This window comes from Morus notabilis, unplaced genomic scaffold (assembly GCF_000414095.1).
Source record: "Morus notabilis unplaced genomic scaffold, ASM41409v2 Scaffold1315, whole genome shotgun sequence".
NCBI classification, from domain to species: Eukaryota; Viridiplantae; Streptophyta; class Magnoliopsida; order Rosales; family Moraceae; genus Morus; species Morus notabilis.
The window spans coordinates 414,582-470,117 of NW_010361046.1; the positions used below are offsets into that span (position 1 = coordinate 414,582).

The 55,536-nt window shown below is 32.8% G+C and overlaps 7 protein-coding genes across 10 annotated transcripts in view; 3 read left to right on the top strand and 4 right to left on the bottom strand.

The window, feature by feature from the left end:
• Positions 1-2,733: 2,733 nt before the first annotated feature.
• On the bottom strand, positions 2,734-7,127 carry LOC21400966. The gene is made up of 7 exons (XM_010098229.2): positions 6,843-7,127; positions 6,054-6,479; positions 5,911-5,963; positions 5,340-5,377; positions 4,893-5,211; positions 4,350-4,666; positions 2,734-3,549 (listed from the first exon to the last, which is right to left on the bottom strand). The coding sequence occupies exons 1-7, from the start codon at positions 6,853-6,855 to the stop codon at positions 2,943-2,945; spliced, it is 1,773 nt and encodes a 590-aa protein (XP_010096531.2). The 5' UTR covers positions 6,856-7,127; the 3' UTR covers positions 2,734-2,942.
• Positions 7,128-11,975: 4,848 nt separating this feature from the next.
• On the top strand, positions 11,976-13,233 carry LOC21400968 (RING-H2 finger protein ATL3). The gene has a single exon (XM_010098231.2). The coding sequence runs from the start codon at positions 12,227-12,229 to the stop codon at positions 13,124-13,126; it is 900 nt and encodes a 299-aa protein (XP_010096533.1). The 5' UTR covers positions 11,976-12,226; the 3' UTR covers positions 13,127-13,233.
• Positions 13,234-15,250: 2,017 nt separating this feature from the next.
• On the bottom strand, positions 15,251-16,625 carry LOC21400969. Its single transcript, XM_010098232.2, has 3 exons — positions 16,443-16,625; positions 15,777-15,984; positions 15,251-15,688 (listed from the first exon to the last, which is right to left on the bottom strand). Exons 2-3 carry the CDS (start codon positions 15,861-15,863, stop codon positions 15,251-15,253), a joined length of 525 nt encoding a protein of 174 aa, XP_010096534.1. The 5' UTR covers positions 15,864-15,984; positions 16,443-16,625.
• Positions 16,626-17,350: 725 nt separating this feature from the next.
• On the bottom strand, positions 17,351-21,721 carry LOC21400970 (ubiquitin-conjugating enzyme E2 34). 2 transcript variants are annotated; one of them, XM_010098233.2, is made up of 10 exons: positions 21,468-21,721; positions 20,718-20,777; positions 20,313-20,367; positions 19,273-19,311; positions 19,056-19,119; positions 18,859-18,920; positions 18,732-18,771; positions 18,582-18,609; positions 18,403-18,494; positions 17,351-18,061 (listed from the first exon to the last, which is right to left on the bottom strand). In XM_010098233.2, the coding sequence occupies exons 2-10, from the start codon at positions 20,772-20,774 to the stop codon at positions 17,788-17,790; spliced, it is 711 nt and encodes a 236-aa protein (XP_010096535.1). In that variant the 5' UTR covers positions 20,775-20,777; positions 21,468-21,721; the 3' UTR covers positions 17,351-17,787. The 2 variants fall into 2 exon arrangements, with proteins under 2 accessions (XP_010096535.1, XP_024021475.1); XM_024165707.1 differs by having other exon boundaries at positions 20,718-20,856.
• Positions 21,722-24,279: 2,558 nt separating this feature from the next.
• On the bottom strand, positions 24,280-29,487 carry LOC21400971 (pumilio homolog 23). 3 transcript variants are annotated; one of them, XM_024165708.1, is made up of 11 exons: positions 29,409-29,487; positions 28,793-28,995; positions 28,295-28,658; positions 27,790-28,092; positions 27,380-27,547; positions 26,662-26,805; positions 26,380-26,499; positions 25,936-26,121; positions 25,610-25,758; positions 25,336-25,518; positions 24,280-25,106 (listed from the first exon to the last, which is right to left on the bottom strand). In XM_024165708.1, the coding sequence occupies exons 2-11, from the start codon at positions 28,954-28,956 to the stop codon at positions 24,707-24,709; spliced, it is 2,181 nt and encodes a 726-aa protein (XP_024021476.1). In that variant the 5' UTR covers positions 28,957-28,995; positions 29,409-29,487; the 3' UTR covers positions 24,280-24,706. The 3 variants fall into 3 exon arrangements, with proteins under 3 accessions (XP_024021476.1, XP_024021478.1, XP_024021477.1); XM_024165710.1 differs by having other exon boundaries at positions 28,793-28,987; positions 29,409-29,485; XM_024165709.1 differs by lacking the exon at positions 29,409-29,487 and adding an exon at positions 29,116-29,176.
• A 13,257-nt stretch (positions 29,488-42,744) lies between these two features.
• Positions 42,745-48,943, top strand: LOC21400972 (pectinesterase). Its single transcript, XM_010098235.2, has 2 exons — positions 42,745-43,876; positions 48,063-48,943. Exons 1-2 carry the CDS (start codon positions 42,808-42,810, stop codon positions 48,752-48,754), a joined length of 1,761 nt encoding a protein of 586 aa, XP_010096537.2. The 5' UTR covers positions 42,745-42,807; the 3' UTR covers positions 48,755-48,943.
• Positions 48,944-54,729: 5,786 nt separating this feature from the next.
• The window catches only part of LOC112091615 (pectinesterase 3), a 10,325-nt gene continuing 9,518 nt past the window's right edge, over positions 54,730-55,536 (top strand). Inside the window, exon 1 of the mRNA XM_024165695.1 lies at positions 54,730-55,468. Coding sequence (XP_024021463.1) covers positions 54,730-55,468 — 739 coding nt within the window. The remainder of the gene's footprint in view (positions 55,469-55,536) is intronic.

The following is a 55,536-nucleotide window of genomic DNA, read 5'->3' on the forward strand; positions in this document are numbered from 1 at the left end:
TTTCAGTTCTAGGTTTCTACAGTAAAAAGCTCTCAAAAAATGTCACATCTAACTTTTTCTGCTACAGTGAAAAGCTCTCAGAAAATATCACATCTCAGCTCGAATTGAAAACTCGAATCTGCGAAGTGAACGAGGCCTTGGACTAGTGGTAAGGCGCGCAATGGATTTTTTTTTTTTGTGGGTTTCTACAATTGAATCTGTTGTTGTATTGGATTCTATTGTCAATTGATAACAAATTCTCTTTGATATTACAAAAAAATGAACATTATTGATACAATTCTTCGCCATAGAAACTCTCGTCAAAAGCTAATCTCGCTTTCTAAGACCATTCCAATATAAATATTAACGTCAATTATATATTTAATATTAAAATGTGTGATATAAATTATTTTAATACCCCGTTTACTTCACCGATTTGAGTTTAGAATTCGAGTTTTGCTACAGTAAAAAGCTCTCAGAAATAGTCACATCTAACTTTTTTGCTACAATAAAAAGTTCTCACATAAAATCACATCTCAACTCGAATTAAAAACTCGAATCAGCGAACTAAACGGGCCCAAAATGTTAATACTAATTGTATATTTACTGTCAAAAAATATTATATAATATGTTATTTCCATTTTTACTCCAATACATAATACTATTTAAAATGCTAAGTCTATGTTTGTTTCATTAGTTTAGTTCAGTTTAACTTAGTTTGAACGGTTGGCACACTTTGAAATAGTATTTGGTAAGCATGCAGTTTGAATTATATTTCCTGTTTAAATTGAGTTGAACAGTTCAATTAGAGCTTAGCTCCCCCCTCAAGTTCAAGTCCGTTCAAACAATTTTTAAATAGTAAAAATGTGCTCACTCTCTCTACTTTTCACACCTACCAAATCCAAATTCGAATTTTATTCCATGCTCAAATTAAACTTTAACTACACATCTAAACATCAATTCAAACTACAATTTAAACTACACAGTTTAAAATTTTCTGTTCAAATCAACAAAATTCAAACTAGCGAACCAACGGCTAAATCTATTTTTTCTCATAATTATTAAGCTTTGAAAGCTGTAAAAGTAAACTTTTATGTTTAAAATAATTAAAAAATGTAAAAGTTGCAATGATTACATGAAAAGTAAACATTTTAACCAATATCAATCAAATGCTAAATTCCCTATAGTGAAAAATTTGTCACAACGTATAGCACATGAGAAATTTAACACAATAAATAGCATTGCATTAGAAAGTATTTTTTGCACTCAAATGCTAAATTTACAATTGCCATATCAATTATAGCATTGCCTTAGAGATGTTCTTATTTTCTTTTTTATTTCAATGCATAGTACTATTTAAAATGCTAAATATATTTTTTTCATAATTATTGAGTTTTGAAAGTTATAAAAGTAAAATTTTATGTTTAAAATAATTAAAAAATATAAAAATTACAATGATTACATGAAAAAATAAACATTTCAACTAATAGTAACCAAATATCAAATTTTTCATTTGTTATACTTAGTGAGAAATTTATCACAAAATATAACATAAGAGAAATTTGATACAATAAATGACATTATATGAGAGTATTTGTTACACTAAAATATTAAATTTATAATTAACATATTAATTATAACATTGCATTAGCACAAAAAAATTTCAAACTAAATAACTAATGGACCCGAGTGACAAGTGGACATGACACATGTCTTGAACACACGTGTCGAACGATCATGACATGCAGTGATGTTTCAGCAATATTGCTCATTGATGGCCTTTGCTATATATATATATATAATATATATATATATATATATATTGGTTTGCTCTAGAAGGGAATGGATAAACGTAGAAAATAGAGGTGTTGGGAATTTGAAAATGCAAGGGAAAATAGGGATTTGTGTATATATTGGTTTGCTCTAGAAGGGAGGGAATGGATAAACGAAGAGAATAGAGAGAATAGAGGTACTGCTGGAATTTGAAAAATGCAAGGAAGAAGAATAGTGGTATGGTGGTGGTGGAGAGGTGTATTCTCAGGCACACCAAGCGGTGGTAGTGCCTCTTGGAATAAGCATCAGCAACTGCGTCTCATGGTCACTACTAAAGCCTCTAACCGTGCCGCCGTTCACGGTACTAGGTTGCCTATCCCCGACCAAGTTAACGTATGTCAGTTTTCCACCTTAACTTCTCCGATATATATATATATATATATGTATGTATATATATGTGTGTGTGTGTGTGTGTGTGTTTTGATTTCATTACCGATCCCCTTCCTACTGGTTTTCTTCTTTCTGATTACTAGATGCTTATAGTAAAAGTGACCCCGTCTGTTTGTTTTTTTTTTCAGAAGGAAGAAGTGGAGGAGGAGATCAGCAAAGCGAAGGAAGAAAAGGAGAGAGGTGGAGAAGATTGTGGATTCCGAAATCAAGAAACCCGATAAACCTTACTCTCCTGTTGAGTGAAATATAAAGAAGATCAACGTTGTATCAAGCTTTATTTTAGATTATTATTCTACTCCTGCTTGGCCCTGGTTTTAATCTTATTTAAGTCGGTTAAACCTCTTTTCTAACATTCTCATGCTTCACAATCTAACATTCCCATGCACAAAAAGAGGATGTCAAACATACTACAAGCCCATCTGCAAGTTGTAATTGGAATTAAGAAGAGGAAATAATAAAAGCTATAAGAACTCTAATTCTGATGCTAATACAAGATATATATATATATATATATATATATAAATTATAGTCATACAAAACAAATTTTAAGCTCTATGTAACAGACTGACAACCGCAGTAGCCAACCTCGTACAATAAAGCAAGGCAGCAGCGCCCTTAGATACTACTAGGAAGAATATTCAGATGTGGTCAAGACATGTATAGTAATTTCAAAAGGTTGAAATGAAAATCTGCATTGGCAAAAGTCAATGGTATTTCCTTGGAAGTTGGAACTAGTGACACTAAGCTGCCCCTTCTGCCACTTCAACGAGCCTCCCACGAACCCACTTTTTAGTAACTGTTACCACTTCAGCAGGCGTTTGTTGGTCATTGGAAATTTCAGCTCTGGCTCCATTCAGGTGAGGCATCTCTTGTTGTTCACTTTCTTTGTTTGGCCCCAATTGGCCATTCTCATTTCTTGGATCGGATTGCTTCATTAGAGTCTCATAACTAAACGACGATAAACCATAGTTACTTGTGCTCGTTGAGAGGAGTCCCTCCTCACCATTCAATATATCTTGCAAGTTTACCTTGCCAAAATGGGAGTCCTCTTCTCTACTTAATGCTAAGATTCGGGTTCCGTTTACTTTCGATGGTTTTGCTTCGGCTGGAACTTCGCCTATGGCGACAATATGCTTCTCAACGTGGCCACCCAGTTCATCTGGTACGGCTGAAGGGTCTTCACCATTTCCTTGAGAAGTGATCTGTTCTGCTTCTATAGACTCGATTGATTGAACTGCTTCAGCTATAAGCTTCCTAGTTTCCATGAGAGAAGCTCGAGCAATAGGGCTCTTCGTTGCTGCAGCCTCAAGGGCCTTGGCTGCCTTTTCAGCTTCAGCAATCAATAATCTGAAGAATGCAACAGAATAGACTCACATTATAGAAAGTTCAAATTAACATATGAAGCAAATGCTCGATTTGGGCAGGATAATGGGTTACTTTTCTCGAAGAACTCAGAGTTGCATCAAAGTTGCTGCAGATTGCGTGTAGTATTTTAACAAGACTTTGAATCGGATTGTGTGCAGATTTTGTGGAGATTTTATTGTCATTATTATCCGGTTTTTGGCGGCTTGTGCAGATAAGAGATAAAGTTCAAATTGTATTAATTAAAAGTTCAAATTGTATTAAGCCAAAAATGGTGGAGTGCGTACTGTGCAAAGGTGGAGTTCAAAGTTTAAATTACGGGAGTTATTATCCATGTGGAACTTTATCTACAAGCTTATCTTATATATATACACACTTGGGTTATCAACGTTAATGTAGAAGTGTGCACAAAGAAAATAAATGCTTGAGCATAGTGTGGATAGCATGAGCTGTCAAAGGAATTGGTTTGAAATTCAAATGTGGTGATCAAGCTATTGGTTTGAAGTTAAGTCGGAATTGATAGAGTTGCTGCACAATCCGAATTTTGTTTGAAAAACAATTTTCTTGAAGATTTGAAAAGGCCAATCCGTGAAAGCAGCGAGATAAAACAAGGAGATAATTGTTGGAGACAATTTGAATTTAAATGGGATTATGATAAGGAGGAGATTTAAATTTGGGATAAGAGTTGCAACGTGAAGATATTATGGAGCTTATTTAGGAGAGAGAATCATGGAGATAAAAAGAGATTCCATCAAAGAGAACAAGTGCATTCCATATGAACTTACCTAGCTCGTTCAATAGCTTCAATCTTCTTGGTTTCTGCAGCGGCTCTCTGTGCTCTGATGTTTTTTATCATCTCCAGCTTAGAACTCACTAAAGGATCTTTGTACAACAGTGCCTTGCGTCTCCCCACCTTTGGTCGGGGTGTTTGGATCTTCATCTCACTCTTGGAAGACTTGTTTGCATCATTCAAATCTTTCTTCGCAGGGCTTCTTGTCGGCGACTGTGAACTGTCACTTGGCTTCCTCCTTGGCTTTCTTTCTGTTCCTGGTTCTATACCATGATATCTGGCCAATGCAGAAACAACCCTTTCACGGTAGCCCTGATTAACAAATGGAAAGGCAATTTGGAGCAAAATTGTTAGCAATCAGTATGAATTAGTAATTACAATAGACACTCAGTTCGGATTAGTCAGCACTATAAGCCACAGTTCACCAATCGCATTCCTGGCCGTCCGCAGAGAAACTAGGGGTAAGAAAGAGGTCCAAGTCACATTTAAGTCAAGTAAAGAAGGATGAAAACTAGAGACTGCTTCTCAAAACACTTACAAAATCAGCCCATTTTCGAGAGATTGCTTCTGAAATTTTCCTCTTCTGCTCGGCGGACTTGGGTGCTCTCTTGCTTCCTTTTGGCCTAGGCATTGATTTTCTTTTCTCAACACTCTCCAACCAGGCCTCCTTAAGCTGTTCATTTAAGACCTCATAGGAATTCCATTGCAGCTTGTCTTCACCATCAAAGCCTCGCCTAGAAGCTTCTGCAATTAAGTTCTGCCACTCGAAGTAGCAAGTTTCCTGCAAAAGTAGCTTCTTGCGTCGCCTTTGCCACCCCATTCGGACTCCAGCCCCAATTTTCTTCCTCGTCGCCAAGCTGTATGATTAACAGAACAGGAGAAAAAAGATCTTGTAATGGTTTGTTTGGAATTGTTAAAGACGCTATTTCAAGCCAATTCAAGACTTGAAAGCTAACACTAATAATTGGAATGGTACAAAACTTACGTCTGAGCATGTCCAAGGTTAACCAACTTCATTTTGACCTGTAGAGGCAAATTTTATAAGTAAAATTAGCAATAATTGAGCCTGTGCACATAATAACATGAAGAACAAATTTTGAGAGGGCAACTTAAGAGAGGTGCCTTATTATAGTGTATGAAACCCGCGATTAGACGAAGAAGAAAGAAAGGTTTTCCTCAGGCACAGACTAGAACGTTACAACTTAGAGCTGTGCCGCGCTGTTAGAATTAAGTTTAGAATTCAGAGATGTGCCTTATTGCACAAAATAAGTGACAAGCCAAAAAGTAAGGAGGACTTCCCTTGGACGCCCAACTGGCATACCAAAGCTCTTCATTTACAGTTGTAGTGAAAATGTGTAGTTTCAAGTAAGACGCAAAACTGAACATCATATAGACAAACCACCGTGATCTTGGATTCTTGGGTAGTTGATCAAAAAATATCTCTATCTCTTAAGTCATCAGACACGTCCCATTCCAATTAATTTAATTTGTTTAGAATAGGAACACATTAAGAACATGCAACTAGAACATGTAAAGTTTATCTTACATGACATCACCTTAGGATCCTGCATTGCAAGCCTTGTATTTTCTCTTATCCGCCGAAGGGTTTCTGCAAATCATTCAAAAATTGTTGCCAATATTTTAGATTATAGAACTAGATTTGACTAAAACAAAACCGAATTTCAATGACCTCACTCACCAGGAGTGTGCTTCTTTCCTTTATTCCATGGCGTGTTCCCTTTATTTGCTTTAGAAATTCTCATCCGTCTCAACCTCTCTTTATCATCTAAATTGTCGAAACCTTCACTCGAAGTCGGAGTCTGAACTGTGGGAGGCCTGTTATCCATACCCAGCTGAGACTTGTTGGGACCCGAGTGCTTATCACCATTATTCACCAAACGCTTGGGTTCAAGTGTAGCAACTGCCTTAATCAGGAGTCCACCACTAGGCATCTCATGGCGTCCCAAGTTAAAGTTCGAGTTTTTAGTTATGCCAAAGAACTTCCAAGCAGATGATAATCTCTTCTCATTTCCAGAAATGAATGGTTTTGATGATATTATTGAAACTTTGTGAGCCCCAAATATACCCAAATGGTTTCCCAAGGCAGGCTGTGTAGCCGCAAACTCTGACAACAAAATTCATTAAACACAGCAAAATAAAAATTGGGAATTTCCAATTACAAACAAATCGAATACACTTATTTCCAGTTCCCAAAAACTCCTAGCAAGTTTCATGATTTCCTTAACAATGAAGCAATTGATGGACTAAAATCCTAAAATTAAGCTGAGTAATTGGCTGATTTGGAAAAGCAAAACCACGACTTCCCATAGTAATAGTAAGCTCAATAAATCAAACTGTGGTACTATATTTACAAAAAAAACAAAAGAAAAAACACACACTCACACACAGCGGAATCAGAATACCAGATTACAATCTGCAAATTAAGAAAACGAGAAAGCTTTTAACAGTAAAGAAAAGAAGAGCATACCGAGTAAATGCATGGGCGCACATTCATCGAAATCCAAACTCAGCAACGGCTTAGCAATGGAGAAGAAGACACGGAGAAGCCGTAACGAAGTCGGTTTAGCATTTCCCGAAACGGAGAAAACTACAAGTGACGAAGCTTTGTTATATGGTTATGGACATGGCAGGAGAGCTTCAAGCTTGGGCTTAAGGATAGAGAGGATTTCTGGAGAAGAAGCGAAAGGAAGGAAGAAGGAAGAGACGCCGCAACTGTGAGAGCCACACACCAGTGAGCAGTCTCTCGCGCACGAATTTTTCTCAAATTTTGTCTGATGACAGTTGCAGAGGCTTGGATAAGTATCCACTATTTCCTACGTGAAAAATCTACATTGGGCCCAACTCAAAAATATCTGGAAAAGAGCCCAGAAAGTAGTATTTGGTGGGCTGGGAGTTTGTGGCCCATGAATTTGTTAGTGCCACTGTGCCAGTTGATGCTTGGCCGCAAGGTAGTACGTCTATTTCATTGCTCATCAACGAGTTAAGCAGAAACATTTTGACCCATATATATATATATATGAGCCCAGAAAGTAGTATTTGGTGGGCTGGGAGTTTGTGGCCCATGAATTTGTTAGTGCCACTGTGCCAGTTGATGCTTGGCCGCAAGGTAGTACGTCTATTTCATTGCTCATCAACGAGTTAAGCAGAAACATTTTGACCCATATATATATATATAAATAATGTAGCACAATCTGATTGATTAGACACCATTCTAAACACTGAAATTAGACGTGTAATTTGAATACATATCTATGTATTGGTACAGAGACTAAAAAAAATGGTCTACTCGTGTCCTTAAAATCAAGAACCTGAACCCTTCGCTATCAATATGATTACTTATTCTGAGAAACGACCGATAGCTACTCTTGGAGTCATTATTGATTGAAAAAAGAACAGTATAAGATCATATAGATTCCAAGTATACTAATTGTCATTGCACATCGCCAAAGTATTTTCCTTCACACTTCGAGCAAACCCCAGTAAAAACAAAAAAAAAATGCAAATATTACACAATTATCACTGTGGATAATATTAAGGTGGGATAGCAAATCAAAAATCACAACAAGTGGACCCTAATCAATCAAATACAAAAGCCTTCCGGCACGGGGGCTCCTTGATTAATGTTTTGTGTGGGAGAATTTGTGATTGTTTTGCGAGTGAGTTCCATAATATATTAGCAACTTCAGCGGCAGACAAAAGCCATCGATTTGCCACTGATTCCTTTGCCTTTGAACCGTATGGAATGCGCATCAATGGTCATGATGGGCATCAAAAATCATTCCAAGTTCATCATTTTGTCCACGCTGTTATTATTGACCTTGGCGCTCCTTCCTTGTGTAAATTCCATAAAATCAAAGCCCAAATTGAGGTAAATGAGTGTACCATATCGACTAGGCTGCCACTATGGTTATATTTAATATATACAAATGATTTGATATATACATATATATATATATATATAGATAAATGAGGTATATTAATGTTTGGACTCTCTTACGGTTAGTTTACTAATCCATCCCAAAAACTTAAGCTGTTAGGAGGTAGGCTAATAATAATTTTTATACTTTAATACTCCCCCTCACGTGTGGGCTGGACAATAAGTAATCGTATGGGTAAATTAATTAAAAAACCCAACACGTGAATATTTAAGCTCGAGATATATTAAATACCCAATACATGATGATAATTTAAATGAGGATAAAGAGTGTAATTATGAGAGTTTGAACTCAAGACCTCCCACCCTAATACTGTGTTAGTTTACCAATTCATCCCAAAAAATTAAGCTGTTAGAATGTGGACCAATAATAATTTTTATACGATAACACTCACTTTCTTAAAGAAAGAAGCCGGTTTCAAAATTTAAATGTGGATCAAGGGCAGTTCTAGAATAGAAACAAAAAATATGGAACAAAAAGTTCAACAAAGGATGGAAATGGAGTCAGAAATAATTAAGACTCTAAAATCAAAAGTAGGTGGTCATTAGGTGTTAGCTCCATTGAGATTTGAGTTTAAAAAATGAGTATTTAGCATAACCCCCACATGATAATGTTGGGCCTGCCTTCCCCTGGCCCCACTAGTGGTGCCTTTTGTTTAGATATTTAATTATGTTTAAATTAAATTAATCACCCCATGTCCTTTAACCTTTGCTGAAGTGCTATAAATTTCTATTAACCTCAACGTTCCCCTGCTATTTAACTTGTAATTTTTGTGATGTAGGAAGGTTTTGGTTGTGTATTTTTCTCCAAATGGTGGAATTTGTTGTGTAGAGGAATTCTATGACTATACAGTCGTTTTGGTAGTTAAGTCCACACTAGAAAGCCCCCAACTTCACGACAATAATCACAAATATTGCGTATTGACCAATTTTACTGCCAAAATGGTGGAATTTCAGGAGTTAGAAGTGATGAACGAGGAAAATTAGTGTTACTCATTTTGTTACTTTTTATATTTATTATTTGATATTTAGACTTTATTATTTTATTTTCTATCTAAATAATATTATATTATATTAGTGGACGTTTGGTTCACAAATTATGAATCATTCTCGGTTTACGTGTGTTTTTTGTGAGAGAAAATACTGTAATGGATTACGAATAATAATTCGAATAATGACACAAATCCCCATATTAAACACCCAATAAGAAAATAATAAAAAGAGTAACGCTAATATTTCTCCTCATAAATTTGTCTAGAAGCACAATTTAAAGCTTGTTAAATATGTGCCACTACTTGATTATGAATTATTTTTCGGTTTACGTGTATTTTTTGTGAGAAAAAATACTGTAGTAAATTACGAATCATAATTCGCATAATGACACAAATCCTCATATTAAACACCCAATAAGGAAATAATAAAGAGAGTAACGCTAATATTTCTCCTCATGAATTTGTCTAGAAGCACAATTTAAAGCTTGTTAAATATGTGCCACTACTTTTTACCACCCACCCAACTCCATTTTGTGGCAGCATTCCAAAGAGGATTCACAGAAACATCGTTTATATTGCAAGTCCAAACTCCATTGCCTTGCATAATTAGATAGACCGGTCTTGTAATTTGGTCATTCTTTCATTTATTCTTTCACATTTTGATTCTTTGAACGTGTTATATGCCTCAAATTGACTAGCAAAATTTTGAATGCTTCAGTGCCCTTAGAAAAGTCGTAGACCTCGTTTTAATGTCGTCGTTAGTTTGGTTAGCCATCTCTCTCATACAGTAAAACTGAAATCCTCTTCAACCTTTTCTGGGTTTTGTCGTTGGTGTGAACTCATTTTCTTCTGCTTCACTAGTTCGTCGAAACGACGGGTGGAGCTAAATCCTGACATTTTTTTGGTTTCCTTTTACTTGATCTTTATTGGATGATCGGTTTGAATTTTGAAACTACATTTGAATAAGTTAATGGATTAAAGAGTAACGGGGGATTCCTAATGGCTTGGTTGGTTCTCTTTACTTTGTTTACTTTGTTCAATCCTTCTCCCATGGCTTCAGTTAATTTTTTTTATTGCAGTTTGTGTTTTTACCGTGTTTTATGGATTTTATTTCATTAATTTGAGTTTTATTGTTATATTTAACTTTTTCTCCCACGGTAAAAAATTCTCATATAAAATTATTTCTCAATTTAAATTAAAAATTTAAATCCGTAAACTTAACGAGACTTAAATTTGTAGAGAATGAAAAATATAATGGCAATACTTGTAAATAAAAGCAAAAAAATGGTATCGCTTAACACTCTGGGTGCGTTTGGAACTCGTTCTTAAATGATTTATTTTTTGTATGAAAATAGAAATGAAAACGCTTTCAATCTCAGATAAAAATTATTTTTAAAAATACATTTGGTAATTTTATCAAGAGATTATTTTCAGTATAAAAAAATTCATTAAATCCATTAATGTCTATAACCTAAAAAATAAAAAATAAAAAACGACTCATTTTACACTAAATTAAAAAATTATTTTCATTTATATTTTTTTATTTTTAATTGTGTCAAACATCATTTCTCTTCTATTTTTATTTTTATCAAAAAAACCTAAAAAGTAAAAATAAAAACAACTTCAAACGCATCCTTTGTTTCATCACTGCTTGTCATTAAAGAATTTTCAACGTGTCAATTGTTTAGAGCAGCGTCTGATTAAGAGTATGTAGAACCGGCGGAATTTAGCACTGCTCTCAATACAATTTTACCTGCAGTTCAGATGTGAAATTGGGTTTTTTTTTTTTTTTTTTTTTTTTTTTTTTTGTATGTCAACTAAGAAATTGGATGATACGGAGTTGCGAAAAGAACCGTAATAGTAAGAAATTATTAAAGACAAAGACTTGTTTTGTCAACATTCTTCCTCAAACTGGTCAATGATTATCTCTTTTGACTACTCGATGAACCATATTGAAGAAGAAAACAATAGAGAAGAAGCATTGAACATCCATAATCTTTTGGCTAATGCAACTATCAAGTCGTTGTACAATTGTATATGATACGGTAAGTTACTGATTGATTTAAGTGTGTTAACTAATGCATAATACAAATTAACAGTAAACTAACTAAACTAATGCCATAGCAGGCGTCAAAAGAGAAGAAAATTGAAGGGGAGGAAGAATTGAGAAAGCGACTTTTGGAGGCAAAGTCTTCTTCAAATGTCATTTTTGGACCCCAAAAAAAAGTTTTTTTTTCTCTCTCCTCCCCAAGAAAGTCAAGTCTTTGAATACTAGTGGGAGGTATCTATATGACTATTATATTATATTTATTAAGAAAAATACTGACGTAATTATTATTTTTTATATTTATTTTTTAACATTTAAACTCTATGACATATTAGATGAGAAAAAGATACAGAGAAATTAAAAGATCGTTTATTTTATCGATTTAAATTTTAATACATTAAAATTTTTTTAAAAATAATCACATTTAATTTTTTTATTATAATAAAAAATTCTTACATAAGATTATATCTTAACTCAAATTAAAAATTTAAATTAATGAATTAAACTAGTCCTAATATTTCTCGATCCAATATCTATTTCTGTCGTCTGCTTCTTCCATACTTTCTTCGAAACACCCCCGTTACGTCTTCTGCTTCGCCTTCCCATCCATTTCAAATTTGGACTGCAACTTCCTTTCGACCACCATTCCAAGAACAAGTCCAACTTTCTCTCTTTCTCATTTTTCAACCAAAAAACGAAAATCAACTCCTCTTCTTCGTTTTCTTTATATTTAAACCCATCTTACACACTCTTCTACTTGGGGGGAAAAAAAAAAAAAAAAAAGCTTTGAACAAAGCCATAAACAAGCTCAGAATTTTCAAACTAGACTAGGGTTTTGAAGATCAAATCTTTATAGAAACGAGTTTCAATCAGCGACAATGGGAGAACCAACTCGGTTTGATCGATCATTGGACGATTCCAAGGCCGTGGAGCTAACGGGGAGAATAATGGTGGTGGCGATCATAGTCTTTTTCGTGGTCGTGGTGTTCGTAATCTTTCTCCACTTATACGCCAAGTGGTTCTGGTGGAGGATCGAGGAGGACGCGGCGGAGTCCGGCCAGCAGCAATCCCGCCGGCGACGGCGCCGTTTCGTCTTTGCTCCCGGTCAGGACCCTACCGTCCCTGCTCTTCGGAGAGGCCTCGAGCCTTCCGTTCTCCGATCACTTCCGGTGCTGGTTTACCGCGCGGAGGACTTCAAAGAAGGCCTTGAATGCGCGGTTTGTCTCTCTGAGCTCGTCAATGGCGAAAAGGCCAGGCTTTTGCCGAAATGCAACCACGGATTCCACGTCGATTGCATCGACATGTGGTTCCAGTCGCACGCGACTTGTCCGCTCTGTAGAAACTCGGTATCTCCCGTGAGTTCGTCGGATTCCACTGGCTCGGAGAATGTTCCGGAAGAGAATTTGAGCTCCGATTATACGTCGGGGGTTCCGAATTTCCCTACAAATGTTTTGTTTTGGGGAGACGAGACTCAGGTTAGCTCCGGCAATGCTTGTTTGGAAGAAGGTCCGTCTTTTCAATCTCAACCCTCGGCTGTTGTTCCTTCCTCTTCGTCGTCCTCTTCATCTACGACTAGGATTGTTGGTGCGTTGGTGATCGATATACCGAACGAGAACCCGGCGGCGGCGTCTTCACTATCTCCTTCCGGCGACGAATTGAAGTCGCCGGTAACGACGAGGTTGAGGTCGCTGAAGAGGCTTTTGAGCAGGGAAAGAAAAGTGAGTCCTTGTAGTCCTAGTTCTGGAGATATTGAGCAACCAATCAGAGGACCGAGCTAAGAAAATGTTTTATGAGAAAATTGGATGTTTGGATTTAGTTTTACTCCAGTCTCCAGCCATGTTTGTACACATTTCACATTTGGTATTGGAGCTTTGAAGAAGAAAATCTGAGGAAAAGGGAAAGGTTTTGGTAATGAGAAAAACTACTGCTTGAGAGGGTCTGATATTGATTTATTACTTGATTCTATCATCCCAGAGAATTACTTTTGGAGATGCACAAAACAACGTTGTACATTCTTTCGTTGTTTTTGCTCAGTGTCTGTTTTTGTTTTTGCTCTGCATCAGCATTCTATACAAAAGAGATGTTTGTATACTTGTTCTTAGAAACAGATTGCATAACCATTGTTTGAAATGAATGTATATTGTAAAAAAAAAAAAAAAAAAATTTATCTGCACAAAACAACATTGTACATTCTTTCGTTGTTTTTGCTCAGTGTCTGTTTTTGTTTTTGCTCTGCAACAGCATTCTATGCAAAAGAGATGTTTGTATACTTGTTCTTAGAAACAGATTGCATAACCATTGTTTGAAATGAATGTATATTGTAAAAAAAAAAAAAAAAAAAGTTTATCATTTTTAGATTTGATTCTTATGAGCTTAATTGGTTACACAAAAGAACAAAAATCTCCCATTGTTCATAAATGCAGACAGTTTATTTAAGAAAATAATTATTTGATCATTTTTTGAACTCATATTACTGCTCAAAAGCTAATAACACGAACAGGCAAGCACCAGTATTCTTCCAATGGCAATATCCCCTCGGTTGTGGGAAAAAGATTCCATGGTGTCTTCTGACTTTAAGAAACGCCCTTTTTGTTTTTGAGGAGTTATTTAGGCCATGTTCATTTCGCTGATTCGAGTTTAGAATTCGAGTTTTGCTACAGTAAAAAGCTCTCACAAACAATCACATCTAACTTTTTATAACATGAACAGGCAAGCACCAGCATTCTTCCAATGGCAATATCCCCTCGGTTGTGGGAAAAAGATTCCATGGTGTCTTCTGAAAACGCCCTTTTTGTTTTTGAGGAGTTATTTAGACAGGTTCATCAATATAAAAGATGTAACGTGTACGTGATATTTTCTGACGTACAAAAAAGGAAAGAAAAAAATAATAAATAATAAATAAAAAAAGAGTTTACTCCGATATCTCTCTTGCTCTCTTTCAAAGGGGAGACTGGTCAGCAGTTTTGGACACACATCACACCTACTCCCCATTTGGGCATTAAAGTTGTAATTTCTCCTAAAAATACATGCGAATTGATTTTAAAATAATTTTATTTTTAATAAAAAGTAAAAATAAAATTATTTTAAAAATTATTTTGAGATTAATTTTAAAATTATGTTCGATTAATTTTTTAAGAAATTATTTTGAGTATAATAAAAAAATAAAATCACATTTATTAATTAATATATTATAATATTATTGATAAGTATTAAAAAAATAAAAACAAAAAAATAAAAATAATTTCTAATTGTTTTTTAATTTTTTCATAAGAATTATTTTCATTATTTTTATTTTTATTTTTAAAATATTTACTAAACAAACGTCGTTTTATTTTCATTTTAAAAACGGTAACATTTCACAAGCCTGCTATTTCAGAGGCTTTTTGAGACTTCATAACAGCAAAAGGGCATTCCCCCCCCCCCTCAGTAAAGTGAAAAAGGAAAAGGAGACACAGCATATCGTGTTTGCTAAGGTTGTTGATTAAAGTCGGACTCACATCATGTGAGTAGAAACATCAAACACAAAGGTGAACTCACTATTTCAAAGAGCCGGTAGTGAGATGACAATGACATCCTGCTGCACAGGGCTTAATTTCTTGGGTTAGAATTGAGCTTCTTCAATGATTTATCTCTGTTTATCCAGTTCCCATATCCCAAAGAGGACTAAAAACAAATTATCAGAAATTATATCAGTAGAGATGAGAAAACTGAGATCATCAAAGCATGTTTTCTGCCAATTTCAATCTAAAAACCGTGTCAAATACGAACAAAGAACATAAGAACACATTTTATTTTCACCATCCTAAATTTGCTACTATTCCATGACGTGAACTCTCCTTGAGAAACAAAGTAAATCCAAAACTCAATACCTTATCTCAACTACTTTTTCTAATGGTGGTGTACTAAGTTACTAGGTAAACAGGTCCATAAGTCCGAGCACCACCAAAACGAGGAGTATTAAGTTTGTCAAGACACATATAAGGTATCTCAGAATCAGCTTTCCTCGCGGGGCTGAAAAGGCTGCTGAGAGGTCCAGATGTCAGACGCCGAGGCCTGCCATCTGTATCCTTGCCACTGCTATGATAAACTGGACCAGATGCAAAACCTCGTTTTGTAATTGAAACGTGAGAAAAGTTGGCCTCTTGTTCCATGTGATGCTTGCTCTTTTTCTCACCTTTCCACAATGGCAAAAGGAAAACTTTCCACGGTTTCCACGCTTTCTTCTTCTTGTTCTTTGTTTCCTCTTGGTGCGGTTTTATCTTTCCATCTTCTTCTGATTCGGCTGATGAGATGATCCCAAAATCTGTTTTTCTCTCATCGCGCTTTGCTTCCTCCAAGAACTGAACAAGATAACATGAGAAAATGAAATGAGAATGAAGAGAAATGAAATGAAAAAGGAGCAAAAATCAAACAATTAGACATCATTACCTGAGAAAAGTCAGCACGAGGATCATAATCTTCATCGCCATTGTAATGGTTTGTCTCATGGTTTGGGTACAGACGAGATTTCTTCATTGTTGCCTCAGGAAAGGAGGAGAATAGATGAAGGGAAATCTTCTTCTTCGAGTTGTAAGAAGAAATAGCTAGACGGATGGTGGAATAGGAAGAGATTTTGTGGCAATATTAAGGATTCTTCCTGGCATTAAGGATTGGATTCATGAATTTAGATTTAAAAAGCAGAAATGGAAAGACCAACTATCACAATGGCATTGCACCAATAAAGTATCAATTTAGAGTGACCATTTTGGGCAGTAAAGTTGGCAGTGTTAAGCTTTCCCCATATAATGAAATCAAATCTCCCCTTTATCTTCAGAAAAAAAAAGTTCAAATCTATGTTTTAATGTTTGTTGTTCTAAATGCTGTATTATAAAATGCCATTTAATGAAATAGGATGCAAAAGACATGTAAAAATTAGTTAAAAGCACTATAAAATTTTTAAATCACGATGTGGTTGGTTAAACACTATTGAGACACCAAAATTAATCTAAATCCCCATATAATGCTCTAAAAAAAAGTGAAAGGTAGATACCAACCCATTTATCACATCTACATATACCAAAAGGGACGCACGAATTAGGGGGGAAAGATACTTACACGGCCAAGTGCTAAACCCAACTTCAACGTTAAGAAGACAGATTCATCAGAATCTTGATCACTAATGAGAAGGCTAAGCACTTACCAGACCAAAAGAAAGATTTAAGGCTAGTTAATAAATGATTTAATTGGATTAGTACTGATTTGACCTTGCTGTGCACCAAACCCACATGATCATTAATAAACCGCATAAAACAAGGGAACCCCACAATTTGCTTTGAACTTTTGGTATCAACTTCATAAAACCCCGGTACAGTTGCTGACCACAAGTTTTCTTTTTGTTTTCCCCAAATTGTCTCAAAATATATGATTTTCTTTCGGTGGAGAAATAAATCATTAACTACGAAATAAACCTTCAATAAGAGATAGGAAGGGGAAAAAACTAAAAAGTATATATCTAGACTATCCTATATATAATTCAGTTGAGAAAATCTTCAAAGATAAATTATAAAAAATAATAATAATAAAAAAAACCTAGCATGGTAACTTTTTGGCAGTGGAGGTGCATATTATGATATTGATGTGCATGCGACCGGTGATTGCGGCGCATTTTACGGGTTCCCTAGGTTTTTTATTTATTTCTTTTTATTTAGAGCTTGTGTTTGATGAGTTTAACGACAATTACATGAATGCAACAATAGTCAACAATTATTTCTAGTTTGAGTGATCCGAAAATCAATCTCATGGATTCTCTCCTCCTTTTTCCTTCTCTCCCTCTCTAATGAGAACAATTCCATCACTGGATTCAAGGAGTCCATAAAAAAACAAACTTATCTCTGCGTGACGACGAAATAAAGAGCATGTAAAAGTATTTTAACTTTATGTCCTGTTTGATTGGAGGATTCGTCCTCTGATTCGAATCATAGTTCATGATTCGCTACAATATTTTCTCTCATAAAAAACATACGTAAATCGAAAATAGTTCTAATCCATGAACCAAAAGGGCTCTTAATTTTACATGCATGGTTTGATTACAAAACAAATAGGTAGAGTAAGAAGAAGCATAAAAAAAAAAAAAAAAAAAAAAAAAAAAAAAAAAAAAAAAAAATTTAGTGTGCTCGTGTAGTGTTATAATACCAGCAAAGAGTCCCAAACAGAAACTCCCACTAATACTATAACAAGATATCATAGGCATGTCATGTTGAAACATTGACTAGAGAAACTACCAAACATTGACATAGAAGATGAAACATCAGTCAAGTGACTCAACTGAGTCTCCTTGGTAGTCCTCTATACAAAATCATGTTAGATACAGCACAAAACTAAGGAGCATTTTGATTTAGTCTCTTAACTTGCATAAGCTTATCTCGACTGACCACGGTATATTTTCCACTTATCATTGATACTAAAGTTGTATAAGCGGAAGTGCCATCACAAGGCCAAAGATAGAAACCAGCAACAACAACATCCAAGTTGGTATTGACTGTTTTCTGTCTTTCCTCCCGTCCTTCCAATCATCTACTCTTTTCACATCTCCCGCTGAATCATTAACCTTTTCTAACAAGGGCTTGGACTTGTCTATCTCCGATGTATCCGCGGGCACCTGCTCTGGAATAAGTTGCTGCTGCTGCTGGTTATACTTATCCACATACTCGGGAAACATTTTCCGAAATGTAGCGCTGTTACATGAGGAAAACTTTCAGGCATAAATATACGCTGTGTCCAACCTCACAACTTAAGTAAAGAAAATAAGCAACCCAGTCATGAGTCCCCAATTGCCAACTGTCAACAAACAGTTATAAAAAGGGGATTCACACTAGAATGCGACCTGACTAGACTAAGAAATGCAAGAAAATAAGGACATTGCAGTTTTACAAATATGAAGGTGCCCAATAACATCCGATTCTCTTTTATTGCAGGGAAGAACACCATATTCATGATTTCATGTGTCTACGTCCCTCAAATGCAAAGGCTAGACACATGTGTAACATATAAGTTTTTGTCTATCCAGCAGACTTACTTCTTACAATTGAAAGCAAGAGAAGCCTTTGCCAAACGTTGCTTCTCCCCAACAGTACTGTTCACGCTGCCGGTTGTAGGGCTGTTGTCCATCTGCATTTTAGTATAATCGTCAGATGAACATATCCTTTTGAAAAGATTTAAATGTAGACTAGAATAACGGATTCAAAGTGGACTAACCATGAATGAAAGAAGCCCTTGAAGTATGCTGCATTATTCAAGGAGCACAAATGTTAGTGGACAGTGGTATCAGATTACTGAAGTCATTTCCTTGCAGCTTGTTGATACTTCAAGAAAACAAATCAACACAAAACATAGACCTCGACTTACCTCGATACAGACCACATAGGATTCCAAGTTTCCGGATGAACTTCAAAAGACAAAGTCAAGAATTACAAATCATCCGTCAAAAGATAATCTAAGAAATAATCTCTGCATACTACTGCATAAAACTTACAATCACTCATAGATAAGCATAATTTCCGCTGCGTCATGAAGCGTCCACTGGGAGTAACCATGCTGCAGAATTCACAAACATTAGCAAAATATCAGAAGCCACCAACGGAGTATTTAAAGAAAATACGCTAGCTTTGGAAGGACATATAAATTAACAGCAGCACATATATCACAAAAAAGTTGGGAAAAGCACATTACGTAATTCCTGGAGGCTTGTATGGATACTCTGGAGGAAATTTGATCTTCCCATAGTAATATCCACCTTATGAGGATAAGCACAACGAACAAATGATGACAAAAATGCACAAGGTCAATAAAGCAAACAATCATAAGAAAAATACAACATAATAATGAATCTTGTTAGTACAAAATACCACACTGGAAAAAAAAAAGTTCCCCCTTGGATGGGACCAACCTGCAAAAGGTGTTCCTTCACTTCCCTCCAACACATAATCTGTGACATAAAAGGGAAAAAGAAATGGATAAAGTGCTACTGAATCACGGAAATAATCTCACTTAGAACACAAGAGATAAACAAGCAAACACATATCATATATAACTGTTCTTAACCTACAAAAGTACGAAGGAATTATATATGAAACCTAAATGTCCCAATACAAAATTCATAATTTAAAAATATCAAGAAACGACATATCTGCTAAGCGGCAAAATCAGTAATTAATTTTAGGGGGAACCAGCTTTTTGCTTATACAAAAATTGTCTATACAATTACTACAACTGAAAGTTCAAGTATGACAAAACTGTTTATAACTTCATTGAAGTCCAGTTACAAGAACTCTTGCCAATAATAATAATCATTTGTTCGGCTCTTATATAGTCAATAACTAATTGATAATGGAAGAGAATCACAAATCACAACATTAAAGAGGTATAATACAATTCTTTGAGCTCAACTTCGTTAACTATATGAAGAATTAAGCAACTGAAGAATTAAGCAACATTAAAGCAGTTTCCCAGAGTAACAACTAACAAAAAAATCAATTAAAGATACAGTCCTTTAGCCAAAGAAATAAAGCAAAGATGCAGTCACCTAGAAAACAAACAAATCAGACACTATTTCCAGCTTGATTTAGGGATACCTCAAAAGTGTTCTCAAATCTGCAAGCTCCAATTTTTGCTACTCACTACTCAGCTTGCATTATCTTTTAATTATCGACAATCTGTGCCGTCCCATTTAATGATTTCAGCAATTCCTTAAATCACCTTGCAATTGCAATTTTCTTACAACACATTTTGACCAATGTTTAATTACGGGCAATATAAAAATAACCTCACAATTGACTTCTTTTCCCACTAAATATTAGATTAAAGCAGGAATGTGTCTTCTAAGATGATACAGAAACAGGAATAGAGGAGAAAGTTGTTCAACCAATAATCATGCATCCAAGAAAGTTTCACAGAAGTTCCACATGTATCAGATTAGTATAAACTTACGCCATTCGAGAATATCATTTGGGGAAGGATGAGCCACAACATGGGAAACTGGTTCCTGTAAGTTTCCAAGTAACGCAATAAGTATCAAGGAAATTCCAGCGTAGAGGGGGGAAAGTCCGCTTGACACTTGACCAAACAAACATTGTTGGCACCAAGACTTGGACAAGCCAAAACCCCAAAGTTACAGGATAAGTAGTAAAGTATGTTTTTTTCATCTTGCAATAAAAATCGATAATCATGAATTCATAAAACAAGAGGTTCAGACTTTTCTCATTTGAATAGAACTATGGGTGATTCAAATGACGACAGTATTACATACTGGCGATATACATAAAGCTACGGAAAAGAAAAAGAAAAAAAAAAAAAAAAACGAATATTTAAGCAAATGCAATTCAATATTCATACTTTGCAGAGCGCTCTATACTCTTTCTGAAGGCGTTTGACGCATGATTTCTCAGCCATATCCTGAATTTTACAATTGTAAAAGGATATCAAATAAACTGCTAATCGCTCCTGTATTCTCTAGAGCAAAAAATACAATGACCTGTTTTCCAGATAGACATTAAGAAAGAAAAATGTGAGAGTATATACAATAAACATGATCAACCAAGGAATTAAAAATTAACCAGAAATTGAGCTCCATTCTCGACTATTTTCCAGAAAGAGAGAGATTTTGTTCATCCGTTCCAGAAACTTACCACTTACAAGCACTCTGATCTTTCAAATCACATAAAATATTTACGGTTTACGGGTTTTCGGCAGAAAATCGAATCGAAAAGAAAAGGAAAAAAAAAAAAAAACTTTCAAATTAAAACATCTACTTTTCCCAATTTTTGTTCTTCCTGCCAAAACAATAATCGAAGTTCGCTCGCAAAAGTGCGTATTCGCATACGGATCATGAAATTAACTCAAAAAACAAAATCAATTATCTCAATCCCAAATTCAAAAGCCAATAAAAGAAAATTCCAGATACCAAAATATCGACATATACACACGTATATACATCTAGGAATCAGAAATGACAATCGAATCGAAAAAAAACCAAATCAAGTAACCGGAAAAACTCATACTCGCGGTGATCAAACAAATCGAAATCCGAGAAACAAAAAAGCATAACCAAAGAGGAAAAAGAAGAAAGGAAAATTTGAAACAAACCTGATGAGATCGGGTTCTGGAGTCAGTGATAATGAATTAGAAATCAATTGGCTTTGTTCGTGCGCACAAAAAGCTAAAAGGAGTGTTTTTTAGATGCGTTAAGCTGACAAACATCTCCAATTATTTTTTTATTTTTAAATAAATTGCAATAAATTGACCAGGGTAAAGGGTACGGCTTGGTGTTGTTTCCGTTAGATCAATCTTGAAACGTAAATCGTTGTTGTGAGTTTGAGATTGTGGATTCTGATTCTCACTAATTTCCAAACTTTTTTTTTTTTTTTATTGAAAACATCACTAATTTCCAAGCTTTAGCTAAAGCCTCATTCGCCAACTGGTCCACGTAGGTTAAACTTGGACCCAGTCCCGTTTTACTTTTGCTTCTAGAAGGTCCCGTCCAATTAGGTAAATAGGCTTTGTTTTTTTTTTTCCCTGAAATCTTACTGTTCGCGCTTCATTTTTATTCCTTACTCTTAATTATTTTTTTTATTAAATAAATATATTAATAAAAATGTATTAATTAAAAATAAGAGTTAAAAATTTAGACTCATATTCTTTTAAGAATAAAATCAATAATTTTTTCTTTTTTAAAATAAAAAAAAGAACTTAAGGCTTTGATTTAATGTCGTTTTCAATTGGATGTGCTATGTAACATATTTTAAAATTTAAAGAGTTGTCACAATTTTTAATTTAAAGATCAATCCGTCAAACACGTAAAATTCAGGAGGTCCGATGCAAAAATGTGCTTTTTTTAAGAAGAGAGGAATACTACTTTTAGAAAATTAACATTTTTTCTTTGCTAAAAAGAGAAATGGTATTCCTTTCAAAAAAAAAAAAAAGACAGAGAGAGAGAGAATTGGTATTTGGATATATCATTTTTGTGAAAGTTTTAAATCTAATTTACACATAATAATAGTAATACTGGTAAATAAATAGACTCAAAATTTTGAGACGGCCTTTATTTTAACTAATAATGTTGAAAGAAGGTACGGGGTAATGTAAAGAAGAACACATAGGAGCGATAGTCTCAAATGTGGTATCCATGCCAAATATCTTCTTACTATTACCCCTCTATCATATACCATTTATTAAGTAGAATTTGTTATAGATTAAGAGAAAAAATATATATATCTTATTCATATTCTGATACGACCCTCGGAATATCATTTCAGAATATATCTTATTGATATTCACTATTTGTAATAACGAAATCATTTCAGAATCATATTAGCTGAAAAAGCAGAAATTTTCAACAAGTTTGATAAAAATTTAATAGTCGAGAAATGCAACAAATATTAGTATTGCGAATTAAAAGTTAAAAACATAAATAAAGTACGGCCGACTAGCCGACAAGATCAAAAGAAGTCCTAAAAATGAGTTTGAAACTGGAACGTTTTGCTACGCTTTTTCTCTTTTTACTTTGCTTTTGTAGTGTAAATCTAATGTCCCGTTTATTTTATCGTAACTCTTAAAAATAATTATATTTAATTTTTTTTTTTTACAAAAATAATAAAAAATAGGTCAATAAAAAAAATTTAAGAAAGTATATAGACTAATTTTTAATTATAAAAATTAATAGGCCATAACTTATCAAGTTATGGTTTATAACCATATAAGTTATGAATAAACTTGTCAAGTAATGGTTCATAACCAGATAAGTTATGGACAAAAATCGTAAATTATAGACAATAACTTGTCAAGTTATGGTTCATAACCAGACAAGTTATGGACAAAAACAGTAATTTAACCTATTTATTAACTTATGTAAACTATTTGCCTATTAATTTTAGTTCATCTCAAATCTTAACCTATTTTTCTCTTTCTCCCCAAAACAAATTCAATTGACCAGAGAGAGACCAATCGTTCAAACTTTGAAGCTTCATCTCTCTTACCAAACCCCACCAATTCAGTTAACTCCCAAAATAGCTGTAACCCCACCACGTTTCTGTGGATCCAACACTTGGATAAACAAACAACACAGATAATCACAAATATAATATCAACCCTCTTTTAGCTTTCCAAGAAAAAAGGGTCAATACCAATAGCAACCATCACGTGCCTGATCACATGATCTCCCTCTGTAATATGTATTACTATTTGCACCCCCCCAAATCTGAAGGTCAGAGTTGCAACATGTAACAGTAAAAAATCCAGCACATGATCCCACTGTTATCAGATCCCCATTTTGAGTTCTACTATCGTTTTAAAGCAGAAAAGTAGGTATAAAACAACCACTAAACTCACTATTATTATACCATATGGCTTGACTATAAGCTTGGAGCTACAACCATCTTCAATGTTCACCATTCACTGAGAAAAGTAAGTACCAAGTCAGAGGATAATGAAAGCCTGGTCTAGAGTTTTGGCTGCTCTCGCACTTTCAATTTCTCTCATTCTATCGTCCTTGCCTTGTGGATCAAGAGCGGCGGCACGTCCGATAGCGAAAGCGCATTCTTCTTCAGCATCAAAGCCTATTTCATCCTCCCGAGCTAACAGAGATTTGCAGGCCAACAAGAAGACTCCTTTCAAGCAGCTCGGCTCGAGTTCCCGAAGGATACCGCCGAGCACTTCGAATCCTACGCAGAACAAGTAATCATTCCTACTTTACCAACAGTTTCAACCTTCTTCACCTAGTTGGAAGATTTCATGTAGCTTATCTATAATACCTTCTTGCTCTGCCAGGTCCAACCCTCCCTAGCATGGCTGAAGTTAGAGGTAGTTAAGTACACAAGTAAAGATACTGAGATCTCCACAATATCTAGATTTCTTTTTCATTCATTTCTAGTTCCTACAATTTTTTTTTTTTTTTTCCTTCTTGTATACAGCAGTTTTCAAACAATGCAGATGGTTCATGTAATGCAAGTATTGTAAGATTGCAATTTTGGGGTAATTGAATAGAAGCCTTTTCTTTTCTTTCTTTCTTTTTTTTTCTTTTTTTTTTTTTTCCTTGAGTATAGAGTTACAACATTGAAAAACTTTGTAAAATCATCTTAAAGAACGGAAAGAACCAACAAATACTGAAATGAGTAACACTAGTAACTTCTCCAATTCAGTTGTATACTTATCTGCTTTTGTCAAAAATTACTAACACGGAATAGTTGTTTATCCAAACCATTATCTTTCTTCTGCCACTCCAAGACTTCTGTAGTCCTCTTCCCCAGTAGTAGTAGAATTTGCAGCTACGAAAAGAAATTTTACAAAATTGGATTGTAAAACCGATGATCCACATTAGGAGCATAAGACTAGATATCCCCTTTCTGGCGTTTCCTCTCCAATCTGTCTGCAGATTTGTCTGACCCACCTTGATTCTCTCTCTTCTTTGACCAATTATTTTTCCCTTTCGAGCCATCACCATCTACTGCAGTTCTTGCATCGTTTTTCCAGTGCTTTCCGGACTTGTGGGACCTGCCTTTAAAGCCCGAATTGCTCAAAAATGGCACCGGAGAAGCTAGGCTATCGTTGATTTCTTTCCTCATTTTCTTTATCCCTTCTGGCCGTGGTTTCTCCTTGGAAGTATGAGCAAGAAAGTTGCCGTGTTTTGATGACTTGATTTCACCAGAGCCAAATGTGGCATGAAATTCTTTATATGCTGACTGTTTTGATTCTTGTTTTGACCTCCACTGATCAGGTCGAGCAGCAAATCTGTAATTAACAGGTAAAGGTTAAGGGGGGAAAAATGCCAAGATTCAACCTATAATAAGCTACAATGAGCAGAAACAGATAATGAAAGATGCATTCTATTTGTATTCATCTGTGTGGACTGGATAGCCTAATATAATAAATGTATAGACCATTGACCAGAGACACAAAGCAATGATATATTAGCATAAGAATCCAACTATTTTCAAACAGAATATAACCAACCGCTTACCCATCAACGTCTAGTTTCCTTATGAGATGAGGACCTTGCTTTGTCTTCGAAAGCTCGCTTCGCACAGCTGACAACTCGGATACTATGGCCTCTTGCAGTGAGATATTGCTGGTTGCAAAACATTTATCAACAGTAAATGAACCAGGCAAGTGCATTGAAAGCTCTCCAAAATGTCCGCGGAGCCTGCAAAGCAACAAAAATTGTAATTTTAAAAGTGAAAGTAGAAGCAGATTCTCGGAGATATACATGTTACCAATAAAAATGTTTAACATACTTTGCTATTAAACGACGTTTCAGTTTTGCAGAAACACTCGAACTTAGAAAAGCTTCAATGACACGAGCACCTCCTGTATTTTTTGCTAGGTCTAGGACATTGTCATCTTCCATCGATAAGATACTTGTAACAAAAGGTTGTATAAACTCCTGAACAGTATAAATGCATGATATGGCATGTTAAATTAACAGATATGACACCAAGGAAGGAATCAGATTACTCAAGTGAAAAGCAAAGTGCCAGAATTTCAATTTTGTCCTGTATGCAAACTGCTTCCTGACAACCAGCAGAAGGGGAAATAACAGAATGAAAGGTAAATTGCTTACGCCTGGATATCGGAAAACTTCCTGCAAAATCAGAGAACCAACGACATGGATTTTAGCGCTTCCCTGCCATGTCCAGTTAGCCTTGTCTTCACAGCAGAAGTAGTTATCAAGGAAAAGAATTCGAGGAACGATCCATCTTGGTGATTCATTCGCTGAACATACTGCAGCAGCAAGGGCCTGACAACACTGCCAAAGTCATGGAAACATAACTAAAATTAGTATCAGAAGAAACCAATTTTATTTTATTTTTTTTAAAATTTTTTTGACTGGTAAACTACAATAAATAGCTTCGGGTAAATTTAATTATCAGTAAGCTATGTCACAATAGCTTGTAAAAGAAATTTTCATAACTTTGTTGATAGCAAGTTCCTAAATTAGTTGAACATAATAGTCTTGAGTTTAGAAGCCTTTTATAACTGAAAGAAGGCCAGTCCAATTACAAACCTTTTGTTCATGAGTATGAAACCTTTGACTTGCAGCGATGACTGAAGCAATCACTCCTGGCCTTCCCATCTCAATAATACCCTTAAAATTTGGACCAAGTTCCTCCCAGATTAACTCCATCTAGTGGACAAAAGGAGGTAAGTTTCTAAGAACAATAGAACACTACTACAAAGGAGCCGATAAATATTGTGATAACCATCTATAATAGTGCAATCTTAACCACTAGAGAAGTTAAGAAGTGTATTAAAGCATACTGAAGCAAATCAACACCCAAATACATACTTGTTCTCGATGCCTTGCGTGAGATATTAGTGCTTGAACAACAAAGTTTCCACAATGATGAGATGAAAGCTCAAATAATGAATTCCTGAATACTTTCAAAAAAATTTCATTGTACAAGACTTCAGGAGCCACTTCCAAAATTACCTAAAAATTTGCAAGAAAAAAATAATACATTAAAGTTTAGCATGATGCTGCCACATGAAAACACAAAAAAAGTTCGTCCTAGAAAACCCAAGGTAATTGCTACAGAAAAATAATACATTAAAGTTTAGCATGATGCTGCCACATGAAAACACAAAAAAAGTTCGTCCTAGAAAACCCATGATAATTGCTGTGGCTAAGTAAACAGTTTGTCCTAGAAAACCCATGATAATTGCTGCCGCTAAGTAAACAGATTACTGATTTTCAAGGGCCAGTGACTCAGAGAAGGTGGAACTCATTTTCAAGGCCTACAAAAGTTATTAATTTCATGAGACAATCAATTTCATAGACTTGAATTGGACCACAGTGATATATCGAGATAGAATTAGCTTCCACTTATGAGAAGCTAGTTATCAGATGGTTTTCCTTTACAGCTGAACTCAAACTAAAAACTCATACAGACATGCAAACATGTTAAACTGACAACTTATATAGAAGGGAAAAAATAACTTTCGTAAGGTGATATATACTTTGGCACAAGATATTTTTAACGCAACATAATTTATAGGCTGCTCACCTCCATTTGATGGCTAAAAGCAGTTTCTTTCATCAAATCTACAATGTTCCGCACTTCATTTGCTTCTATAATGTTGCCATCTTTGATATTCTCCTTTTTGCACCCAAGAAGTATGGGAATTATTCTCAACAGTTCTTCGTCATCTCCAGCTAACAACTTCAAAGCAGTCTGCGAAGGGGAAAAAATTCCAACACGTTTAGTGCAACCTTCGAAACCATAAAAAGAAAAGTACAACAACAAAACCAAACTTAACAATAACATAGAGACAACACTTACCATAAAAAAAAATTAAAAAAAAATGAGGATATGGAAAGAAATTTCATTAAACAACAAGCAGATTCATGAACTATCATAGAACATAAAAAATTCAATCAACGAGAAATTTACAAGGATGGTATAGTGGAACATGCCTGCAAAACCAAACTGCTATACTGGTCAAATTGCAAAGTCTTTATGTCTTCCTGGGTACAATTCATTATCCCCGAGACAAGAAGCTTAAATAAATCTGGGAATCCCTGATGAGCATGCAATGAAGCATTTTCATCTGATCTAGATGCTTTAAAATTCAATCGCTCTGCAAGAACTACAGATGACTTCTTGTCATGAGACTTTGAAGAATCCAATGGTACTCCTTTACAGAGAGAAAGAAGGCTTCGAAGAACATGAGATCCATAGCAGTTACACATCACATCAACAGAATTTTCTACAACAACCTACAAAAAGAAAAAAAAAAAAAGGAAAAAAATGATGTATTAAATTAAAAAATCATAGGTTAAGCCGTGTCCATAAGTCGCACATTTCGCTTTCTGACTTGGGATGCTGGACAGAGCAATCACTATCGAGATGAACATTACATTTACAGTCTAGCCTAACAGCAAACCAATCTTCTTAGCTGAAATACAGAATTCCTAATACCTTGCATATCATGGTTAAAGTATCCTCAACAACAGAGTAGACATCACTGTCTTGAAGATGCATAGCTAAAGACCTAATAGCAGTCTCAGCTACATGAGAACCCGATTGATCCGTCGCGATAAATGGAAAGTCCTTTGCACAACTTCGAAGGAAATCACAAAGGTGGTCAATATCACATCCCTCGAGAAGCATCTGCAAAGTGTGGCTTATGATATAATCAGTCGCAAGTTGAAATTCATTCCCTCTGGTTTCTTCAAGAGCATTACCACATATAACCGCCCGCTCCTCCAAATCAACCCCATTACTCTCGAAAAGATTGGCAATCTCAGAAAAGTATTTCGTGGTTTCCGGGTCAACCTGCTTCCTAAAAAGATTTATTCAAACTCATAAATACATGTGCAAACTGTTCATAACTCCAGATACTAACACAGTCAGCGCACATTACATTGATGAGACGTTTAATTGATCATAAGAAGAACCAGACCAATGTCTTAATACCTGACAACGGATTGATGAGGCGCGTAATTCATCCGATGCTTCGCAAAATTCTCGGTTTTAAAAGAGCCATCAGCTGCCTTTCCAGACACCTTTTTCTTAGAAGTGTCATCAAAATTACCTTTCTTTCTCTTGTCCCTTTTATGAGATTTATCCTTCCCTCCCATTAAACCTGTCCCGGACTTAATCACAAAACTCCTGCAATGCTTTTGAACCAACACAAAACCAATAAGCAAACCCAATGACCGACCCACAAACAAAAATACACACACAATTATCAGCAGCTTCTTACTATATACAATTTGAAATACATATCAATAACCCACCAACAATATCTAAGCATCTGCAGCTTTTCGTAGAAAATTTCAATCGCACAATCGGTTAAAGAGCTTAAAAGCAACTATAGTATTTTGTAACTTCGAAACACCAAAAACAATTAGCAACTCTTGTTCTTTTTCATTCCTTCTACAAATATTTCGTAACCATTAAATTGAAGAGTACTTGTTCTGTTATCATCAGAAAGAACTGGAAATGTGAAACTCAAGCGGTATTATATATCTATAATATATCTATATAGATATATATATATATGCATATAATAACAAAAAAGTGGACTTACCTTGTTGTAGCTGCTTCTATGCTTACTGTGGTTAAGTTCAGAAACCTAACTCCAAACCTTCTTCTGATGAGTTATGAAAAGAAAGCTGCGAACCAAATGGCGCCGCTCACCAAAAGAGGGTTTACTGCCGTTTTCTGCTGTCGTCCAGCGAGAGAAAAGAGAACGGCCCAGGCCCAATGACTATATTTAAGAGTTTGCAGGCTCAACTTATTGGGCTTATTTTGTGAGCCCAGGCTTAACTAATTGGGTTCTAATTGGGTTTGGTCAGCTGAAGCCCAATGACATTTGGGTGATTTACTCATATAGCAAAATTTTAATATCAAAGTTTAAATTTAGTAAAAATGTTAAAATATTAGAAGAACAGTAAAATTTTATATCATTTTTATATCATTAAAATAATGATTATATCATTATATAGTATAAAATAAGATATTATTATGATAATTATTATGTTATTTTTACTATATTTATAATATTCGCTAAATTTCAACTCAAAGTATGAAATTTTGCGAGGTAACTACCAAAGGAAAAAGTGCAAACCTACCCTTTTATAAGGGATGAGGAGACAAATATTTTTTAAAGTATAAAAACTAAAATTTTTATCTCTTATTTTTTATAAATATTATTTTTAGTCAAATAATTATATTAGTCAAAAGAGTATTAAGTAAAAGTAAAAGTTAAAAATTTAGACACATACATTCTAAAAATAAGTTCAATAATTCTCTTTTTTGTGTGTAAGAGTCAAATTTCTATTATTAACCTCCTTTTATCCTAAAGACTCCTTTATTAGAATATATCAATTTAAACAAGTTAAAGAAAAGGGACAATACTGAATAAAGGGAATATTGATTTCACTTGAATTTTAACCGTCAATTTTAGAAGAATTTCACTAATTATCCGCTATCCATATACCACCTACCTTACTTTAAATGGTACAATTTAGAGGGGAAATCAATTATTCATTTTGTGTATTATGAATAAACAGAAAAAAGAAAACAAGGCGTTAGATTTGTTTTTAGGAACAAAAAAAAATAGGCATTATCTTAAGAATAAAAAATAAGTACTAAATTATTCGAATTTATAGGCGCATTTTATATTTCATGATTGGGATCAATTATCCATTTGAATGGCTAATTAACGGAGGAACAAAATGTCAAGTCCTATATTCTGTTCAAATTATTCCGATATTGAAAAATACAAATGTTCACGAAAATAATAATCTAAGGCCACGTTCATTTTACCGATTTGAGTTTAGAATTTAAATTTTACTACAGTAAAAAGCTCTACGAAATAGTCACATCTAACTTTTTTACTACAATAAAAAAACTCTCACATAAAATTACATATCAACTGGAATCAGCAAATTAAATAGATCCTAAGAGTATTCACCTAATATGTTTTCGAACTTCACTTATCATAAGCATGTGGTTCACATGCAAAGGCCGTAATGATAATGAACTTCTCGTTGTGTATTTGGGTCAAATGTAACGTTGTATCCCATTGGCCCCATCCCATTATATAGAAATAGATGGTTACTTTTTTAGACTACAAATTTAATGCGCAATTCATGGTAGACGTGTTCAAATTTCAAGGAACAACCAATAATTAATTAACTTTTGAGAAGAATAGTCCAACAGACAGAAAAACAAATAATTTGCTGAAATTGGTGGAATACTGGAATGCCCACAAAATGTTATTATATAGCTGCGACTAAATGTCTTCTTAGTAAGATGTTCTTGTTAATGTTTTCTTTTTTTTTTCCTCTGAAAAATGGATTTCATTTACTAAGATCATAAAACAATATTTTTTTTTGAAAGTTAAAGCCAAGCCTGAGGAGTTCCTTTTTTTTTTTTTTTTTTCCTAGAAGGCCCTGTTCATTCCGCTGCTTCGAGTTTAGAATTCGAATTTTTTTACAGTAAAAAGCTCTCACAAACAATCACATCTAACTTTTTTGCTACAGTAAAAAGTTCTCACATAAAATCACATCTCAACTCGAATCAACGAAGGGAACGGAATCATGCTTTCTGGATGGTTAGTCAAATTATTGTAAAAAAAACACAGCTTTCAATGAAACACATTACCAATTCAAACGATGGTTACACATATTTTTTATTTTTTTTTATTTTTTTTTAAAGGAAATAACGTCTCATACACACTTTTGAGTGTATTAACTCTTTTAACAATGTTCTTTACAAAAAAAAATAATAATAATAAATAATAAATGGTACCACTTATTATATGGTGAGAAATGAGACTGTAATAACTCTCACCGGTTGTACCTTTTTTAAAAGTTGTACATGCATGATAAGATTAAGCTTACATCTATCATCAATATTATTATAAAAAAATAAAAAAATAAAAAAAAACATATTTCTTAGGGGCCCTTATATCAACGATAACTTTTAACAGATCATAAGATGTCTTATTAAAACAAAATAAAGGTGTTGCTACAATAAAAAAAAAAAAATCTATTAATAATGCATCATGTCCGTGTCCATATATATCGCTACACGGCAATTGTATATATCACATAGATTGCTGATAATTCATTACCTCCATTTTGTTATATATAATGGTTTTTGAAAATTATATTAAATTCTGGAATCTGGTTTATTTAAGTTCTGTAGTAAACCGTTCTAAAAGTAATGAATACATACTAATAAACAATTTTAATTAATGAAATATTCTGATCAAGATCGCATCCTGACCATATAACTATATTTTTTCCCCTTTAAAAGCGATTTTGTAGAATTTTTAACATAAAAAAGATAAGTAATATGATTGTGTGTACTTGAACCAATATATGAATATTGTAAAATTGAAATGTTTCTTTTTTTTCGAACAATATTCGCATATAATACATAAAAGATAAAAGATAGATAATATGATTGTGTGTACTTGAACCAATATATGAATATTGTAAGATTGAAATGTTTCTTTTTTTTCGAACAATATTCGCATATAATACATAAAAATAATTTTATTGATGTGGTTTCGTGCTTTCCTCGTGCAAGCGACCAGCAATAGCAAATTAGCAATCAGTTTCTACCTAGCTGGATCACAATATTTTTATTGATTTAATTAGTATTGAGTTCCAAACAGGAAGCTGCCGACACTTGACTCTTATATTATACTGTATTGTTTACTTATGTATAAAAATGCTAATTTGTTGTCTTTATATTCATTTATTGTTATTTTCTGGATATAATAATATAGTTATCTATATATGTATTAAATTGATAAACTTTTGTTTATATTTACCAAATGCTATCATGTAAAAGTCCCTGGGGAGTATAAACCATTTTTTTCATCCTTTATCCTTTTACTTTCTTTTTCCTTTTTACACTACTTTAGATCAATTAGACAAGCAATAAGCAAATTAAGAATCAACATTATTCTTTCTTTATCAAGGCATCTGAATAATGGACACAAAAGCATGTGTAGCTTTTACAACTCATTGGAAATTTTTAATTGCTTTTTATAATATCTCAAACATTTTTTATGTCCCAAGCTTGTAAAGCAAGGTACTCGATAACGAATAACGTATAAAGAAAAGCGTTTTAGTACTATACTTGTTTTTTTGTTTTTTTACGGCAAAGGAATAGATGGAGGCCTCATTTATTTCACCGATTTAAGTTTTTAATTTTAATTTTGTTATAGTTAAAAACTCTCACAAAAAGGCACATATAACTTTTTCTGCTACAGTTAAAAGCTCTCACATAAAGTCACATCTTAAATCGAATTAAAAACTCGAATCCGCGAATTAATCAAAATTGATTTGATCTCCTTTTTATAAAATTACTAAAAGCCAAAATCAATTAAATTTGAGTATTGGTGCTATTATTTGAGATGCATTTTTCAGTGGTGGAGGCACCCGTTTGTACCTGCATAACGGGGGGGTGTTGATCGCGAGCGCGTGCATCACCCTTATGCCGTATCGGAAAACCACCTCCACTGTCTTATGTTAAATGCAGGCTTTGTTTACTCGAAGGAAGGGAAAAAATACAAATAGATCAAAAAAGGATAAAAGAAAATCATATGAAAAATAAGAAAATAAGTACTATGGTACGACATTTTAGCGTAGAATAAAATATAAATTTAGGGGACGTTTGATTCATGAATTCATAACCATGATTCAGAACCATTCTCGTTTAACATGTGTTTTTATGAGAGAAAATATTGTAGCGAGCCACGAACCATGATTCAAATCATGGCACGAATCCCTCTTCCAAACATCCCCTAAATAATGTCTTTTAAAAATATATAATCATATTTTCATTGACTGCAATTGTATAATTTAAATTAAAGTGCTATAGTCAGGTCTATTGTTCTTAATTCATTATATATGCTTCAAAAATAACTTCTCAAAATTAATCATAAATTAGCTAAAAACTCACACGTTGTTGCGTAAAATATTGTTATATTATATAAAAAGTTGGGAATTTGTATAGTATAGAATTAGTTTATATATATAGATATATCTATATAATATTCTAGTTAAAAGTTTTTACAATGTATTATATCTTTTGTTTTCCTTTTTTCTTTTGTTCTTCTTAACTGTAAAATACAAATTTTTAAAAAATTAATAATAATAATTAAGACAGTTGAAAATTTTTAATTATATGTAGTGTAAATTAAAAGATTTAGAAGTAGTTATATTACATGGTCCTTGAGCATTTTTTGAGTGGGTTTGTTGCCTTTGGTTCAGAATTGAAATAATAAAATATTGTTAAAATATGTATTGAAAATAATAAATGTTGATTTTTATTGATAATTAATATAAATTAGTAAATACAAGAATAAATAAATAAATAACTGAGGATAAAAGTGTACAATCATATTATAAGTTAGGAAAAGACCTAAAAACCTCTGCGCAGAAAAAGGAGAAGAAAGGGGAAAAAAAGAGTAAACTCGACAATTCAAATTTTAGGGACAAAATCGGTATTTTATTGTATTATGCATAATAAATCATGTCTCTTCTTTAGTATATATAATAATGTGAGTATATTACGTTAAGCTCGTCTTTTTTTTTTAAGTGGGAAAAAAGAGAGAGATCTCATTTTCTTTTATTGTGATTAAATTTATTACGAACTCATTCATTTTAACGATTTGAGTTTTTAATTTTAAGTTTTTATAATAAAATTTTTTTAAAAAATGTCACATTTAATTTTTTTATTACAATAAAAAAATTTAAAAAAATATTATATTTCAATTCAAATTAAAAATTTAAATTTGTAAAGTGAATAATACATGTGCTACTCGCAAAGGAAATGTGATATCTGATTGCTCCGGGTAGGTAAGAATTCACTCTCATGACACCATATCTACTTACAATTTTTTTTTTTTTAAATATTGTCGCTTATGACGTGTTTTTCTATACTTTTCTCTCTATATATATGTCGTTATGAAATTTTGTGCTCAACGGTACTACTTTTGTAACGTGTCTACATTTTCTTAGTGCAGGTAAATCTTCTTAATTTGTTTGCACGCGAAATTTGCTGAACCCGAGCTCTTTGGGGTTGATCATGATGTTTCTAGCAGCAACCAAAAAGACAAAAACAACTTTCAATTTGGGGTTGATGAAAAAGATATCTGATCTTTTTATTGGCCTTGTTTAAAATTGATGGAGAGCCGTTTGGTTGGAAGATTCGTTCTCTAATTAAAATTATGGTTCATGATTCGTTACAGTATTTTCTCTCATAAAAAATACACATAAATCGAAATTTCTAATTAAAATTATGGTTTATGATTCGTTACAGTATTTTCTCTCATAAAAAATACACATAAATCGAAATAATTATAATCTCATAGTTCCAATTCATGAACCAAACGGATTCTTATTTTTATTTTTTATGTTTTTTTTTAAATAAAAACGTTTTTAAAATGAAGTTTGATACAATAAAAACAAAAAATAAAAATAAAATGATTTTTTTGTTTAGTGTAAAATAATAGAGAAATAAAAAATAATTTTTAGTCGTTTTTAATTTTTAATTTTATTTTTCTCCTCTCTCGAACAAAGAGAAAGAGATAAAAATATTAATGAGTTTTTTTATACTGAAAATAATTCATTGATAAAATTACTAAATGTATTTTTAAAAATAATTTATGTCTGAAATTAAAAACGTTTTTATTTTTATTCTCATACAAAAAATAAAATTATTTTAAAATAAATTCTAAACACGCACATTATTTTTTTTAGAAAATTATAACTCAGTTTTAATGTAAAACCAGTAATATTAATTATGTTACGATTATAATTATTTGCCAAACCAATTTCATGATGAGATACCCGTGCTGGAAGCACCTGCCTGCCACCTACCTCAACGCTAGGGTTTGCAAATCAAGGAGATAAGTCAGCTCTGCATAACATACCGTTAATACGTACAAAGTACACACAAAAGAGCAACAAATAATAAAGGTTATATATATATATATATATATTAGGAGTATTTTTTTTTTAAGAATTTAAGTTGTTTATGTAAAAAAAATATTGTAATAAAAAATTTAAATTTAAATTTTTATAAAAAAAATAAAACGTTATAGTAATAAAATTAGAGTTGTGATTTAAATTGTGAAAAGAAAAATAATACTTAAAATATTGTTAAAATTATTATTATTTGTCTTCCTCTATAACAAAAGTAAAATAGTCTTGCAATTTAATAAAACCCTAGTCTCCGTTTCCTTTAAGTTTGATATTTTGGATTTTAATAACCATAATGGAAATTTAAACATTAAAAACTCATATATATATATATAATTTCATTGATTATAGTTTAAGTTTAGGGTAATGACATAGTTCATTAATTACTAAAACTTATACAGAAATTTACAACTCAACTTTCTCAATAAAATTAAAGTAGGTGAAAAAACTAAATGAGGATTAATGGAATAGATAATTCGAACCCAAACTGAGAAGAAATTAATACGTACAACTCCTTTGGGTAAATTTGAAATTAAAGGGATCTTGTATTATTAATTTTGTTTTAAACAAGAATCGTGTATTAATATATATTCCACCAAAATAATATATATTAATAATGCATTATATTTGTGTAGTAATTAATCTGTCCGGACCTTATTACAAAAGAATCCTTTAGGTGGAATTGCAACAAGTTTTAGGGTGAAAATTAACGTAGATTTTAGTTTGGCAATGCAATAAACCAGGCACCTTTATAAAAGTTCAAGAATATGCCAACGATACATTTAACAGTTTCTATAAAATCACGTGAATAGTTTAGAAACATATGGTGACAAAAAATATAAATATTATTTGTACTTTTACTTCATCTGACAATTGGATAATATATACCGATACATATGTGACTCATGTAAGGCGCATATTTACCATATTATATTTATCTATAATTTTCTTTCAACGAAAGAAAATGTTAATGATATTAAAAACCAGAATCTTAGTAAAGAAAAAGGGACTTTTAATAGTTCCCACGAAAATAGAATATTGGTCATCTCTTACATTTCAGTCATTAATTTTGTGATCAAAATTTATCTATTTTACTTATTTTTTTAATTTAATGTGATTTTAATTAAATTTAAAAATAAAAAATTGAGATTATTAGTATTGATGAACTACCAAAGAAACTCTCAAAAAGAGAGAAGAAGCAATAATAAAAACAAAAATGTACCAGTAAAAAGTAAAGAATAACGGTTTATAAAAAAACAAAAAAAGTAAAGAATAATGATAAAACAAAACGTGATAGATGCAAATAGATAAAGCATAATTACAGACTAAAAGACGATAAATTTACCTCATGCTGGGGTATGTGGTGTGCAACTTGGAATATTTATATGCATACATCCCTCTCTCAGATGGTTTTCAAATTTTCATATATATTTTTTAGATTATTATAACTGGTACCCTTAAATTTAAGGTCATTATTAGTTTGTTTTCAAAATTTTAAAAACTCTAACTTTACTCTCTGAATTTTAAATTATTCCCACTTAACCTCTTTTGTTGTGATTTTCATTAAGAATATATAGAAAAAAAAGAGAAATGCACTCAAATAGTCTTTTTATTTGAATTTCCGTTCAAACCAAATAGATAAAAACTACATGGTAACACTTAACTCCTTTTTTCCACACTTAACCCCTCTATTTCATCTGATTTTAGTATAAATTCTTATAAAAAGGCTTAAATGGGACAAATTTAAAATTTTAAGAACAAAGTGAGAATTTTTAAAACTTAAAAGATAAGGTAGAAATGACCTCAAAGTTCAGAGACACCACAAATTAATCCATATTTTTTTAAAACTATAAAAATAATTAGTCTTAATGCCAAACAGGAAGCGGCATGCCGACACTTGACTCTTACATTATACTGTATTGTTTACTTATTTTACTTATTTTTATAAATGCTAATTATTTGTTATGCTTATGGTCATTAATGTTCTTTTCTGAATATGATATTGTTATTTAGATGTATTAAATTGAGAAACTTTTGTTTATACTTACCAAATGCTATCATGTAAAGATTGCCACTCTAGAAAATTTTCAAATGGCGAGACATAACGGCCCTGGGAGAATAAAAGCAAATTTTTTAATTCCTATCTCCTTTACTTTCTATTTCTTTTTTTACAGTACTTTTAGACTAATTAGACAAGCAAGCAAATTAAGAATCAATATTCTTCTTCCTTTATCAAGGTATAATCTAAAAATAATGGAGATAAAAGCATGTGTAGCTTTTGCAACTCATTGTATATTTCTAATTGCTCTTTAGATCTCAACATTTTATGTCCCAATTTTAAATTATTTTTGTCTCGAAGAAAACAAATAGCACCACACATTGTTAGTTTGGTTCAAAATTTTAAAATATCATTTTGTCTTTCGAGAAAAAAATATTCATACTTTTATTGATTAAGACCATACAATTTAAATTAGACAACGTTCTTCTTGATCAAACATACTTTAAAATAAATTCTCAAAATGATTCATAAAGGTGCGTATGGGCCCGTTTAGTTCGCTGATTCGAGTTGAGATGTGATTTTATGTGAGAGCTTTTTATTGTAGCAAAAAAATTAGATGTGATTGTTTGTAAGAGCTTTTTACTGTAACAAAACTCGCATCAGCAAAATGAACGGAGTCGCGTTAATCTCATCTTCATTTGTTGGGATCGAACTTATTAACATGTGTCCTACTCACAACAGAAAATGTGATCATCTGATTGCACTAGGTAGGTAAGCATTTACTCCGTTGAGGACACACCTTATCTGCATACAATTTTTTATAAAATCATGTCGTTTATCACATGTTCTTTTAAACATTTTTTTTTTTTTTTCATATGTCGTTATGAAATTTTGTGCTCAACGGTACACTTTTAGTAACGTGTCTACATTTTCTTACTGCAAAGGCATTTTCTTCCTAATTTGGAGCGAAATTTCTTAAGTCGCGTTCACTTTACGAATTTCAGTTTTTAATTCGATTTGAGATATGATATTTTTTAAGAGTTTTTAACTGTAGCAGAAAAAGTTAAATGTGATATTTTCTTAGAGCTTTTAATTGTAGAAACTTAGGGCTTGTTCTTTTGGAGTTTAACTTGAGTATAATTCTTGAGTTGAATTTGAGTTATAACTTGAGTTGAACTTGTAACTTGAGTTTGTGTTTGGTTGTATACATTTGAGTTATGGTTTGAGATAAGAATCTTTTTGAGTTTGTGTTTGAGTGAGTCAAAACTTAAATTTGTATTTAGATAGTATTTAATAAAAATTCAATGCTGATGAAAAATTTTAATATGGTATATGAGTCGGGTTTTATTCGTCTTTTCGTTATCAACACATAGAAAAAAAAATCATCTCAATCAGAATTAAAAAGAAAAAGTTATAGCATTTTTAAGAATAGAAAAAATACTGTTCATTAATTTGAGTTCGAGTTGAAGGGAAAACTTGAACTCGAGTTTTAGTCCTAAACTCGAGTTTAAACTTAAAAGAACATGAACTCGAATAAAGTTGTAACTCGAGTTGTATTTTTTTGAGTTTTTCACTCAAAAGAACAAGCCCTTAGAACTAAAAACTCAAATAAGTGAATGAACAAAGCTAACTCTTTAGGATTGATTGAAATATATAACTCCGCTATTTTTATTATTTTTTTAGGGAAATAACTCCGCTTTAATGCGAATTCCAAAAATATTAATTTTTAGTTACGACATTATTATTCGCCAAACTAACCCAACCCTCGCGTGATGAGATGCCCATGCTATGAATTAAGGAGTTTGATTAAATTGGATTATTGTAATGCATATTGATTATATTTGCTTAGCTGTAGTCTGGAAGCACCTGCCTGCCACCAAACTCAAGCCAATTAAAGCTAGGGTTTGCAAACGTACTGTTAATATGGCATAACTATACACGTAAGAGAACAAATAGGGAAGGGTTATAACATGTATACAAGTTTTTAATGGTTACGTTTTCGTTTTCATTGATGGTCACCTTTAAATATAAAAATTTAATGATGTGACGTGATAAAAATTTAATTTTATTAATTGTCATTAATTTTTTAATTAACTATTCAATTTATTACATCCGTCAAATTAATATCTTATGGCTAAAATAAAAATATCCATTAATAGATAAATATTAGACTAACCATTAAACCACACCCAAATATGAATATATACATATATATATATATATATTAAGTTCATTCACTATAGTTAAATTTTTGGGCGATGACATGTTTCGTTAGAAGAAGGAAAAAAAATTAACTATGGAGTAGTATTAAAAGTTGAACATGACTTTACAACTCAATAAAAGCAGGTGAAAAAAAATGATGGATTAATGGAATAGATAAATATTCGACCACAATGGAAAGAAATTAACACAACTTCTCTGGGTAAAATTTAAATTAATGGGATCTTGTATTATTAATTTTGTTCTAAACAAGAATCGTGCATTATTATACACCAAAAAGAGATACTAATTATTCTACTCCGTTTATTATTACTTGGGAACTTCTCATATACATCAACATACTGATAAATCAAGTTTTTCTGTCTATTAGTACAAAATCACGTAAAAATTAAAAAGTACGCAGATCTAACGGTTAAAAAAACTTGATATACTAATACGTCAGACATACTAAAAAATCTCTTCAATTATTTTACCCAGGCACAATAAAATCATGTGAATAGTTTTGAAAACGTATGGCAAAACATATAAATATTATTTGTACTTTACTTCATTTGCCATATTGAATATTATATACCGATACATGTGTGACTCGAGTAAGGGGCATATATACAATATTATATTTATCAATTATACTTATTTTCAACAAAATAAAATGTCAATTATATTAAAAACAAGAATAACATAAAAACAAAAAATATCACTGAAAAGTAAATAATAATGATAAGAAAACGTGATAGATGCAAATAGAAAAAGCATAATTACAGACTAAAAGACGATAAATTTGACTTATGCTTGGGGTTATGTGGTGTGCAACTTGGAACATGTATATGCATGCGTCCCTCTCTCATAAATGCATATACAGAAAATACTATACTGCAAATACAGAAAAGTAGTATATATTTGGCGGACATGAGTCTGTGAAATGCCAAAAGGAATCCCTGTTCCACGTGAACAATAATTCCCTGATGCTAGAGCCTAGAAGGATTAAAGTGAGATTCAAAAAAAAAAAGTTTTTAATGTACATTTTTAACTGTTGATTAAAATTACATTAAAATTAAAAACTTGTAGAACATAAGTTTTTAATATAAATTTAACTTACTAATAGTTACTTTTTTTAAAATTACATTAAAATTAAAAACTTGCAGAACATAAGTTTTTAATATAAATTTAACTTACTAATAGTTACTTTTTTTAGATCCCAATATTATAAAAGTCTCCTGAACAAAAAGTAAAGAAGAACATAAAAGAACACTACTGGTCCAAAGAAAAAGATGAGAAACAAAAGAAAGAAAATACCTATACCTATTAGGGTAAAATAAAGTTTTTATTTACTTTTCTGTGGCGGCCGGAAAAAAGTAGAAATTTTGAAGTAAAAGAGTTCAAATAAAAAAAAAAAAGCTTGAATTATAATATTTTATATTGCAAGAACTCTTTTTTAAAAAGTTCCGCTTGGTGCTGTTATAAATTACGACATTTTTATCAACTTGTAATAAATTAATAGATAAAAGGATTACAGCTCTTGATTAAAAAAAGTTGAAGTTACATGTAGTAAAAATGTTATGTTAGACATCCTTTTTACATGTTTTTTATTTTTTTTTTATTTTTATCAGGCTCATTATTCCATGTAGTATTATAAAAATCTCCTAAACAAAAAATAGAGAAGAACATAAAAGAACACTACTGGTCCAAAGAAAAAGATAAGAAACAAAAGAAGAAAAATAAAGGGCATGTTCTTTTGTTTAAAAAATTTTTAAAAAAGATAACTTAAATTTTAATTTTATTTAAGTTCACGTTCTTTTAAATTTTAACTTTATTTAATTTTACTTAACTTTATTTAAGTTATAACTTCAATTTAAATTATAACTCAAATTTAATTAAAAAATTACACTCAAATTACTCTCTAAAATAACAATCCAAAAGTTTTTACTTTTCTATGGCTGCCGGAAAAAAGTAGAAATTTAGAAGTAAAAGAGAGAAAAAAAATCGCCAATTATAATATTTTATATTGCAAATACAAAAGAACTCTCTTTTTTAAAAAGTTCCGCTTGGTGCTGTTATAAATTACGATATTTTTATCAACTTGTAATAAATTAATAGACAAAAGGATTACAGCTATTGATTAAAAAAAGTTGAAGTTACATGTAGTAAAAATGTTATGTTAGACGTCATTTTTACATGTTTATTTTTATTTTTATTTTTATCAGGCTCATTATTTTATGTTACAGTATAATAATTTACTTCTACAAATATACCCATCATACACACCTTAGATCAATAGACTACCAAAATATGAAAGTTGCAACTATTCTAAACTGCTAATGTAACCAATCATTCAAAAAGAAAGAATAAAAAAAGAATACCAATATAATGTCGTAGAAAAATAATGAAGAAAAGAAAGTAAAAAGAGAAGAGTACTATGATTAGAGTATAACCCATTTAGTTTGTTAATTTAAATTTTTAATTTAAATTGAGATATAATTTTATGTAATTTTTTTTATTATAATAAAAAAATTAAATGTAATTATTTTTTTAAAAAAATTATTATAATAAATTTAAATTTTAAACTCAAATTAATAAAATTAAGTAACCTAACTACGTTCAATGAGTTGTTATCCCAAAATTATTACAAAAATTTAAATTCAAAAATATCCCTTCAACAGCAGCAATAAATTCCTACTGATCAACTATGCCTTTATAAACACCCCACAGCTCAACTCTAGTCCAAGCTCCCTCTATCTCTCTCTTTCTTTACTAAAACAATGTCAAGCGATAAAGTGCCCTTCGCCGGAGTAATGCCGGACTCCGGCAGACGCAAGAAGCAAAAGAAGGTCTTCATAGCCCTCTTCGCCACTCTCGTCGTCGTCGCCGCCGTTATCGGCATTGCCGCCGGCGTAAACTCCCGAAAGAGCTCGGTCTCCGCCGCCCACATTGACGGCGCCACCCACGCCGTGTTGAAATCCGCCTGCAGCAGCACTCGCTACCCGGATCTCTGCTACTCCGCCGTCGCCGCTTCGGCTTCGTCCGGAGGCAGCAAAAAGGTGTCAAATCTAAAGGACGTCATCGGGCTCTCGGTGAACATCACGATCACCGCAGTCCAAGAGAACTACTTCAGCATCAAGAAGCTGACGAAGCGGAAGGGCCTGACGAAGAGAGAGAAGACCGCCCTCCACGACTGTCTGGAGACCATCGATGAGACGCTCGACGAACTTCACGAAGTTCAAGACGATCTCGAGCAGTACCCGAACACGAAGTCTCTGAAACAGCACGCCGATGATTTTCTGACGCTTCTCAGCTCCGCCATAACCAATCAGGAGACTTGTCTGGACGGATTCTCGCACGACAAGGCCGACGAGCACGTGCGGGACGCGCTGATCAAGGGGGAGGAGCACGTGGAAAAGTTGTGCAGCAATGTGCTGGCCATGATAAAAAACATGACCGACACCGACATCGCCACTGAGAGGAAGACGGCCGGGAGGAAGCTCCAGGAGGATCACGGCGTGGCGGGGACGGAGGTGGATGGGGAGGGGTGGCCGGTGTGGATGTCGGCGGCGGACAGGAGGCTGCTGCAGTCGTCGTCGGTGACGCCGAACGTGGTGGTGGCGAAGGACGGGAGCGGGGGCTACACGGCGGCGGCGGTGGCGGCGGCTCCGGATAACAGTAAGACGAGATACGTAATTAGGATTAAGGCGGGTGTTTATAGAGAGAATGTGGATGTTTCGAAGAAGAAGAAGAACATCATGTTCCTCGGAGATGGGAGGACCACCACCATCATCACCGCGAGCAGGAATGTGGTTGACGGAAGCACCACCTTCAATTCCGCCACTGTTGGTAAGTACCGCATTAATTAATAAATATTTGGGTTGTTTACAAAAATAACACTGACTAGAAAAATCATCTTATAATTAACAACGTTTTTTCGGACTTTTATTTAAACAAGCGTCACTAAATTGTTGCACTTTGTACCGTAAAAGCTTTCAAATTTTTGTAGTAATGTCTAGTTTAATTTTTTAATTTAAATTTTTAATTTTAATTTAAATGTGATTTTATACGAAAATTTGTTATACAGTAAAAAAATTAAATATATTTATTTTTAAAAATTTGTTATTGTAATAAAATTTAAATTTAAATTTAAATTAATAAAATGAACGTAATCAGTGTCTTGTTGCTTTCATTTTGTTATTTCCTTTTGCTCTGTTAAAATAGTTTTGTCGTGTTATGCGTATTGGACTAGATCTGTAGGGTATATAGGGGTAACGATAAGGTAGAGAATAGAAAGTAGGTTTTGTGGACGTAGGAGGTACAGAATCGATGGATGAGGTTAGGTAACATAATGATGTAGCATATGACTTCAAAACTTTCCAGCCAAAAAAAAAAAAAGAGACTTCAAATTGCATCTAATAAATGTATGAATGGCCTGAATTCCACGTAAACGAGAAAACCGCTCAAAAAAAAAAAAAAAGAAAGTTAAATGTTAACAAAAAATCCTCTTTTTTTTTTTAAAAAATTTTTTTTAACAGAAGTGGTCCTTTGATGTATGCATTTCCTACCAGAATATCCCAGTTGATCATTAATATTTTTTATTTTAGCTGTGAATTGATCGCTACTAGTTTTAGCTAGTCAAAAATTCACCCTAAAAGTATGAGAGTATTAATTACTGTAATAATACTTTGTGTCCCTAAAACATTTTCATATGTCTGCCTTTTCTTTGCGGGTGAAAGTCTTTAACAGCTACGTGTATGGAAAAATGTTAAACATCCCAACTCAACTCAGCCTGAGGTCCCATCTAAGTGGGATGAATATTCGAGCGGAGATGAAGTACATATATTTATACAGGCCTTCTTAGGTAGAATTAGAGTTAACTTTTAATTATTAAATTAATTAAAATTATATCATATTAAAAAAATATATACATATAGCTTTTATATGAATTTTTCGGTTAAAAAAACAGTCTTTTCGTTTTATTTTTTCAGTGCTTAAAAAAAATCTCCAATTTGCATATTATATTCTTTAATGTTTGATATGAAAATTCGCGTCATGATTCGAATCATAATTCGTAAACGTTTAGTTGATAGATTCAAAATCATTTTCAATTTACGTGTGTTTTTTGTAAGAGAAAACACTATAACGAGCCATGAACCATAATTCAAATCATGACACGAATTCTTGAGCCAAACATTAAATCATAATTCGTGACTCGTTATAATATTTTTTTTAAAAAGAATACACATAAACTAACAATAATTTTAAATCATAATTTTAAATTGTTGACTATATTGACAGTCAAGTTTGTTTAAATTTATATCTAATCTAGAGCCCTGAATGGTCTTAAAATCAAGAAGTGCGATTTGTCCCGATCACTGACGTTTCTCCCCCAGCTAGCTCCCACTTGTTAAATATTCGTCTTTTGAAACAATAATAGTTTCCACGCAACCAAATTTTGGTAAGGCAACCCATGTTCTGTTCCGTGCAAAGTTGTCCTGTTCCTAGGCCCATTGTCAAAAATTGTGGGTAAGCATGCATGCAAATGGCAGAATATATGCACATGGCCGTGGCATTTGAAAAAAGCTATACATTATTCTCTATTCATAGTTAATTAATATCATCTTTACTACATTGTCTATTTTGTCGTGTTTTTTTGTGGAAAATGTGTACAATTAATTAGGGATATTTTTTCAACCAAGTTTGAAGCTAGAGGTTTGTGCATGATGATATATATGTCTCGATGGCATATATATGTGTTAGAAAATAAAATATTTTCCCCCTCTTGAAAGCTAGAGTCTAGAGATTTCTTTTTCTAGCAATAACTATCGCTAGTGTCAATCACTTTCGAAGGGGGAAAAAAAACTATCACCACATGAGAGAAAACGACAAATAACGAAAACAAAACAAACAAAAAAAACAATGCTAATTTTAAGATGATGTAGATTTTTTTTTTTTTCTATTTTAAAAGATGTTTATACATCAAAGCAAGTGTCATCACTCATCATTACCCCTGGTGGGCCTTGGTTCCTTTTTCGTCTTAATTGCACTTTAAGCCCGTAGTGTTTGATTTGTCTTATTATTGGACAACTTTCTCTCATTTTAGCATATTCCAGCAGAATAGAGGATGCTTCTTTGATCCTTCCTTCTTATAAGTGTTTTTTTTTTTCTTCTTCTTCTTTTTGTTTGAAATAAGTGTTTTCCTCGAATCGATTCTTCTAGATATGTTTTGCTGGCATTAGTCTTGAATTGAAAATAATAAATAAATAAAAAGGTATAGATTCCCTTTAATTGTAGTCTAGATCTGAACTGGTTTTGCTGGCATCTCTACCCCTTTTATCATGTCACGTTTATTACGGTCTGTTCACTTTGTTGATTCGAGTTTGTAATTTGAGTTGAGATGTAATTTTATGTGAAAATTTTTTACTGTAGTAAAAAAATTAAATGTGATTATTTTTTAGAACTTTTTACTATAACAAAATTTAAATTCTAAACTCGAATCAGCGAAATAAACGGGACCGACATGATTACTTTTATTTGTCTTTATAGGACTGAATCTCTACCCTCTCATAAAAGATCGACTTCACTTAAATTTCACAAATAAATTCTACGCTTTATGAAAGAGTAAAGATATAAACTCACGAGATTTAAAATTATAATTCATAATTATTTTTAATTTATAAGATCTAATTTTTAAAACCTTGTGAATAATCCAGTAAAATGATTTTTTTTTTTGTAATTAAGTTTAGGAGATTTCAACGATAGAATCTGAAAAAATAAATTATAATTAAGTCTTTATTTTTAGTCTTTAAATTTATATTATAAACTTATTCTGTCTTTTCTTTAAAGAGATTTTTAATATGATTTTAATTAGATTTAATGATTACAAATATACATTAAACGCATAAGATTTAACTCTAGAAGGGCTCTTAATATGATGTTTAGTGTTATGATTCGTAATTTATTATAATATTTTTTTATAAAAAATACATATAAATTAAAAATAATTTTAAATCTGTCTTGTGGTTACAGCTAAGGCTTGGGGTTTGTAGAAAAGTTCCGATGCCTTGACATGTGTGTGGTTGTAGGAATAATTATTCAAACTGTCCACACACGATAACACGAGACCACTTTCGTACTATAATTCGTTTTAATGCATTTAGCAGCCATTGTCAGTAGTAACACGCTAAAATCCACACGTGGATATTGAGGGCGCCACGGCCCTGCAATAATAATACGATGGCTTTTTTTTTTTTTTTTGGCTAAGGATAATGCTATCTAATATCTATGGCTTTTGGCCCTGTCTGACCCATCCTTTTCTTTTTCTAATCTTCTGTACAAGTTGTCTTTTGTCTTTTAGATGAGTTCCAAACTATTCAGAATTGGCTTTGGCTCTGCTACAAAATTTCAATTATTTTCCTCTTAATCATCACACACCACTACAGTAGGCTCGTATCAAACAATATCGAATTTAAAAACTCATTAGCACCGGATTCCATTTGTCAAGTATCGAAAAATCCACATTCAAATTTCTCTCGTCTACCTAAGAATCCGCGTAAATGTTTGTTTATGCGATCTAGTGCATGTTATGTTAGGTAAAATTAAATAAATTAAGGTCTCGTTCATTTCACCGATTTGAGTTTAGAATTTAAATTTTATTACAGTAAAAAATTCTCAGAAACAGTCACATCTAACTTTTTTGTTACAGTAAAAAGTTCTCACATAAAATCACATCTCAACTCGAATTAAAAACTCGAATCAACGAACTAAACAGATCATAAATTTATAAGTGAATAGGATTCATTTTCCTTGTGCACGGTGTTGAAGAACATCACTACCCAAAACTTATTCACTAACCACAGATTTATATGTCAATTTTGTAATTAACCTAATTATGACATAGGGTCTTGTACAATTTTGCACGTATTTCCAAGTGGTACAATTTTATATGTTGATATCAAATAACAGATTAAGAAAACAAGTAGTAATTAACTAGCATTTTTCAAATAAATAATTCTTCACTACATGTTTGCAGCTGCGGTTGGCGAGGGCTTCCTAGCACGAGACATAACCTTCCAAAACACAGCCGGACCCTCAAAGCACCAAGCCGTGGCCCTCCGGGTCGGGTCCGACCTCTCCGCCTTCTACCGCTGCGACGTGCTTGCCTACCAAGACTCCCTCTACGTCCACTCCAACCGCCAATTCTTCATAAACTGCCTCGTCGCCGGCACCGTCGACTTCATCTTCGGCAACGCCGCCGCGGTCTTGCAGGACTGCGACATCCACGCCCGCCGCCCCAATTCGGGCCAGAAGAACATGGTCACTGCCCAGGGCCGAACCGACCCGAACCAAAACACCGGAATCGTGATCCAGAAGTCCCGTATCGGAGCCACCTCGGACCTCAAACCCGTCCAGAGCAGCTTCCCGACATATCTCGGGCGGCCGTGGAAGGAATACTCGAGGACGGTGGTCATGCAGAGTGACATCAGCAACGTGATCGTCCCCGCCGGGTGGCACGAGTGGAGCGGAAGCTTTGCGCTGAACACGCTGGTTTACAGGGAGTACCAGAACACCGGCGCCGGCGCCGACACGTCGAAGAGGGTGACGTGGAAGGGGTACAAGGTTATCACGGGTGCCAGTGAGGCTCAGCAGTACACTGCCGGAAATTTCATTGCCGGAGGGAGTTGGTTGAGAGCCACGGGATTTCCTTTCTCTCTTGGTCTGTAATCTGAAGTTTAATTATTACGAAGCAATTACGCACGTTGTAATCACGCGGTATTTTGTTGGCTCGTAATTCCTTGAGTTTAGCTTGTTTACGTGGTCTTGCGCGGGAATCAAGCTTGTATTTGTATTATCTGTCGATTCCCTGTCCAATTCTCATTTGGTAAGAAATATAATTCTTCATTTTCAGGATCAGGTTATGTGATCTGAGGCATGGACATAGCTAAACTTTTAATCCAGTGGGCATAAATAAACATAAAAGTATCGTTCACTTGACGAATTTGAGTTTTTAATTTAAGCTGAGATGTGATTTTTTTTTAAAATTTTTTACTGTAATAAAAAAAATTAAATGTGATATTTTTTAAGAATTTTTTATTATAAAAATTTGAAATTAAAAATTTAAATCGGTTTAATGAATGAAGTTAAAGTTTATAAATTAACAATATAAAATAAAATAATTTTTTTAGTACGTTTTCATAATAAAATTTTAATAAATAAGATTCACATTACAATTGTTTTGTTCTCATCTTTCGACACTGGCGCATGATAAATTTATTATCGTTACTATCAAAAATATATTTCTCAAGTGATGGAACAAAAAAAAAGAAGAGAATTTTAGGTTTATTTTGGATGGGGAACATAATTTTTGCGTTTGTAAACTTGTATTATGCAATAGAGAATAAAGAAAATAGAAAAAAAAAAAAAATTTCGTAAAGACTCAACATCAGAAAAGTTCAATTATAATTTTTTTTAATATTATATTTTGTATATAACTATTTGGTTACAATTTCCACCGTTTAAATTAGAAACTAAGTCATCAAATAGTTGTCAATTAAAGTTAAAGCCTAATAGAGTAATAAAAAAAACCCAAAAGTAAGAGTATTAGACGAAAAAAAATATAGCTGCAAGTGGGGGTACAAATACCGTAACAAAGTTTCAATCATAAAAAGTTGCAGAGTTGAATTTTTTTTCGTGCCATAAAAAATCAGCTGTTGTTAAACAATTTAGAACATAATTACTATTTCATCCACGCACCCTAATTTTTTGCCTAAATTACATATAACAAAATAAAAAAGATTCATAAAATTTTTAACTTACAACCAACTAATGATGAGTATTTTGTAATTAAAAGTCTAAATTTAAAGTAATTTTAAATTCAAATTAAATCTCAAACTATATAGCTACTAAAGTACCCCTAAAATAATTAATTAAATGTCAATTTCGGTTAAAATTTAATAGAGGGGGCTTTTTTTTAAAACATTTTATTGTTTAGAGATAACATATGTTAAATTTTAAAGATTGAGAGGTAAAGTGTTATAAGAGATATAATTCGAGGGGAATTTTGTAATTAATCCTTCTCTTTTTAAATAAGAAAACGTACCATTTTAATGTTTGGCCCATTGATTTTTAGTCAAATAAGTATATTAGTCAAGAGGGTACTAATAAAAATAAGAGGTAAAAATCTAATCAAATGCACTTAAATTCAGCAAATTTCATAAGCTAAAGTTTACTGAAGACAGCAGGCTACAGTTTATTGGGCCAATATGAACACAATTTAATAGTGTGGGACTGTGGGCATCGAGCTTTTAATAGAGACGTAATTATATAAAATGTATAATTAAAAAGTCGTGTGTTTAAAACGTCTGCTTATACACAATGCAATTGAGAGAAACATTTTTTTTTTTTTTTAAGGATTAGTAGCAGTAGCATTTTTGTTTTACATGGAATAATTGTTTAAGATAAGCCGGCGGTATACTCTGCATTTCGCCAATTGCCATTGGGGCGCTAACATATGTTGTGTGAATGTCCGGCAAGACTGCAGGGGTAAGCCACTCGTTGACTGATCTGTTAGCTAGGGCTAAACAACTGAAGCATTACGTTACTTCCTTTTATGTCTTTATTTATTTGTTTTTAAGGTTTGATGTAAGTCGACTGATTTTATTTATCAATTGTTATTGCAGTTTCGATGTAGAGAAATTTACATATAAGCAATGTTTTTATATATATATTTTTTATTCTCATTTATTCTATTTTTTAATTTACTTTTGTTTTATTATTAATTTGTGGTTTGTCTTAGTGGATATTTTGCTATCTTATAAATAGCCACATTACCTATTGTAATGATTAGATTTGAATATTTGATAATTGAATATAAAGTTGAGTGTTCTCTTCAATTTGAGGGTTTTCTCTTTGTGAGATTCTTTTTATAGGTAGATTTAAAATTTAATTCTTATCCATTCTAGTGCATCAGGTTATTTTTAATAAGTTTTGATCGCGCTCGATTTTATTTATTTTGAGCGAGGTTTTTTTTACTATTGGATCTCAACGGTTGTGCTTGCTCTCGTGTTTCATCTATCTTCATTTTTTGATTCAGTCAATATTCAGGCTCAAATTTCCTTATCATTAATGGTTATTTACGATTATTTTTAAGTATGTATTTATTAATTTAGTAATGAAATTTTTCTCACATATATTAGCGGAAAAAATTTGGAAACAGAATAAGAAAAGGTCAAATCAAATGAAAAGACAATTGGGCGCGCAATTACCGGCTTGACGGAGTGCTTGTTCACATCATCACATATTGTGGGATGCCGCTTTTCCAATTAGAGGAAGGGTGGTTCCTGCGAGTCCGTCCAAGTGAAAACGATCCAAATGTTCCATTTTTTTCTTCCTTGAAAAAAAGAAGAGATCAGATTAATCATAATTAATTGCGGCAGGAAAGCAAAAATTATTGTTGTCGATTATCAATTATTCCGTTTAATTCGTTGATTCGAGTTGAGATGTGATTTTATGTGAGATTTTTTTTACTGTAATAAAAAATTAAATGTGACTATTTCTGATAATTTTTTACTGTAACAAAATTTGCATTCTAAACTTAAATCAATAAAATAAACACGGTCTATTAATAATCAAATATTGCCGAGGAAACATGAAACATAAAAATTATAACGTTTCAACAAAATGTCTTGGGATACAATTATGAAGTTCATGAAAAATGCCGAGTGACTGTTAATGATAATAAAATAAGGGGTTAAGTGTAATCCAGAAGCTGCCAATATTTAACTCAAATGGTCCATACTGATTACTGTTTATTATTAAGCCAAAAATGGTCTCAAACTTTTTAGTCTAATATAAGAAGAAAAAGAAGGAAAATCATTTGTCATGATCCTCATGGAAAGAATAATAAAAAGTTGAGCTACGTGGGAAGTAGCTAATGAAGTATCAAAGGAATGAATTGAAAATAGATCCGCGTAGGTTTTGCTGGTTCTCAAGCAACCGCGGAGCCAATCAACCAACTAAGCATAATCCAGCAACAGCTCCAATTTGTAAATGATATATATTAGAAAAAAATATCATTTTGATACCCTATATTTTATCAAAATCTGTTTTTAGTATTTATTAAAAAAAATATGCTTTTAATATTTTATGTTTTTGATCATTTTAAATTAGTATCTCGATGTTTTAAAAAATTATTTTTTAATACCTCCATTTTTAGGATATAAAATTTCATATTTGTCCATATCATTAATCAATTAGAAACTAAATTTTTTTTTTTTACATATTTTAAAAATTGCTTTAAATATATTTAAAAAATAAATAAATAAACTCTATCTCTCTCTCCTCTCCACAAACTCTCTCTCTCTCTAACATATTTTAAAAAATACTTTAAACACCTTAGTTTCTAATAATAAATGATAGTGGTGAATTTAATATCCATGTCTCAAAAAGCAAAGCGGCCTTAAAGTACTAAAAAAAAGATTTTCTAATACATCGAGACATGTATCACTATCAATTTAAAATTGTCAAAAACAAAAATATTGTCCAATTTATTTCACCGATTTGAGTTTTGTTAAAGTAAAAAGCTCTCAAAAACAGTTATATCTAATTTTTTTACTACAATAAAAAAACTCTCACATAAAATCACATATCAACTCGAATTAAAAACTCAAATCAGCGAACTAAACGAGCTCTAAAAGCGCAATTTTCATAAAACACCGATACCAAAATGATTCTTTCTATATATATATGTGTGTGTATGCGTACTTGGATTTACATGTGATCTGCAGAATCAGCGGACAAGTGCCACATTTTCCCACTAACTTCCTCGGCCACAATTTGGCACAAATGGATTTGGATAGCATTTTTAGACAGAGAAAAGAGAACCCACGAATGTAATTGGGCTCCCATTGCTTTCCCCTTTTTTAGTTTTTGGATTGGTACAGCCTGTCAAGATATGAATTTTGGCAGTTGGCACTGCTGGATCCATATGGCATTTTCAATCCATAATTTCCTTTTCCACGAACCCGCGGTTCTGGGACTTTCTTTAATTTATGTACACGACACGCTACAGATAATTGTTATATGAATATATTGTTTTAGATTTTTTTTGATTACGGTTTTGAATTCCACGTCCGAAATTTTGGTTGAAATGACTAAAAAAACCTTAAAGTTCGGGTAAATAGTAAAAAGTGTCCAACGATTGAGCAAACTAATTATGGAATATAGATTTTGTTTTCGTTATTATTTTCCTAATTAAGTATGGCCAGTTTAATTGTTTTACTAGTAAGTTTATTGATATTGTGTCGAAGAATATGTAAACAAATATTGCGAAGGTTACATTTTCATAAAGATGATAGATCATATTTTCGTGCGTAGATTTTTTACTTTATTTTTATTTTATTGGATTTTTTCTAATTAAGAATTAGGACTTTTAGTTGTTTTACTAGTAAGTTTCTTGATATCATATCGAGGAATTTATAACCAAATCGTAATAATTTTTCGGAAGGTTTGATAAAGATGATAGAGCATAAAATTTGTCTGTAAGAGATTATGAAATGAAGTGCGAAGGATCATTAGATCAAACAATTGATTCACATTGTAAAATAAAATGGAATGAAGCCCTAATAATAATAAATATTTTAGAAAATCTTAATAAGACGAAAGAGTTCATTTTCCATAGTGGTCATTAACTCTAAACTACTATTAGTATTTTTTTTATGGTAAAAAAAATAATATCAGTATCGAATACTAATATAAAATAATAATATTAGTATTGAATACTTTTGCTCTATCATCTTTAGTAAAACTTCCCAATAATTATTACGATTTGGTAATAAATTCCTCGATATGATATCAAGAAACTTACTAGTAAAACAACTAAAGTCCCAATTCTTAATTAGAAAAAAGCCAATAAAATAAAATAAAGTAAAAAATTCTATCATCTTTATGAAAATGTAACCTTCTCAATATTTGTTTACATATTCTTCGATTTAGTATCGAATACTCTAGAATAATATTAGTATTTAGTATTTTTTTGTAGAATAATGTTAGTATTTAATAGTAATATTAGTATAATATTAGTATTTTTTTTGTGTGAAAGTATTAATATATATATATATATATATTTTTTTTTCTGAAGAACTTCCGGTTAAGAGTATACCATGAAGCTTATTATTCTTAAGAGATTTTACAAACTTTATAAGTAAAAGTAATGTTAAACTTAAAAGGACAATATGTTAATGTAGTTTTCAACAATAATTACCTATTCCTATCTTAATCGAAGCAACAGTGAAAAGATAAACCAAGTTTCAATTTTAATTTTAATTTATGAAAGGAGTATATAAAATTACAAATCACTGTTGGAACAAATAAATACGAAAATAAATTCACCAACTAGGGCGTTACTTGTCATATCAACCATAAGTGACATGGAATTTGGAAACTTTACCAAATATCTGTGTGTTTTGATGCCAAAGAGAACATGACGACGACGTTTACTTCTTGCTTACTTGATAAAATAATATTAAAACCAATTTTTAAAATATAATTGGCAAAAGAAGCATCAAAGAAAGAGAAGTAATCCATCTTTGCCAATTGCCACCAATTTAAATCCCAAACCAAATCTCCTTCCATTTTTCACTCGCCCTCTTTTCAAACTCGAAAACTTCACACTGATTATCAGATTCAAGTAAAGAAAAACCATGGATTCAATCAAGTCCTTCAAGGGCTATGGCAAAGTCGACGAACTCGAACAGCAAGCCTTCCGCCGAAAGACCCGCCGGCGTCTGATCACCATCGTCGTCTCCTCCGTAATCCTCTTGGCCGTCATAATCGGCGCCGTCGCCGGAATCGTTATACACAAGCGGAACAGCTCGTCTTCCTCGTCGGAGAACTCGGCTCCGGCCACCGAATTGACTCCGGCCGCGTCGCTCACCACTCTCTGCAGCGTGACTCAGTACCCGAGCTCCTGCTACTCCTCCCTCCGGGGTTCCAACACCTCCGACCCGGAGGTCATCTTCAAGCTCTCTCTCCGCGTCGCCATTGATGAGCTCTCGAGGCTGTCCAAGTACCCCGACGAGCTCATAGCGAAGACCAACGACACGCGGCTGAAGGAGGCCCTCGGCGTCTGCAAATCCGTGTTGGACGACGCCATGGACAGGCTAAACGACTCCGTTTCGTCGATGGAGGTGAGGAAGGAGGAGAGGCTGCTGTCGTCTTCGAAGATCGACGACATGCAGACCTGGCTCAGCACCACGATCACGGATCAGGAAACCTGCCTGGACGCGCTCGACGAACTGAATTCCACAATTACTCCTCAATTGAGGACAAAAATGCAGAACTCGACCGAGTTCGTGAGCAACAGCTTGGCGATTGTGGCGAAGATAATCAGAGTGTTGGCGAAGCTAAACGTGCCGATTCGCCGGACGCTTTTGGGGCAAAGTGAGGATGGATTTCCCGAATGGCTCAGCGCCGGAGACCGGAGGCTGCTTCAGGATGATCAGCAGAAC

Bases quoted from the DNA above. Each gene is read 5' to 3' on its own strand.
- LOC21400969 (XM_010098232.2), bottom strand. From the start codon at position 15,863: ATGAAGAAATCTCGTCTGTACCCAAACCATGAGACAAACCATTACAAT. The intron at 15,689-15,776 runs GTAATGATGTCT...TATCTTGTTCAG, and splicing joins CTCGTGCTGACTTTTCTCAG to TTCTTGGAGGAAGCAAAGCG.
- LOC21400966 (XM_010098229.2), bottom strand. The intron at 5,964-6,053 runs GTGAGTGAGGTC...AATGATTTGCAG, and splicing joins AGGAAAGAAGCACACTCCTG to AAACCCTTCGGCGGATAAGA. The intron at 3,550-4,349 runs GTAAGTTCATAT...TGCATTCTTCAG, and splicing joins GAAGCTATTGAACGAGCTAG to ATTATTGATTGCTGAAGCTG.
- LOC21400968 (XM_010098231.2), top strand. From the start codon at position 12,227: ATGGGAGAACCAACTCGGTTTGATCGATCATTGGACGATTCCAAGGCC.
- LOC21400971 (XM_024165708.1), bottom strand. From the start codon at position 28,956: ATGGGAGGGAAGGATAAATCTCATAAAAGGGACAAGAGAAAGAAAGGT. The intron at 26,122-26,379 runs GTTTGTAATTGG...TGACTTTGGCAG, and splicing joins TTCATACTCATGAACAAAAG to TGTTGTCAGGCCCTTGCTGC. The intron at 25,519-25,609 runs GTATGTTAAACA...GTTGCTTTGCAG, and splicing joins AAACGTCGTTTAATAGCAAA to GCTCCGCGGACATTTTGGAG.
- LOC21400972 (XM_010098235.2), top strand. From the start codon at position 42,808: ATGTCAAGCGATAAAGTGCCCTTCGCCGGAGTAATGCCGGACTCCGGC. The intron at 43,877-48,062 runs GTAAGTACCGCA...ACATGTTTGCAG, and splicing joins CTTCAATTCCGCCACTGTTG to CTGCGGTTGGCGAGGGCTTC.
- LOC21400970 (XM_010098233.2), bottom strand. From the start codon at position 20,774: ATGGCTGAGAAATCATGCGTCAAACGCCTTCAGAAAGAGTATAGAGCG. The intron at 18,772-18,858 runs GTAAGTTTTATG...TGTCTTTTGAAG, and splicing joins ATGCTTATCTATGAGTGATT to TTCATCCGGAAACTTGGAAT. The intron at 18,610-18,731 runs GTAAGTCGAGGT...TGAATAATGCAG, and splicing joins CCTATGTGGTCTGTATCGAG to CATACTTCAAGGGCTTCTTT.